This window comes from Rutilus rutilus (genome assembly GCF_951802725.1).
Source record: "Rutilus rutilus genome assembly, chromosome: 24".
In the NCBI taxonomy this organism is placed as follows: Eukaryota; Metazoa; Chordata; class Actinopteri; order Cypriniformes; family Leuciscidae; genus Rutilus; species Rutilus rutilus.
In genome coordinates this window covers 10,886,208-10,954,750 of record NC_140228.1, presented here as the reverse complement: position 1 = coordinate 10,954,750, position 68,543 = coordinate 10,886,208, and the positions used below count along the sequence as shown (strand labels likewise).

General features: G+C 38.0%; 1 protein-coding gene across 1 annotated transcript; it reads left to right on the top strand.

Moving 5' to 3' along the window:
- The first annotated feature begins 24,284 nt into the window (after positions 1–24,284).
- tmtopsb (teleost multiple tissue opsin b) lies at positions 24,285–63,369 on the top strand. The gene is made up of 4 exons (XM_084399276.1): positions 24,285–24,663; positions 35,388–35,716; positions 53,000–53,233; positions 61,725–63,369. The coding sequence occupies exons 1-4, from the start codon at positions 24,300–24,302 to the stop codon at positions 61,998–62,000; spliced, it is 1,203 nt and encodes a 400-aa protein (XP_084255402.1). The 5' UTR covers positions 24,285–24,299; the 3' UTR covers positions 62,001–63,369.
- The last annotated feature ends 5,174 nt before the right edge of the window (positions 63,370–68,543 follow it).

Sequence of the window (68,543 nt, the reverse complement as noted above, 5' to 3'; positions counted from 1 at the left end):
TTTTTCTTATTATTTTTCATATGAATTAAGATTTGAAGGACATTTTAGTTTACATTTGCATCACAACCCATTTTGAGTTCTTTATTGGGTCTCCACTTGATGTCCAATGTAAAGCTCTAAAGCAAAACCAATTGAGAAGCACTGATCAAGAATATTAGAAAGCATCAGAGTGAACCGTGCAATCACATTTCCATTCAGTAATTCCTTTGTTTATTGAAACCTTGTGGCGCATAAAGCTCAGACTATTGAAAATATTGAAATGGCCCTGATATTACTGTAATAATTCAAACTGGAATTGAAAGCTTTAGGAGACCAAAAACGCTTCTTTAAACTATTATTGAAAAGCCCCACTGCGTTCAAGTAATATCCGATGACTCCTGTTCTTGCTGAGATTAGACATTAGAAGTGATGCTACAGGTCAGATTTGTGTCTGCTGTAGTCTGGCTTCTGGCTTCTGCTATCACAGAAACATCTCAGACAGCTGATCCAGATCGATAACACTCCTGTTGTAAGCAAAGCTGCTGTGCTTCCCATGAGTTGCCCTGGTATATCAAGGCAGCTGGTGATACTTCAAACCTTTATATACAGGGTTTTTTTTAAATCATTTTCTAAATCTCAGGAGGAAGATGACACAGTTGGATAAACTAAAAGGTGTGCATCTGCAAAGGCTGTGTGTTCGTTATTACCAAGAGACCTGAAAGTGCTGTCTGCAGTGGTTGTTTGTCCATACAGAAAAAGGGGACATATTCCCAGTCTTATTGTCTTGTGTTTGCTGGAGCATTAAAAGCTGTGTTGGAGACCTAAATGTTCTGTGACTCATTGCCGAACCTGAGTATATTGATCCCATCACACTCAGATGATGTCTGGCTCTTCCCCGGGCCCCAAAAAGGTTCATTCAAAGGTGTTAAACCCAAGGGCTACAAGATAGATAATGCGCTATTCAAAGGAATATTCCAAGGTAATTGCGTAAACTGAGTAGCGCCCTGAAATGAAAGATCTTGGCTGAAACCAAAAACATACACTAGGCAACTATTTTGTATAATATCATAATCATAAATGTGATTAAACCAGGATATCAAATACGTTTTCTCTTTGTCACTGTTTCTGTTATATTTCTGTCATGAAAATTCACGTTATCACCCTTTTTTATTCGTTTTTACGAATTTTTTATGGAAATGTCAACTCGATCTTTTGGTTCAAGAAATGTCATAACTGACTGGTGACTGCAAACTCGCATTCAGATCTGCCTCCATCCAATGAACAATCAATGGATAGAAGTCCCTGCCATATATTTTTTTCTTTTTTTTTTGTATTTCGTTTCACTTGGATGTAAGTCACAATAATGAAGACAAGATCTGTTGCTACTGTTGAAATATTCAGTCAAGAATTTCAGCCTGAAATATCTGGTGAATAATTGATAAATTGGTCAGAATGTTTAAACAGAGCAAAGTTTTGCATGGGGGGGACACATTTTTATTAATTTATTCTACTCAGATCAACAAAATGTAGATCATGCAGTCTACCAATAAACAGCATGAGTATATAAATATAAAATAAAATTCCGTATTGTGAAAGGTCTGAGGTGTATACAGAGAGAAAGAAGGCCTTGAGTGACATTTTCTTATAACTTTAATGTCTGATGGTCAGACTTTAGACGTTAACGTGATGGAGGAGGAACAAATGTGAGGGTGCAGGTGGCTCGTCTTAAGATAAGACCGTGGCTGTAGTTCAAACAGCTTTACACCCATCAATTTCCAAACTGTCATTTTAGTGACAGATAACTGCAGGTCACCAAATAAGCTCCCCACCATCATCACTTCCGTACCAACACACCCCCATCCCCCCCCACCCCACCCCACACACACACATGCATACACACACCTTGATGAAAAGCCAACAGCAAATTAATTTACGCTTTGATGACTAATGGATACAAACCCTCCCATCAAAGTTATTGTTATCTCTGTAATGTGTGACGTAATGCATGCACCGATCATTCAGTCTTCCTCTCTCACTTTAGTCTTTTTCTTTTCCTGCTTTGCCTCTCATTAAGCAGAAGCCTTTAGCCCGAGCAGTGACTTTGGGTTGAAGGTGTTTGTTTTCGTCATCCTCTTGCTCCGTGGTGTGAAATTTTAAGTACTTTTCTTTTCACCTCTGCTCATCCTCGTCCACTGGGCTTTTTCAAAATTCATATCATAATTATGCTCTGTTCCTCTGAGTGTGATTCTGTGTATCATAAGTGTGAAAAGGGTTTTGTAATGTCCTAATGCATGAGCCGAAGAGAGCTCAATGCAGTGTTCTTTTCATTAAGGACAATAAAACATCATCATATACTGTAAGCTACATCTTTCTGTATATGCACTCAGCATGAGTGTATATACATGTTTTTGTGTGTATGTGGGTCCATCCATCCATCCAAATGTTCTTTTTTCTTTCTTTCTAACATCCTGCAAATTTATCTGGCATTCTTCCTTCTCATCCATCTGTCCATCCAGCCATCATTTGTTCCATCCATCGTTCGTTCCATCCGTCATTCATCCATTGTTTGTTCTGTCCATCCATCTCTCTGCCCATCTTTCCATCCATCCATAGTTTGTTACATCTATCTATCTATCTATCTATCTATCTATCTATCTATCTATCTATCTATCTATCTATCTATCTATCTATCTATCTATCTATCTATCTATCTATCTATCTATCCATGTATGCAATTAAAATTGTTCCACCCCCTTGACCTACAAGACATTTTGCTGCGAGAACAAAATGTAATGAAAACAGTTCAACAAAGGCATCAATAAACTAGTATGCCTAATTATGCCTGATGAACCTTTTAAATAAAATTTTAAAGATTTTTTATCTGATGCCCCATTGGAATGCTCCCTCTGCGAATCACCAGTAGGAGTCTTTACAAAAGGTTTATTAAAACACATTTGAGTGATTCTGAGAACTTAAAGTTGATGAAAAATGGGAAAAAATTCAAATTGGCTCTAAATATTCATGTACAAAATTAGTCAATCCCCAAAAGCCAAATTTTGTGCAGAATCTTTTATTCTTTATAACCTCCATTAAACGCTGCCCGTAAGTGCTTAGAAGCATCTGTTACCTCTTCTGCAATCTTGGCCCATTGCTTTAAAAAGCACTGATAATCGTTGGTTTTCACGTTACTGTAACACTGCTTTCTTCAAATTCCAAATTCCAGATTCCAGATTCCAGATTTAAATCTGAAGATGGTAAAGGCACACTCAAGGACATTCTACAACTGATCCCTGAACCAAGCTTAAGTAGATTTGGATTTATACTTTGAAATGGCTGTCCAGGAAATTCCATTGATCATCAAGCTTCAGTCTCGGCACCGAAGGCATCACCATGCATCTTTGCCAAAATGGCTTGATACTTCAAAGAATTCATGATTCTTCAGACAGTCAATATTTCCACTTCTTGCAACAGCAAAGCACCCCCATAACAAGACTGGACCACCTCCATGTTTGACCAACGGAGATGGAGTTCTTCTGCTCATGAGCTTTGCCTTTTTTGCACCAGACGGTGCAAATCTTGATCCATGGTTCCAAAAAGTTCCAGTTTGGTCACATCACTCCATAACACATTCTTCCAGAACTCCACAGGTCTATCAAATGAATGTAAGCATATTCAAGTCCCAACATGAAAGCCATGCTTGTCTAGTGTTCTTCTTTTACTCTGCATTGTAATGTTTTTCCTCCTTTTATCAGGTCATCTTGCAAGTCTTTGAAACCTTGCAAGATTTTCTGGTACAACAAATTTTAAGCTTATGAATAAGGCTGCCAGTTGCTTCCCTAGTTCATTCCATCCATCTATCCGTTCCATCTGTCAGTTGTTCTTTCCATCAAACCATTGTTCTTTCCATCTGTCCACTGTTTGTTCCATCCATCCATTGTTCGTTCCATCCTTCCGTTGTTCGTTCCATCCATACATCCGTCCGTTCCATCTTTCCGTCCACCCATTCATCCATCTGGCGTTCTGTCCATCTATCGTTCTCTATTTTTTTGACGAACTTTGCTTTGTCATTTAAAAAAAGTCATATGAATCTCTTTTGAATTATCAGTTCATTTTCATTATAATTCCTTCCATTCAAACAAAAAAATCTGTCATGTTTGCTACCTCAGTTTAACTTATTTCAAATGAAAGAATTGAGTGCATTTTCAGTTCATTTCTAAGTGGCACTGATGTTTCTGGTCATGTGCTGGTATCGACTGAAGATGGTTTAAGCACAAGAAATTATAGCTTAATGAAAATTGTAAAAATGTAGAAAGGTTTCTGCAAGGGTTAATGGACAGAAAATATAATTAGCTCACTATAAATCAATAGAAGTCAGTGGAAAGTCTCCTCTATGATAGAAAAAAACATTGTGTGTTGTTCCTTCTCTATGGGGATTCTCCCTCATCCTGGTATTTAATGGAGACAGATGCCTGTAATGGGCTGTGGAAATGGACACAGATGCATCACCAAACAATGTTGCACATCAGCGACTGAGATGGTCATGAAAAAAGCGCAGAGGGATTTCTTTAAACATGAATAATGACTACCGAGCACCCCAATCACTTTTTCACACTGTCTCTCTTTCTGACCTCCAATTTCTGTATTACCAATGAAAACAGATTGAATACAGTAAGTTCACCTTGTTCCCAGTCTCCCTATTTAGTCATTATTAGGCATTAGAGTTCTTGTGATGGTGACTAAGTGTGGGACTGGGACTTTGTGGTAAGGGTGGGATGCGTATTTGTAGCAGGAGGCCTTCAGGCACAGAGTGAACTGATGATTCAAGCTACAATGCAAAACGCCTAGCTGTTTATTTTACCGTATTAACACACTCCCTGCTCCAGTTTCACCCTGCTCAGCTGCACATGAGAATGACTGATCAAATGCTCCATCAAGGAAGCAACGATCATAGGTACATTATACCTATGGATTTTCAGTCACTTAATATGAGCTGTAAAATGAAGCTTTGTGTGTTTTTCTACATTGATTTCTTGCTTTTTGGGAGGCTACATTGACATGCTAGCAGTTGGATCAAGAGTATATCTAACAGATTCTCAAAGTTATAGTGCACTAAGAAATATTGTTTTTGTTTTTATGAACCAGTATGAATTTATTTTTATTGTGTGTAACACAAAGTCATATATTTTGAAGAAAATGTTATTAATTGAGGAAAGCGATATGTTCATCTTGGTCCTTCTCGTGAAAGCACTAAAACAACTTATTTGTTCTGACTCCATATCACGATCCTTTGTTAATACCAAATACGGCATATTATTTATATAAAATAATATTTATTGAACTACAATATTTAAATTAACAACAATAGCCATTATAAAAGACAATAGGAAATAACCACAAGCAAACAATTCAGTCAAACATACAAGCATCTCTAGCAAGATTTAAGTGAAATATAGCCTTAATATATTATATGAAACATAGTTTTCCCCTTAACCAAAATCAATTTGCTCTGGAACAAGTAATAGATTAATAACCAAATGAATTATATATCACTATATACAGAAGAGCCAGCGACAAATTCCCCAGGGACTGACCGAGATGACGCTGTTCTTTGCGGGTACATGAGCGCTGAACGGCTGCTGACGTCCTGGAGCTCGCATCTGCGAAAACGTCTAAACAGATTGTAAAATAGGCACTGTGATTTTATATTTATATAGATCACATATTTGAGGTCTAAATAACTTAAAAACTACATTTCGTGACACAACAACAGTAGTATCTTTTTAAAATATGGTTAATTTGCTTGACCGCCGTGACAGCTGCTGCAAGCGGAGTGATACAAACTGTGAAACGGTTAGAGTGCTGTTACTTGGTGAATATCGCACAGCTGGAAAAGGCTCTCAGCCAATCAGATTCGAGAACCAGAAAGTTATATATATATATATATATATATATATATATATATATATATATATATATATCTTTTCATTGCTTTAACTCATCAAATAAGTTAAGTAATTTTCAACTTTTTATGCTATAGAAGATTTAGTCAGTTTAATGTAATTTAAGTTGAAATGACTTAAACATCTAAGTTGATTGTATTTAAAAATTTAAGGCTGCAACATTTTTTACAGTGATTACATATAAAGATTTAAAACGACATTAGCATGAGTGAATAGTCACAGAATGTTCTTTTCTTTCTTTCTTTCTTTCTTTCTTTCTTTCTTTCTTTCTTTCTTTCTTTCTTTCTTTCTTTCTTTCTTTCTTTTCTTTCTTTCTTTTCTTTCTTTCTTTCTTTCTTTTTTTTTTGTTTTTTTTGTTTGTTTGGTGAACTATCCCTTAATTTCAATTCAGCAGTCTAGTAATGATTTCCACCACATTATCATTTGGTTGAGTCTGTGTCACCTCACCTTGCCTGCCTCTTTCTCGAACTTACTCATAATGGTGATTTATGTATGCACTTTCTCTTTTCTCCTACAGTAATTGACAATGTGATGAATGGCTTATAAAAGAAGGCAAGGCCACTCCAGCAGAACGGTAGTTTGTTCTTCTTGACTAGGAAACAGACTCCAGTGTCCTTTAAAAAGTGAGATTTGCATTCATTTGCAGGTGTGTGGAATGGACAATCACCAGCTGACAGTGAGGCAGATTTCTCTTAGTCCAGTAAAATTTGAAAGGCAGGCAACTTTAATCTTGTTGAATGAATCTGTCGGAGTACACAGAATATAAATTGATGATTTAAATCGTAAAGCTTAATTAAAAGAAAGGAGACTGTTGAGATAATTTAGTGTTTATTACTGAAAAACTGATACATGATAGACTAAAAAATGTACAGTGACCCCAAAAAGCATTTGAACACCTTTCTCAAAACTAATTTAACTTTTTTGAATAATTGTATTATTTTATTAGGTTCACGTCCAAAGAAACTTTAATGCTTTTGAATGTAGCTTGGAGTCTGTTGAACAACGTGTGAAGGATATCTCAGTGCTATCACTTTTATCATTATTGAATTTTCTACAAGGCTGGCTCTGTCACATTATTGGAAAATCTCTCCAGTATATTGTGTAACTTCGGAACAAAAATGTATCAGTCATTTTGGATAAGTGAAAGATTCAAATGTCTGATATATCTGAGACACTCTCAGGGCACATTTCTCTTGCACATACATCCATACACACTCCATCTCTTTTGCCAGATATGTAGCAGTGTCATCTAACATTTTCACTGTCATATCAGAGTCATGTCTTATTCATACCGCAGCATGGCAGGATGGGTTGCTGTTTGATCCACTGAAGCCTCTTATATGAATAATGAGGCTGATTCTAGCAGATATCTGAATCGCTTTCAAAATAACAGCAAATGGACGTATTGGAAGTCACTTGCTAAAAACTTTCTGAGACAAATTCAATAGCAGTTGTGCCACTCTGCATGCAGTATTTTAATAACCACCTGCAATCCACTTTAACCATGTGTTAAATTTGCTGAAATATTGTGCTCAGTTATGTAAGCTCAATAAACAGCATGTTGTGGCATATACTGTTGATTGTTGATCCTTAATTTTCTTAAAAACAAAAGTCTAGGTTACAGTCAGGGACTTACAATCATGGTAATCATGGTAGAAAAGTGGTAAAATTGAATACAATTAACACACATTTAAATCTTATAGTAGAAACATTAAAATAACTAAAATACTGCACTAGTAGCACATTTTTATATATTTGAATATTGACGGATAAAAATAATTTATAGTCATAAAACGGTTATGCTTTGGCACTAATGTTGGCAATGTTATTCATGGGAAAGAAATGTCAGAGACTTTTACAATTTCTAAAATTAGTCTCAGATGACAGATAAAATCATATCGCTTAAATTAAATGTATGCATTGTTCATATACTCCAAGAGAATGAGGAGAGATTAATCAAATTATATTATGTTATTAACTTGAGTTGATCTCTTCTAAAACCAGGTTTATGGAGAAAAAAAAGCTTATCTGTGCCACATACGACAAATGCTCTTTAGACGTTTCAGACAATCAAGTCTGCCATTTCCATTTCACGTGGCATTGAAATTACATGTGGAAATATCGAGCTAGTCCTTGCCATTAACCTGTGCTGCCATGACAACTTAACTAAGAACGAGATATTCTATACAGTGAATAAACACCGTGTGTTCAGTTTATGGTTTTCAGCATGTCTAGATCAGAAATTGTGCTAAAAAAACAATGACAGTTTAAAGGAATATTCCAGGTTATCGTGTACAGGTTACGCTCAATCAACAATAATATTGATTACCAAAAAAATAAATGTTTACTTGTTCCACATTCGTTTTTTCAAAAAAGCAATCTGTGTTACAGTGAAACACTTAAAGGGATAGTTCACCCAAAAAATTTAAATTCTGTCATCGTTTACTCACCGCCAAGTTGTTCCAAACCTGTATTCATTTCTTTCTTGTGCTGAACACTTGTGCTGGTCCTTCTAAAGTATAGGAAAAAATCCTATGGAAGTCAATGGGGACTAGCAACTGTTTTGGTTTCCAACTTTCTTCTAAATATCTTCCTTTAGATTAAACAGAAGAAAGGACGTCATGCATGTTTAGAACATCTTTACACTGACTGTGAACAATGTAATGTGTGAGTTTTAGCTCAGTTTTCAGACACATTCGAGAAAAAAACCCATTAAGTGTCATCTTGCAATACAAAAACCCTTTGTGTATAAAGAGTCAATTAAAATTCCATATTCTTTACCCTGGAGATGTGTTAACCCAGCACCACATGTACGTTTCTTCACAAAATGACACAAATGACACATTGAAACTGTAACACTTTATGAAGAGAGACAGGATGTAAAACTGTGGCTGAAGTGAATGTATCAGCTGTGGAGCTGTGATTGGTTCCCAATGGCTTTGGAGGAGAGTGACACCATCGTAGCTGACATAGCTCTGAAGAACATGATTAATGGTGGAAATGGCATCCTCTTGACCTCTCGAGATCCTCTTTACCATTATTCCTCCAATCAAATTTCCTTCTGTCTTGGCCCATATCCCAGAGGAACCAGGGAAAGTGGGAGCAGACAACTCCCAATGCTGTGCTGTAGGTTTGAGCCTAAAAGTGATTTCCTGTGTCTAGATGGAAGCGATACGTATGTTTTTATCTACACTCTGGCATTAAATGTGTGGCCTAGGGAAAGAGGAGTTTGTCCTCAAACAGAATTCGCTGTCACTACAGAAAGATGTCAAACCCCAAACACAAAGGATGAGGAGATTCATAATGTGTAGTGCCTGAGAGTTATGATGGGCCACTTAGGTCCTGGAAGGCTCCAATCCTGATAAAACCTGCCTAGTAATTAGCTTGTTCAGGTGTATTTAATTAAGGTTGGAGCTAAACTCTGCAGGACAGTGGCCCTCCAGGACCAAAGTTGCCCATCCCTGGATTACATGTACAGGATTCTTTTGTACTAAAGTATTAGTTGTTTTCATGACATTTCGGATGGGTTTCTGTTTACCTTTCAAAATGTACAATTCAAAAACCGTTTTAATTAAGAACGTCTGATGGATTCCACAATGAATTTAACAGTTTGTTAAAGGAGTCATAATGTTGTGTTACCTTGGATACCCAAATGCTCTATTATAGTATTTTAGGCACTTCTAAAAAAGAAAAGTGGAAAAAAAATCAACACAGAGCCCCTCAGACCCTTATTTCTAAAGGCATTATTGTCTCGCGAGATCTGATGCGATGTTTTGGCTGTCGTGGACGGTCATTATAATAATGCAAATGAGGGGTGCGTTGATTGGTTGCAGGAATGTATTTTACTACTTCCAAGCGGTACAAAAACATAGACAAAATACTGCAATAGCTCAATAAATGTGGCGGTACTTATTGTTAGTGAAATTGTAATCACAACCAAAGAAAAAAGAAAAAATAGACCATTGCCATATACATTCTTACAGAAGCCCCACTAACTGAAAGCTATTTTCAAACTGCATGTTTTGCATGAGTTTGGCTAATAATGTTTAGTGGTATATTGTTTTCATACTTGCATTTAAACAGTTTTAGCCACTGAGCATGGACTCCTGTACCGTCACTACTGTAGCTGCTAGTGTAAAACAAAGTGGAAAGATGTGGCTAGCATTCGTAGAGTCCATTCCCCGTGTTTACCTCGAAGGTAACGTTACATACAATAGCCGCATTAGCTGTTAGCTGCTATTTGTTAACCACAGTAGAGCAATAAAAACACAGTCTTACCTTTTCAATTTCTGGCAAGTCCCTGATGGTTGGGATGGCACCTTTTCCCAAACGGAGCTTCGAGGCCAAGTTCGCCTGATACTGCCCCAAATTTGTAAAAGATTCCGGTGTAAAATGTTTAGCACACACACCTAACGATACGCCACTTGAAAGAGTTGTTGGGACAGCGTCATTAAAAATGAATTTCCTCCACTGTTCCCTGATAGTTTCGTCCGTTTTTGGTAGATAAAACACATTTGCATGTTGTTTGTGGCAGTCACCCACAGAGCATCTCAGGTGTGCACTCGGTTTCTCCATCTTTCTCGAGTCAACTAAACTGAATCTGAGGGGGAGAGGGGGAGAGGGGCGGGCTTCCCGCGGCATAGGTTTGCGGTGTCCATATTTGGTATATCCTCCCCCGTCTTGACGTCAAGAAGGGGAAGAAATCAAAATCTTGTTTTTTCGTGCGCGTGCACGTGGCCTATTTTACAAACCCCGAGGTAAACAAACGCTTCACTTTTAAATATCGGCTTCCCGGCCAGTGTATAATCATTATGCAATCATAACATACATTGATTCTCGTGGAAAAGTGAAATTTCTACATTATGACTCCTTTAAATCTAATGTGGAAGCAAATAGCTCTTTGTAGTTTTGTGAATTTTGAATATTTACATTACATTTATTAATGTTTGCGAATGAGTTAAAACACCAACTAATTTTTTTTTTCTAGCACCACCTCACAAAATCTGTCTTTAGTGTGTTTCCAGTCAAGTTGCTCATTTACTTAGTGTGAAAAATTTGAATATGGCAAAAAAAAAAAAAAAAGGTGTTTCCATTCCATGTCTTCAAGAAAACAAAGTTGTAATTTTCAGGAGAACTGGCACAAAATAAAAATGATAATGGACGATGCAGCCACTTCATTACTTTTGTTAAATGTAAAGAATGCTTGCAGATTAAAGTGCACAGACCAAACACTCTGACAAATTGTGTTCGCTGGTGATCAGTGGTTTGATGATATTCTATTCTAGAAGCAAATTCAGTCACATATAATTTTTCTGCATATCTGGGATTTTTTTCCTGTAAACGTGTTTCCATTCAAGTTTATGCACACCTTTTTAATCAATTACAAAAATATATGAATAACAAAATCAGGAGTAAATACTATTGTAGAATTCAGTTGCCGTTCCCGTAAGTAAATTAACTCTTTGTACGGACCAGCATTGAGTGCTCAGAAGAGCAGTGACAACCTTCAGTGTGTATGTGGGCTTTGTGTCACCAATATGAGGTCGCTGGGTTCTTGGCCTTCTGGATGTCACGTATGAACCTCATTTGCTTTTTTTCATGGTACTGAATAAGCAAACTTCTGTATGTATCCACTCACATGTTTTCAGTCAAAAGTAATGAATGATTCTTTATTCAGACAGCTTTATTTTCAAGTTCTGTCTATAGATGTCTTTTATTGAAGCAGCAGACTTGTGAATAGATCTTTTGCATCCACTGAAACACTCGACCTTTCCATTTCTTCAATTGTAGGAAGTTTGTTTATGTGTGAGGGTGAATACAAAGCAGAGGCGACCTGTGCAGCCGGCGTAATGTGTTGTAGGTGCATGTGTTCGATGCATGAGAGAGGGAGGAAGCTAATCAGGACTATACAAAACAAATCCCTCTCTGATCCTGAGGCCTCTTCACCTCACTCATGTCCACCCATATGATCTAATCAGACATCATTATTATGACCTTGGTCTGCACACTCCACGCTGAGGAAACTCAATATACTGCAGGCTCCCAGCTGATAGCACACTGGAGGCATGGATTTCATATCACGTTAGACGGAACAGTCCCGGCGTGATGAGAAAGTGAGAGGTTTTGGTTAAAATCAGACAGCGTGAGGTGGGAACATGTCCCTCTGGTTTTATTTGACATGAACGGTTAGTTTCGCTTCTCTTATATGTTTCTCAAGCTTGGGGTCTGTCTCAAATAGCCAAGGGGTCCGTGGAAAATTTCGGAACTGAGAACAAAAATCTCACTGCAAAACCATGACAAGCAATATGACAACAGCATTTGCTGACTTTTTTCAGCGATCTGGCTTCCAGAAGTGCCTTTGCTATTCATTTCCAAATATTCGCCATTACTCCAGTCTTCAGTGTCGTATGATCCTTCAAAACTCATTCTAATATCGGATCGAATGCAACGATTGGATGAACATTTTTTGGTTCTGAGACTTATAAGATATATGTACATGCTTTCATATTTAGACCACTTTTATAATTGATTGCTATCAGGATGTGAAGAGAGTTTCAACCAGAAAAAAAACTTTTTATTTAAAAATAATAATAATTGCCTATACCCTACACTGTTAGAAAAATCTGTAGAAATTACAGTATTACTGGCAGCTACTTGCCTGTAACTTACTGTAGATTTAAATTGATGTTATTTACTGGCAACAGTTTGTTCAAAATTAAATGAACATTAAACATTAACAAGTCTTTATCGTTACAGAATAAAACTAAAATAACAGCCTCATGCAAAGCATTCTGGGAACCAAAATCTGAAGGAAAAAAAAAAACAGAAAAAGGTTGATGAAGATTTCTGGTTCCCAGAATGCTTTGCATTAGATTGTTATTTTATAATTTTATTCTGTAAAGACAAAGACTTGTTAATGTTTAATGTTCATTTACCTTTGAACAAACTGTTGCCAGTAAATAACATCAATTTAAATCTACAGTAAGTTACTGGCAAACAGCTGCATAACTACAGCAAATTATTTACAGTGTACCTTTAAGTGTAATTTAAGTACATAAAGTATATTTTTGAGAAGTATATAAAATGTAGACTGAAAGTATACTTTCTTATTTTTAGTTTAAAAGAAGTATACTAATAGAACACTTGAATAAACTTATTTTTCGTACGGGATGGCTTGTGGTTGGAGGGGAAGGGCAAAAAATGAAAGGGCTTGATGTCATCCAAAAATGCAAGTCGTTTTAGAGGTGACATTTTCAGAGGTGAGGAAAGTTGATATATATAAAAGATGTGCACCAATGAATTATTCACAATAAGACCATGAACGCACAGTGTATTTAGAATGTAAATGACGTCCTTTCCATTTGTGTGTACAGAGCCTTGGTCGGAAAATACCAGTTATAGCTCGTAGAGTAAAGCTTCAATGTACTGGAAACCTTAGAGCTTTAGATCATTTATTGACTGTATCAAAGCCTTGTTCATGTGTTTGTTTGCAGAGCTTCTCTGACTTCACTGAACTTTATTGCTTTCGGCTGTTGTGCAATCCTGAATAAGTCTCTGGTGTTATCATCGCCAACACTGATGGCTTTGCTGAATTTTTTTTTTTTTGCTTGATATCTAGTTGAAACCCTAACGTAATGAAATCCCATCTACTCCTGTTTGATTCGTCACAGGTAATCTCTTTTGCTGATTTCCATCTTCCTTTTTTCTCCCTTCTCGTGGCCGTGCTGCAAGGTGGCTTGTTTTCCAGAACAAAGCAGCTTTTTCTCCCCTGTTATTCTGAGCCTGTGCATGCAAAGGGACATTTTAGTGTACTCTGTAACCCTGTCACGATTCACAGTGGGACTATTGAAAGAGACCATCTTGAGACATAAGGCATCGTTGATGGAAATTTGTTGCGACAGTCACTATTCACACATACGATGCACTTAAAAAAGGGAGACGTGGCTTGTTGGTTTGTTGCAAATACCCATGGGATGATTGGCATACTGGAACACAGTTTAGAAAGATGGTGTTTAGGCTGTATCACTGACCTTTGGCAGCAAGTCTTCTCAAGGTTGTGGACAGGCTGTACTGGCCAGGATCCACTTTGATAGAACTGGGAAATATTTAAAATGTATTGATATTAAAATTCAGGCTGAAGGTATTCTTCAGAAATCATTCAAATTTGCTGATTTGGTGCTCAAGAAAGAATTCTTTCACAATGTTAAAAACAGATGTGCTGCTTTAATATTTTTGTGGAAATCGTTATATGCCTTTTTTTCAGGATTTGATGAATACCAAGTTTATAGTGAAGGACATAGTGTTGTTACTTCCATGTTAGTCGCTGATTTTAAAAGTCAGTATATTGTTTAAATAAAGTATAAATAAAAGACAAACTTAAATAAACCATTGTAAATGCTGCAAGTGAATTCAAGCGTCACAACACTAAAATGTGCAGTATGAAAAATGGATACACATCTTCATTTGGAGATTACAGATTACATTTTCAGTAACTTTAAGTGAATGTTAGATGGTGGCGAAAATGAACATGCGCATTTAAGTATCTGATATTATTTACCAAAAACAATTAAGAAATCTATAATATTGGACATTAACCAATATGGTACCACTATATTGTGAATCTGTTTTTCCCCTCCAAGTTCAGTCTTAGTCCATCCCAGTCTGTAGGTGTTTGGATGTTGTTATTTTATTATTGTCTCATACTTGTATCACTCTCATTATCCGGCTTTCGACTTCTGCAAGAAAGTCTAGGACCCCTATGGCGTGATGGTGAATACAATCAAATTAAATCTATGAAGCTCATGTGGGTGATTGTGTTTGAATGAATGTATTTTCATGCGTGTGGTTAATGTGTGAGAGAAGAAGCTAAGCAAGACTATATGAAACAAATCCTACTCTATCTTGAGACCTATTCACCTCCCTCATGTCCACCCATATGAACTAATCAGACTTCATTATTATGACCTTGAGTGGCGCACTGCACACAGAGCAAATTCAATAAACTGCAGCCTTCCAGCTGATAGCACACTGGAGGGATGGATTTCTTTTGCAATGGTGTTGCCTTGCCATCCTAACATTATTATGGCTAGGAGATTTGTTGTTTCTTTTCAGAGATGACAGGTACGGACGAAAGATGAAAACGTATCCTATAAATTAATACCCTACTTTTCACCCCTACCGTGTCATTGGTTAATTCAAACTCACTTTGTACAGCTGAACTGATGAGCATTGGCCCTTTAGATCTTGATCAGGCTTCGATGTTTAGCGGTAATGCTGACTGATATGTGTCTTGAGAGTTATTAAAGGGACATAGGCTGCATGCCTGCATCCGAAATCACATACTTCCCTATAGGCGAAAAACAGTATGTGACAAAAGAAGTATATCTGAATCTACAGTACTAATAAAAGAGTAGGCAAAAAGTTCTCAGATGACCTACTGTTTCCGGCGAGGTTCGGCAGTGTGGATACGATGGACACTGCCTATACTATCCCATGAGGCCACGGGAGAGGATTTGTGAATGGCAGTGAAGCGAAGTAACTGACACTGCAGGTCACATGATAATGACAGATTACATTCATACTACAAACACAAGCTGCTGCGAAGTACTTATTCAAAACAAGTACCTACTCAAGAGTATGCGATTCCAGACAGCTGAATTTGACAGCCATTACTCCAGTCTTCATTGTCACATGATCAATGGTGAAAACAGTCGTGGTACTTAATATTTTTGTGGAAATTGTGTGTGTGTGTGTGTGTGTGTGTATGTGGTCCTGGTATTCCCTACGTTATGGGGACCAAATGTTCCTATACAAAGATATTAACACCAGTCATTTTTGACTTTGTGGGGAAATTGTGTAGGAAAAGCGCTTGTACTATGTATTTTGAAAATGTAAAAATGCTGAAAGTTTTCTGTGATGGGTAGGTTTAGGGGTAGGGGATAGAATATACAGATCTCTAGCTCCATTCGTGGAAGATAAAAGAATGTTTAATTTTGAAAAATATTTAGGGCTCAAAAATGTTCCATTCGTTGTTGGCTTTTTCACGGCTTTTCCTTTTTGTAGTTTTCTGAGGGAAGGATAGATTGTGGTGCATGACATTTCATAGTGCTGATCAGCAAAAGTGTAATGCCCATGACCCCTCTTATTTTTTTATTTCCAACTAATGTGATTTAACTTTTAACCTAACCTGGAATCTTACTGCACAGTTTGCTCGTAAAGTTGTCATGGAACCCATGCAGTTTATGGGGATCTTACTTTTAAAGACCATCTTCTGATGATTTATATACACATGTTGGGTTTGCATCTTTTATGGGGACTTTTCCTTGAATTAATGATTTTTATACTGTTCAAACTGCAATTTTATGATAGAATCAGGAGAATCAGGAAAACGTTGATTCAAAGATGCATCAAATGGCATTAATTAACACAGGATACAGAGAATGGATCTGTTTCGTGTTGCATAGTTCACTCCACTTAGATTTTCTTATACTTTTCTTTAAAAACATCCCCGATAGATTTGGACCTCATACAGATGGTGGACAACCAGAATGAGACTTTTACCGCCGCCGTTCCCGCGGCGGCAAAATTGGGATGTGTATTTGCTGCCTTTTACCGCTGAGTGGCGCTGTAATCACAGACTTTGAAAAGTGTCAGTTTATTCTCTTTATGACGTAATCTGCCGCGGCAGTAATCTGAGCTGAGAGGCCACAGATAAATTCAAGATAAATATTGTGGTTAAACGAATTCAAATTCATTAAATTTAAACAAAGTAGACACGTTAAAAGTGTGTGCCCAGTTTTTCTATAATTTAGAAAGGCTATGTCAATAGGTTACTTGTCATTTACTTACATAAAATTAAAACATTTTCAGGACTTGCAGTTACAAACCGATGTTAGTCGGTTTAAGCATTCTTTGTTATATTCAGAATTAAATAGGCTTACATGTTGTTATGATTATCAATTGAATTATTTAATAAATAATCAACAACCACAATGCCTATTACTGCCGCAGCAAAAATAAACCAGTCGAATTTCAAAGTCGAAGCGAAATGACTAGGCTATACCGGGTGCCGCAAGTGACAGGGCAAAACAGCAGCAACTGCGGCATTTTAAAAGGTAAGTTTACTATCTGTTTATTTTAAAAAAAATTGAAAAAAATAAATGAACAAGATCTTGTAAAAAAAAAAAAAATCATTATTTGAACAAAAATGAGACTGATTGAATATGTAAAAATATAAACAAACAAAGTAGAGAATAAAACAAACTTTTAGGGAAAAAATATAGGCCTATTATGCTACAACAGAATTGGTTAACATTAACGAAAGCAAAATATGTAAAAATACATTTAAAACAAAATAAAACAAAACAAATTCGTGGCCGAATTCAAATCGGTTCAAATACCGAACAAACAGTAATAGACTTAGGCTATTCAGACGGTAGCTCTGTGGTCAATGCATTAACAATAGCCTCTCGGAGCTTCAAACGATCTGAGATCGAATCTCAGTGTAGCTGACAGAGTTTATGTTTTTCCGTTCTTGATGCGTAAAAATGCATCTGTTTATTAAAGTCAATCGTCTTGTTTAATTATCAATTGTACATTACAACATAAATTTGCAACATTCCAGTTGTGCCGCTGCAAAGACGACACATCTGATGAAGGAAGACTGTCAGCCGATTGCACCAGAAAATGAAGATGATGAAGCTCGTCTTTAATCTGCTAAATTATTTTTTTTGTGTGTGTGAATCATTCACGAGATTGAGATGACTGACAGTGATACCCGGCCATAGCAACGGAAGACATTTTTCAAAACAGATCGAACAAATCAGAAAAATACTTTCAATACAGTATTACTTTCAATTAAAAAATAAACAATGAAAATGTAAAAGAAAAAGAAAATTAATTAAGTTTGAAAACCCATCGCACATTTCAAGGTGAATAAAGTGTCGGGACAGTTTATTTATTTAAACAGGGTTGCATCGATAGAGTTTATTCCCTTTGTGATGCAAAATAAGAAACACAGAATCTTATTCTTGCAACATTTTAAATTTCTATTGTCAAAGAAATTGCAGCTAAATAAAAAAATCAAAACGGTACAAAACGAAAAAAAGTTCAAAGCAACATAAATTAAGAACAGGCGTTTTTCTTTGCCTCTCTCGCGCTGGATATTTTTTTACTAAGTTTGGTCTCCCTCACTGCGCGCGGCGGGTCTTTATCGAAATTAAGCATTAATAATACAGCTGATAATACTGTATATGTCGCTGTGTGTCATCCACACAAATCACGAAAGAAAAAATCGAAAAAATGTGTTAATTTAATTTGTAGAGGATTTTTTTTTAACTCAAACATTAACACTGAAATAAATGAAACTAAATTATTGTAATTTTTTTGGCACACCACGACGAGTGGCGCTATGCATTGTTCTAAAGCCAGGTTTTATTCTGGCATGTTGAATTAGTGTTGGACAAACGCGGCGGCGCGTTCATTTGAATGAAGAGCGTTTGAGCGAACACACACTGGAACGTTAAGGCCATGTGGCAACGAGTGAATCGTGGCCGAGTGGTTGAACTTACGTTACGATCATATAGATGACACGGGTTCGAATCCCGAACTAACTTGGACTACTGATATTTTTATATTAGCCTATTAATGCGTTTAAACGACAAACAATAAAATCAGAACCAGTATTCTGTTGCGTTCGTGGTTTCAGTGGCAGTAACAAATAGCTTTTGTTCCTTCAAAGATACAACATGCCTTGCTGAATTCACCTTACAATAAAACGAGGTGGGTCGCGAATTAAAGAGCTCTGTATCTGCTAAATTGAAATTGTGTGTGGAAAACCTTTAAATACAATCAATAAAACTACAATATATAATTTAATAAGATATAGGGCCTACTGTACATAGGCTATGGACTTTTGGAGATTTTGAGATTAATCCTTAAAAGAATTTAGCCTTTGCCTGCTCATCAGGCTGGCTCCGACACTCTCCATATGAAAGACGGAACATTAACACCTCTGTCCTGCACCCCCACGATAAAGCAACTATTGCCTTCTCCAAACCCCCCACAGGCTAGCTGAGTTTGCAAAACAAAACAAAGAGTTTGCCACTCGTTTTGTGGTGTGCCAAAACACTTAATTATAAACTTAAATATTTCATTCAAAACAATCTCAAAACGCTTTGTGACATTTTGAAAAGCCGTGGATGCATTACTGCCACTGAAACCATGAACGCAACAGAATACTGGTTCTGATTTTATTGTTTGTTGTTTAAACGCATTAATGCATTAATAGGCTAATATAAAAATATCAGTAGTCCAAGTTAGTTCGGGATTCGAACCCGTGTCATCTAAATGATCGTAACGTAAGTTCAACCACTCGGCCACGATTTACTCGTTGCGACATGGCCTAACGTTCCAGTGTGTGTTCGCTCAAACGCTCTTCATTCAAATGAACGCGCCGCCGCGTTTGTCGAACACTAATTCAACATGCCAGAATAAAACCTGGCTTTAGAACAATGCATAGCGCCACTCGTCGTGGTGTGCCAAAAAATTTACAATAATTTAGTTTCATTTATTTCAGTGTTAATGTTTGAGTTAAAAAAAATCCTCTACAAATTAAATTAACACAAAGTCGGCTATAAGAGTCCTTTATAGGCTACGTAAAAAAGCAAAGGGCTTACAGTCTTAACATTTAGGCTACTTTGCTTAAATTCGATACATTTATTTTCAGTAGGGCCTAATAAATTTGTAGGGATGTAATTTCAGTATGCTTTACCAACGCTATGTATTCAGTTAAAGTTCCAAGAGGTCTGGGCCCGGTTTCCCAAAGCGTTCTTATCTCTAAGTAGTTCTTAACCTATTCCTTAACCTCTCTCTTAACCTTATGGGACGGTTCCCGAAACGTTCGTACGCTAAGTATATCTTTTGTAAGTCACACTTTCGTAAGGTTGGTCTGGACCATTCGTAGCTCTCTCTTAGCGTTGTTGCAGGTCTAAATGAATATAATTCTGAAGTTTTAATACACCCAGACAGTATTAAATTAGGCTAATTCAAGTGTTTTCATGCAAAGAATAAAATTGTCATTACACTGATTGTTGTTAGATTTTTAATTATATTATTATACAATATTATTAATTGAATTAAAACGCTCTTTTAAAGGCCAGTGAAAGCATAGGCTACTGTCAGTTAAGTCCTATTCGGACGCTAATATTGTTTCTCATGGGCTCGTCCGGTATTTTAAACATTTACAGGAGTAAGTCGGTGATTTTAGTGCCGTCCGAATCCATAATATCAGTGTTTTTCTCACCCAATCCGCGTAAAAATCCCTGGCCGAATTAGTACCTTCTGTTTTTTGACAAACAGGTCGTGTGGTAATTTAATTGCCGTCTGAATCCACATCTCCGAGTTTACAAGAGATTCAAAATTCACGGTTTAAATCCTTTTTGATCACTGCCGAGCACCGTACGCAAGATGTAAACTTTTATTACTGAAATGCTGGAAAGTATTTACAAGAACAATATTTCATCGCAGCTCCACCTCAGCGAACAAAAATGGGAAAGAAAAGGCGGCACGTAACTTTTTGAAAAGGTTATTGTGGCAGCAATAGGCTATATGTTACAATTTTAAAATATGTAGGCTAGGCTATTATAGGCTATTATAGTTTGAATTATTTTTTATAATATCCAATAATCATAATAAATTGAAATTTCAACTATTTCTGAAGTGCTTCTTTTATAAAGATGACCGCTTTCTCACATAAACAGCCCCTGCACGAGAGAATAATTGATTCTCGAGCAATCGATTTCAAACAATTCAGCACCATTGGCACGGACAGCGCCGGGTAACGTCCCACGTAAGAAGGTATATCTTAAGCGGCTTCCTAAGGTATAGTTCGGGGAACACACTTAGGAAAATAAACAAATTTGGTAAGATATATCTTTCGAGTCTTCTTAGCAGGCTAAGAGTGAGCGTTATCGGGAAACCGGGCCCTGGTCTCTATATTTCCTTCCCAGCTGACACTAATATGCAAGTGCACAGCAAAATTATATTCTAAAAAAAAAAAGTCTATAGGCCTACTATACTGTTGTAGCCATTAAATAATCTCATTTAGTATCATATTTGTTAAAATATTATAATGTTATTTTTTTCCATCTATGTTGAATATGAAAAGTGAACAGCACGAGTAAGATAGGATGCATTATATCGAGAGATGGATATGGAGTGGGTCAGACATGATTTTGACCACTTCATTACGTTTTGTTTAGTAGAAAACCTTTCTTTAAAGTGAATTTCGTTTTCTATAAATTGTATCTTAATTTTAATCAATTTTTCATCAACCAATTGCCTGTATTTAAATAAGTAAGAGAAGCAAATATAACAGACACTAATCATGGAGGCGCCCGCGCGGTCACTTGCATTGCACGTCAGCTGGAGCGCATCTCATCCTCCTAACTTAACGAAACTCAGCGTATGCCTCACACAGACATGATAAATACATCAAATACACAAAGCTTGAAATGTCTTCAAACGAAATAATTCAAAACGAAAAGAAAAAGTCTACTCTCTGATTATGTCTATATGTGCATTTCTCTCTAGGTGCGTTCACTACAAATATGGCGATCGTCAACTTCATCTTTGTAGTCGACACTGTCAGAAAACACTAGTTTATTGATAAAAATCAATGCACACATCACCGGATTTACAAATAGGCTACACATCTTGCTTGTTGCACGCACACATTATGTCGAAAAAACGAAATATTATGTTGAAATAATATTATTATTAATAATACATCTTTTAGAATATTTGATTAAATGCTGATTGTTGCGCTTGTTCAATTTAATAAAATTAAAACTTTAATTGTGATAATTAAAATAATTGAAAATTAAATATTTAGTGGCCAAGTTTTGCTAATTTATTATATAGGCTATTATATGCCTATTGCCTATATTAAGTAGGTCATATTAAGACAAGGCATATATTAGTTATTTTAGCTGTTATGAGAAAAATAAATCTAACGAAATCTAAAATCTAAATCTAATAAATCAAAAAAAAAAAATATATATATATATAACGCCAGTTCAACATGCCGGAATAAAACCTGATTTTTGAACAATGCGTAACGCCACTCGGCCTGGTGTGCCAAAACACTACATTTTAAACTTCAATGTTTAATTCAAAACAATCTCAAAACGCGTTGTGACATTTTTTTAAAGCAGTAGCCAAGCCTATATACATTAAGGGCATTGAAACCAGGATCTTAACTAAAACGCGTTCCGAGTAATCTCTCAAAAATTATGCCACACTACTCCATGTATTTTTTTTTTTAAGGACTGCTTTTGAAATCACTATAAATTACTATGCAATTGTATCGCTCACGAGAGCTCTTCATTTTTCTAATTCCTCAATAGAATAGTAAAAATATTCCGCGTCATTGCTCCTAATATCGTCTCTATTTTTAACTTTTGATTCTATTTTTTCAGTTCTAAAATTTATTCTATCTTTGGTTCTATTCTGTTGTAGCCTAATAGGCCTATTTATATATATGAAAAATATGCCTGGCTTAGGGTTTTATATTTAACCCACTTACATTTTAAAATGCGGCAATTGCTGCTGTTTTGCACAATGTCCCTTTGCGCCACCTGGCGGTCATTTCGGGAACGACTTTGAAATGCGGCTGGTTTATTTTCGCCGCGGTGATTTCGCCGCGGCAGCTGGCGCGGCGGTAATAGGCATTTTGGTTGTCCACCATCTGTAGGTGGTACAAAAACACAATGAAATCCCATATCAATAGAATTGATTGCGAAGCAATTCTCTGATGTCCCTTGTGGAAAAAGATGGATAAATAGGGAGAGAAAATTGCTTTCCCTGACCTCTCACCTGTCAAAAAGAATCAATTTGAAGAGGTAAATATGCTTAGAAAAGGATTTATTGATCAGGCAACCAAAAAAACAGATGAACGATTTGTATTTCTGAACTATGTATAAGTCAAATGAGGACAGGTAGATTTCTAGAGGAAAAGCCGGGGTATGTTTTATTTTTAGAATCACTGAAGTTTTATTGACCACAAAATCTGTTCCCTCATTGAATGCATCTTATTTTGATCTCATTTTTAAAATATTTTTCCCCCACAGGTGTCAGTGTTCAGCAAAGATAAAATTGGAATATTGGAAATCAAATTTGTTGCCTGTATGTTTAAAAAAAAAATACATATATATATATATATATATATATATATATATATGCAACATAAATTGAGTGAAATATGAATAACTTTATATATACATCATATGTATCTTTTTTCAGGAGACAGCCTTGCTGCTTCTAAGAAAAACTTATTACAATCTTAATGCAATAATTGATATAAGTGTTTGCACATAGTACAAGATTTTATTACATTTAAACAGCATAATTTCATTGAGTTTATTAAGCACTTTCAGAGTTTATGGAGTAGAATTAAAATCTCTCTTAACTGCTTTAATTAGGCTATACTATAATTAATGTAATTAATATTATTGTTATTTGATAAATAATAAATCAATAAAAACTATTGTAATATTTTGAAAATGAACAACAAATGGGTAAAAAGTACAGTGAAGGTTTTTTTTTTTTTACCTCTGACCCTTAAAGGTCATGCAATATAATTGATCCATGCAGATTTTGTCCAATTTAACATTTTTAACTTGAATAAAAGCAGTTAATTTATATTTTACCGTCACACATCATATTTAAAATGTATACTGCAATGGAGAAATAGAAAGAAAGGTTACACAACCATTAAAAAAAAAAAAAAAAAAAGCACTTTGACCTGGCATTATCTGTTAGTTCACCTGCTTCTGTATAGACCATTTTATAATGCAAGTTTCCATGTTGTATAGCACAGAGTTAAAACAATATAATGCAGGTAAACCTAAAAAAGGATGCGTCATGTAGCTGGTTTTAAGTCATAAATATGCACCTGACTTTATTAAATATTTTTCAGGTTAAATCAAATAAATCTACCTCCATATTTTCACATTTTTACTTTTTTTACATTTTGGTGAATAAATAAGGAATGGCTTTAAGGGTGAAAAACGAAAGAGGAAAGAGTGGCATATTGGCATATGAAGATCGGTGGCTTGAGACGTCAGCTAGGCGGGGGGTAATAAAAGCTCCCATTCATCCCAAGGAGGGGCATAATTGGCTTGACCACATCTTGAAACCTGTATCTGTGGCAATAATGTACTTCTGCATTTAGCGTTTGGTGAACTCCTGTCCCACTGAAACAATGGGTTAGAAAACCCTCCACCGACTTTACCAAGCACAGACTCTCGTTTCAAAACCAAACTGACTAAATCCTTTACATAAGCCATAATAAATGGTGCAATGATTGAGTCCAACATGAGTCGGGGTTGCGCGTGGTGCGCTGGAGGAGGTGACGGGACCAGCGCGCATTTGGATGAGAATCACTCAGAACACAGTCTGAGCCCGACGGGACACTTGGTGGTCGCGGTGTGCCTTGGATTCATCGGGACTTTCGGGTTTCTCAACAACACGCTCGTTCTCATTGTGTTCTGTCGCTACAAAGTGCTGCGCTCGCCCATGAACTATCTTCTGGTGAGCATCGCAGTCAGTGATCTGCTGGTGTGCGTCCTCGGCACTCCGTTCAGCTTCGCCGCCAGTACGCAGGGACGGTGGCTCATCGGACGCGCGGGATGCGTGTGGTATGGCTTCATAAACTCATTTCTGGGTGAGTCTGTAGGCTATATGTTATAGCGATGTCAATAAACGATTAAAGTAGGATTCGCGTGCAGGTGCGATAGTTTGGTAGGCTACTTTGGAATCACGCAAGCCACATTAAAACGCTTCTTTTTTATCGTGAAAGTGTTATGATAACGTTTGTGTAGCCTATTAGATAACCTACTTCATACGACCGATGTTTTTAAAATTCTAAATGCGTTTTTTTCAACGTTGCAGAAATGTTTTAGCACATTCCCTTTGGGACACTTTGGGAACCTCGCTAAGACGTCTATTACGTCGTCGTCAAAATGTTCATATCTTTCGAAGTAAAATTATACCAGTAACAGAACAGAGTGCGAAATAAAGAGGGATATGTATAAGTATATTTTTATACTTCTTTTCGTTCTAAACTCAAGTTATATCATGACTATGCAATTTGAATAACCGACCAGCGTTACTACCAGCGTTCTAGGTCGTATTTTCTTTTAAAAATCCTCCTTACCTTTAGGTAACCTATACACTTAAATGATATCTGAAAAGCAATCGTGTAATTTGCATGGTTTTAATAGTAATCTTTGACATTATTTCTCGTGAGGTAAAGCGTCTCGCTTCAGAAGCCTCCTGTCAGACTCGTGCTCGCGCTGCTAGTTTAACAGGGCTTTTTCTCGCCAGGCAGATGCCGCTACGCCCACTCTAGAAGTATTTTCCATTCCAAAAGTTGCAATAATATGGACAATTGCAACTTATTTAAGTGGAATGTTTGCTGTTGTACCCGTTGTTGGCACAGATTTCCCATTAATGTTGGAAGGTTTATAGGGTAACAATTTAGAAAACTGTTCCTTCATTAATGAATAACTACACAGGAACAAATGAGTAACGCACTATTAACATTCTAGTAACTACTATTAACTAACAAACAACTCTGATTAACACATTAGTAAGTAGGCTAATAGCGCTGTTGAATGTGGTAGTTCACTATTAGCTAATCAGTTACAAAACTTTTTTTTCATAGGCTACCTCCCAGAGAACTATGTTATACAGGTTCATGATTAACATGAATAATGCATAATTTATAATAAAAGGTAATGGTAACCCACTTGTACTGACTCAGGTGTCACTACAGGAACTACTAATTAAGTGAAAAACATGATAACAATAGGTTACTATCGTAACCCTGGTTCTCTGAAACATCGAGTGGAGAGATCCATCTATGGCTCTGCAGAAGCATCCAATTGCACCAAGTCTGGCTAGACAGACAGAAGCACGCAGCCAATGCCAGGTAAGGTCCCTCCCCCTTGGGCATATAACGCCTGCAAGCGCTGCTATTCTCCAGTAAGTGTATTCGCTTCTCGTGCGGCAAGCGGGGCAAAGCTGGTGGATCTCTCCACTCGATGTTTCAGAGAACCGGGGTTACGATAGTAGTCTATTGTTCTCTTTCATCATCTCGTGTTCGAGATCCACCTATGGGAGAGACATGGCCAGCTCCCCGATTGTCCAATACACTCACAGTGAGGTTCTGTAAGCCAGAGAAGGACGGTCACCCCAGGGAGGCGGTGCCTGACACGTCCCATAATCATGAACCTGCAATCCTAACGCACACACATACCTGCTGTGCACATGCAGGACATGAAACATGTATGGGGCACACACACAATAACAACCCCAGCAACACATATATGTGTATATATACACCCATAAAGGAATGTAAATGCATGCTTAGTGACAGGAATGCGCATGGCCTGCCGGCCCATTCACCCCATATTCTTTACTTCTAATAGGGTTGCAGGGAGGGGCTAAGAAGACCCCACCCCTAAAACAGAATGTGCTACCGAGATTCTGGTGACATCCAGCCGGTAATAACGCACAAAGGTATGAGGAGAAGCCCAACTGGCAGCGGAACAGACGTCCTGCAGTGACACTCCCCTATACAAAGCCCAAGAGGCGGCTAAGCCCCTCGTGGAATGAGCACTGATGTCCCCTGGGGGCTGCACTCCCTTAGATTCATATGCCAAAGCTATAGCATCCACAAGCCAATGTGAGAGGGGTTGCTTAGATATGGGACTCCCTCTGTGAGGGGGCGCCCATGAAAAAAAGAGTTGGTCGCTCTTCCGGAAAACACTGGTCCTGGTCGTATATGTCTGTAAGGCACAGACAGGACACAGAGCATTCAGCCAATGATCCTCCGCGGAGGAAAAAGGCGGAGGGTGAAAAGCGGACAACTCTTAACACCTCCAATGTGAACGCAGGGTAAGTAATACTGCCAGCAGCCATATCACAATGTAGCCCAAGACTGGTTGCCCACTGAAGCTAAGCAGGGCTGAGCCTGGTTAGTACCTGGATGGGTGACCTCCTGAGAAAAACCAGGTTGCTGCTGGAAGAGGTCTTAGTGAGGCCAGCAGGGGGCGCTCACCCTGTGGTCTGTGTGGGTCCTAATGCCCCAGTATAGTGATGGGGACACTATACTGCCAAAAGAGCACCGTCCTTCGGATGAGACGTTAAACCGAGGTCCTGACTCTCTGTGGTCATTAAAAAATCCCAGGATGTCTTTCGAAAGAGTAGGGGTTTAACCCCGGCATCCTGGCCAAATTTGCCCCTTGGCCTCTGTCCATCATGGCCTCCTAATCATCCCCATATACTGATTGGCTTCATCACTGTCTCCTCTCCACCAGTAAGCTGGTGTGTGGTGGGCGTTCTGGCGCAATATGGCTGCCGTCGCATCATCCAAGTGGATGCTGCACATTGGTGGTGGTTGAGGAGATTCCCCCCTTCTATGTAAAGCGCTTTGAGGTCTCAGAAAAAGTGCTATATAAATGTAACGAATTATTATTATAATTATTATTATTTCAGCATGAAGGCCGGATTAGGCTTAAGGGAAACCTTATCTCCACTAAGAGAGAATTTAGTGCATGAGGAATGAACCCGAGAGTGCATGTAACTCACTGACACTTTTAGCTGACGCCAAGGAAAAAAGCAACACCGTCTTGAAAGATGCTTTAGGGAAATACTTCCCTGAGGCTCAAAAGGATATTGAGACAGAACCTCCAGCACCATGGAGAGGTCCCACTCAGGAACAGTTCTCCTGACGACTGGCAAAGAGCGATGGGCACCCTTCATAAATCTGTGGATTAGAGGATGCTGCCCGACTGTTGAGTCCTCACAACCCACATGACAGGTAGAAATCGCAGCCAGGTAGACCTTAATTGTAGAAAAAGACCTCCCTTTTTCCATGAGGTCTTGAAGGAAACACAAAATATCAGGAACTGAACACTGATATGATGTGAGACCATGCCCATCACACCACCCTTCAAACACTTGCCACTTACAACCATATAAGGACCGTGTAGAAACGGCCCTGGCATTCTGTATAGTAGCAATCACACACGGCGAAAGCCCCAGTGCGCTTAGGTTCTTCCTCTCACGGGCCAGGCCCAGAGAGCCACCCTGTCCGGGTATGGGTGATAAATCTCCCCGTTCGCTTGGGACAATAGGTGTACGGAGGGGGAGGTGCCACGGCTCGGCATATAACAGAGGGATTATCTCCGCCAGCCATGGTGCTTTGGGCCACCTGGGTGCTATCAGAATGAGAGACAGGCCCTGCTCTCTTACCCTGGCCAGTGTGGGAATTATCAGGCACAGGGGAGGAAAAGCATACAGCAGCACTTTGGACCATGGGTGGGCCAGTGCATCTACCCCGAGGGGCGCGTCCACGTCCTTCAGCGAGAAGAACATAGGACAATGGTAGTTTTCGCGCGAGGCGAATAGATCTACGGTTGCCTGTCCGAATCTCATCTATAACATGTCCACTATCTGAGGGTAAAGGCGCCAATCTCCGTAGATTGGGTTTCCCCTCGATAGAAGGTCCGCGCCTCTGTTCAGAATGCCTGGAACATGTGTTGCGCGTAATGACAGGAAATCCCGTCTGCTCCACACCAAAAGCTTGTAAGCTAGAGCGTGGAGTTTCGACGAGCGCACGCCGCCCTGACGGTTGATGTAAGCCACAGTTACAGAGCGGCAAAGATCACGCATCGGGCTGAAATGTAGTGACAAAACCCATTTCATGAACGCTCTCATTCTTAGTAGTCCCAGCGGCAAAACCTGCATAGATGAAGCCATAAGACCCTGCAGTCTGAGACATGTGTGATATTGTACTTTCGCCCCCTCTCTGAACTGCGACAGACAGTTAATTAGAGAGAGAACGCGCTCTTGAGAGAGACACGCTCGCATGGAGACTGAGTTCAATTCCAAGCCCAGGAAAATCACATTTTGACTGGGTGTAAAATTGCTCTTGTTCACATTCACCCTGAACCCGAGAGATGTGATGTGCGCGAGCACATGGAAGGTGTCCTGCAACACTTTCTCCTTCGATTCGGCTATAATAAGCCAATCTATATATTGCGAAATCCTCAGACCTGACATTTTCATGGGTGCTAAGCCCGCCTCCGCACAGTGAAGCCCGGCAGAACTGTGAATTCGTAACATGTGCATAGGCGAAACGAAGAAACTTCCTGTGAGGCGGATAAATGCTTATGTGGAAGAAAGCATCTTTCAGATTGACCGATGTGAACCAGTCGTTCCGTTTTATGGCGCGAGCGAGTTGTTGCAGGGCCTTTCCTTGCCCTGATGGAAATTTTGTCTCGTGACAGGGTGGTTAGGCAAATGCACACTGGGAAGGCATAACTTGAAGGCCTCATCCTCCTTCTTTTTGTCATCACATCGTTGCTTGCATCAATGCGACGGCAATGCGCCTCTTCTCACTGTCAGGAAGGCCCGACAGGTTAAGCCAGAGTGCGTGCTCTCCCACCACAGAAAGCGCCATAGAGCGCCCACAGGCTTGGATGGCCTGACGAGCGTTACGGAGGACGAGGTCGTTAACCGTAAGGATCTCCTTCCACAATGGTAGAGAAGGGGTTCCCTTTTCCAGCTGTTGCCATAATTTGTCCAAGATCTCCGCCTGGTAAGAGGAGAGGAGGGAAGAGACGTTCAGGGCCCTGACAGCCAAGGCTGAGGACTTGTAAGTGGCCTGGTGAACTGAGGCAGAAAAACGGTCCATCTTGTTGGGCAAGACTGGCTAAGGGGGAGTGAGCAGCCCGCCCTGTGCGGGGTTAAGGTGCCTGGCGAAGGAAGGCTCGATAGCGGGGGGGTCACCCATATCAAGAGCCGCCATATTCTTCTCCTCAAGGCCTGTGAGACCGTGCTTGAGATCGAGCGGGTCGCTCCAGTTGTGCCTCATGTGCTTCGCGCACGCTGGAAGGACGGGAAAGAGTTGTTTCCTCGAACCGGGAGGGGGTCCCAGCACTTTTTCTTCATAAATGAACAAAGTCCCTTTCCTGGTTGGTGGCGCTCTGTGGAGCCGGCCACTCAATGTTGAGGCGAGCGGCCGCTCAGGATGGACTGAGGCAAGGCCGCGGGGGCGTAAGCCTGGGGAACGCCAGAGGGCGGGATGGCCTCCTCGTCCTCTGAGACCCCAAGAAGAGCCACGTCATCGTCATCGCCGGAACCGGCCGGTTCGTCAACGAGCGGGAGGTTGCCTGCGAACAGGATCGGGCTGGTCAGCCCAATTAAGTGAAGTAGTCCCCGGTAGTGCATTGTCGTCACTGGTCCCCCATCCAAGTCAGAAAGGCTGAACTCGCCGCACTGGGTCGCTGCGACTTTAAGAAGGCGTCTCAAAAGCTTCTTGGGCAGCATAAGGCACTGACTGCAAAAATCCGTGGTGGGAAGCCATGGAAGGGGGAGCAGGCGAGAAAAGCAAGAGCGCGGGCGGCTCCGGATGCAGAACACAGCTAACGTTAATCAGGTTGAATAAAAGACTGCCACGTCTGGCGGAGGCTGATCAGGCGATATGTCCTCCTGAAGACACACAAATGTGAAGTATAAATCCACGAACTGTGTAAGTGCAGAGATCGCGAGAAGCGAATGTCAACTGGAGAATAGCAGCGCTTGCAGGCGTTATATGCCCTCAGGTAAGGGGGAGGGACCTTACATGGCATTGGCTGCGCGCTTCTGTCTGTCTAGCCAGACTTGGTGCAATTGGATGCTTCTGCAGAGGTCAGGTACAGATGCCCTTCCCATAGGTGGATCTCGAACACGAGATGATGAAAGAGAACTACCTAATATTGACTGAAGTCATTGTAAGCTTTTGAGATTTTTGAAAGATTTTGAATAGTAATTCCTTCCGATGGATTTGGTAACACTTTAGTCATTACTAGTGTGTGATCTTCACTTTAGAATACTGATCCAAATAATTAGTAGTTCCTTTAGAAGGATGTAGTAACACTTGATTAATTACTAATGGGTTTCCATTACCTTATATTATACATTATTCATTATTAGTATTAATTATGAACCTGTATATAGTAGTTCTAGTCTTCAGTGAGGTATGAAAAATAGTAGTTACTGATTAGCTAATAGTGAATTGCCACATTCGACTGAGCACTATAACTTACTAATTCGTTAATCAAAGTTTCTAGTTAATAGTAGTTACTAGAATGTTAATAGTCTGTTACTCATTTGTTCCTGTTATTCATTAATGAAAGAACAGTATTCTAAAGTGTTACCATTTATTGCCGTATAAAGACCCAAATATAGCTATATATTTAGCTATAACGTCCCACCAACGTTGTTTGGTCTGTTTATTATTATTATTATTATTATTATTATTATTAAAATACCTCATAGTGATATCTACACATTCTTTATGATAAATATTTTTTCAACATTTGACATTTTTTGTGATTCTATCCTTTATTTATTTTTATTTTACGTGTGGTTTCTTGATTTTTTTTTCTCTATAGCACAGAATACAAAAACGAATGCACCTGTAACATAGGCCTAAACATCATAGCTGCTTCATCCAAAATATATGTTTACACATAATAGGAAAGCAGGATAACTCCCCTCGGCCCATAGATGGCAATCAGTTTAAACGGATGTTTTCTTGTTGATAGATTAAACTCCTCGTACTGGTTATATGCTTTAGTTTATGGAACATATTGTGCACAAAAAGTGTACTATAGTACCATGTTTCTGGAAATATACCACAGACTGCAATACAGACTGCAATACACTGTAGTGCTATTCCAAAGTACATGATCTGATATCATAATGTGGTGGCATGCAGTAGCCTAAATGTTTGTATAGGGATGTGAACAAGAAAAGACTCGAGTCTACACCAAAAAGAAATGCTCGAAAGTACACTAAAAAAGTTCAACCCAATAAAATTGAAAACTTGCCAAGGTTACAACCCACAGTAATAAGTTCATTGCACTTTTTAACCACTTTTAATTTATTTACTGATGAAGGAAGTGAAGTTGGAACTATTAAATGAGTTGGAAACTCATTAACTCAACAATAAATGACAAATTATTGGAAACAAAGATGATGAAAACATTTTACAGTGTACAGTTGAAAAGGCCCATAAGTCTCCATAATTGGAATAAACACACCAGGGTAGAGGTGTATTCTTCTCCTGATTGGGGTTTAGCAATCGACCCGAAGGTGTGGAGAACTGTTTTCAGGGAAAATAGATGTGGGCTGTCCTTTACTTGACCCATAACACAGGCTCTGATGGGGCAGAGATGAGTGTAGTATTTCCAGTCAGTAGAATAGCTGTTTTGTGGTTAATTAACAGGTGTCACTTTTCTGACACCAGCAGCCCTTAAGATCGAATTGGTCTTATTATATGACAACAGATTTTTACATCAGTGCTTATAAACTCTAAAAGTACAACCTAGTTGGTAATTAAAGAATATTGTTGATTCGTTGTAATTGTCAAAACCTAAATGACCGGTCAGGGACCTTGGCTAAACAAAGCAGAATGAATCAGCATTGGTTTGATAAAACTGTGCTTATGGGAGAACTAAGTGTGCTTTAAATGGAGAAAAGCTCTGTAATCAGTTGCACTCCTTGAAAACCTGTTGACAAATGCCTCTCATTGCTTTGAAAAGGCTCATTACTCGCTTTCTTGATTAGTTTTCGTCAGGAACCGCCATATGATTTAAGTTGCTTCATTACTCGTTCACAATGTCTAACGCCATAATGATGTTATTTGTAAGCAGTGGACTATAGATTTCTTTCACTGATTATCTACCTTGAATAAATTACACTAACAATGCTAATACTTGTATTAAGCGATACTTGTCAGAAATATCAGCCCTTATTTTTTTGAATCATTAATACAGCAAACACATTGTCAGGCTCGAAAACATAGCTTCATCCAGATGTTACACGGTGTAGGTTTTATATACACACACATATCAGGCAGGGAAATATGACCATTAACATTCAAAATGTTCCCGAGATATTTTTTTTCAGGCTTTTAAATATTCAAGCTATTAGTCTCTTTGAACAATTCTTGAGCAAAGGTCTTTCTAAGAAGCTTTCTTTATGATGAAGATGCCAGGATTTTGAGTGAAAATTTTCATTAAATGATCTCCCAAAGAGTTTACGCAAAAGACCGGAAACATAAGCACATTGCAAGTTTTGTCTTTTTCTGCTTAACAAAGTTTGGTGAACTCTGTGAATTCACACAACAACAACAACAACAACAACAACAATAACAACAAACCTAAATGCCACAAATTAACCACTTGGGTGATTGAAAGTATTGTAGAGTCCATATTTCTTTGCTTAATTAAGCCTAATGTGACTACACATTTGAATAATAAACGTGGTAGGGTTGCAACTTCTGACACTTTGTTATTATAATCCTGTATTTGTTTGCTACAAATTAAAGTCGTTTCTCGAGTTCATAAATCATGCACTGAATTGAGTCAGTACTCTGTACTAAAAGCAGAACTGTTTTGTTATTGTTTGTGCATCAACTTCTGAACTTCTGAATCGAAGTACCGGCACATTTGACACATTTACTTCACTATTATACATTTGGCTTTGATAGTGAGAATACACACTCCCTTGTGCGTTACCAAGAGACCTTACAGTTAGTCACATCTCAAATGAGTGTGAACACCTGCTCTTCACAGTTAAAATGGCAGTGACATGATAGCTGCCTTCAGTGTCAGGTGAGATATTTTAATATTCACCTGGGTTTTTTTAGTTTGCCAGCACAAATGACAGTACACTATACAATGACAGAGGAGGAGTGCACAATGCAACAGAAGTGTCCCTTACAAGATACACCAAAAGCTGTCTGCATGTGTACAGTGTGGTGCACTGATAAGGATGTTTGCCTTGTTCAGACTGTAAATTACCAATGTAAATCAGCTTCCTCTAACAAAAAAAGCACTGAAAAAAAAACCCACTAAAGCAGGTTTTCTGAAGAGGAACTCGATAAATGAGACGAAAAACACTTTGAGATCTGGTTCTTATTACTTATGGCACTGTAAAAAAAAAGATCTCTGAAATTTACAGTACAATAAAAAAGGCAGCTGTGGTTGCCAGGCCTTTACTGTAAAAAAAAACAGTAACATAAAATGTATATTTCATTACCTGAAATAATGTTTATATATCAAATTACTAAAATGACCTTTATACTTTTGAGAAAAACTGACAAGCACCTTAAAAGCACAGGTGGTGAAGAAAAAGCCACATGATGAATCAAAGTTCATTACAAATAACTTTAAGCTGAAGTAAATACTAATACTGTAGAAGGCACACAGTGTAATGCACACAAAAACAAAACACCATTATGGAAACGTACAACACTAAAATGATGCAAGTTATGCAACAAACAAACATTAATTTCACTACATAAGATTTAGCATAAAACCCTTATGTACATAACTGATAAGCAAAAGCTAAGAAGAAATTTATTTCAAATGTGAAGTGTAACAGAGAATTCTGGGAATGTCAGTGTAAGGTTTTTCAATGCTGTTTTAAGATGAGCTGTTGTTTTTCACTTCCAAAAACTACATTTAACAGTATTTTACTATAAAAAAATGTCCCATTAGATCTATTTTTATTTTCGGTTTTTCACTTGTAAAGAGTAATGGAACTTAATGTTGCTTATTTTTTACAGTCTTTCACTGTTAAAATTACAATAGTTATTTAAACAAAGCTACAGATGCAAAACAGGTACACTGAAAAAAAAAAGTTGTATGATTTACTTTGTGTCACATGTCAGTGCATGTTTGGACTTTCAGTTTGTGTTTTGATTGGTTCCTGTTTTCCTTTGTTCTTTTCCCACCACTCCGTCGTTTCTATGGTTACTATCATTATGAGTTAATTTGTCCCAGCTGTGTATGATTAATTATCTTGTTTCTGTTTGCTATTTAAGATGCACCCTTTCTTTCAGTCTTTGTCCGATCCCTGTTGTGTTTTCCTTGCCTGTCAGGTTGTTCCAGAGTACTATTAAAGTTTTGAGTTTGTATCTATTGGAGTCTTCAGTCTGTTCCTGAGGAATCTGCAGTGTGACACTTTGAAACAATTTTAGTCAAATTTCTCAAATGATTACAAAGAAACACAATTAACACATTTAATTAAATTTTAATTTAATAAGACTGACATAGTATTTCCTTGTAAAACAATCCAATAATCTGTTTTATTTACGACTTTGAAAAATGTGCATCTAAACTGTCATTTTTCCTGTTAAGCAAGGTAAACCAACAGCACTGAGCTTTATGTATTTTTGCAGTGCATGCGATAAATCTGCAGATTTTGGACTTTTACTTGATGTAAACAAACCCTCAAAGGCAATAATGATCTGTTAGCAACCCAGGACCAAAGCTATTACTCATAACAGAGCGCTGTGTTGTCTGTATCTCTCTTCTGTTTGTACAGGTGTCGTGTCTCTAATCTCGCTGGCGGTGCTCTCTTACGAGCGCTACTGCACCATGATGGGGGCCACGCAGGCCGACTCTACCAATTACAGAAAGGTGGCCATGGGTATTGCCTTCTCCTGGATATATTCCATGGTTTGGACTCTTCCACCACTGTTTGGATGGAGCTGCTACGGTCCGGAGGGTCCCGGCACCACATGCAGTGTCAACTGGGCCGCCAGGACGGCCAACAACGTGTCTTACATTGTCTGTCTGTTTATCTTCTGCCTTATTCTCCCTTTTATCGTGATTGTCTACAGCTATGGAAGACTCCTCCAGGCTATCACACAGGTATGTGTCAAAACTATTACCGTCTACTACAGCTGATGAGTTATTGGTTTCAAAGAAGCTTTCTGCCTAAAGTTACAGACCATTATGTGATTTGTATAGAGATTTGCCATTCAATTAAGTATTGAATTAAGTGCTTTTCTCACACGCAACTCTGAGTAATGTTGCGTCATTGTTTTCACTATATCTCCGCATTTATATGTTAATTGAGAAAGACAAAGAGGAAACTGCCACGAGACAAAATATTTAAAAGCAAAACGAAGAAGCGTTAGTACTGCTAATTGTTTCTCTAGTGTAAGTGTACACTACTGTTCAGAAGTATTTTTATTCAGCAAAGACACATTAAATTGATCAAATGTGATAGTAAAATAGATAGTTCTTTTGAAATGTCAATTTAACAAAGAATCCTAACAAATGTATCAAGGTTAAGCAGCACAACTGTTTTCAACAGTGATAATAATAAGAAATGTTTCTTGGGCAGCAAATCAGCATATTATTATGATTCCTAATGGATCATGTGATGGAAGACTGGAGTAATGATTCTGAAAATTCAGCTTTGCCATTGCAGGAATACGTTATGCCAGATCAAGGTAGTCTGCTGCATCCTACAGAACTCAACACTCAGATTCGGGCTGCAAGATAGGGAATTACACCATACAAATTGCATTCAGCATTAATTTTGAGAGCGTTTTTGCACTGTTACATGATTTAGATCATTCCTTTAGTGAATCAGTTGCTTAATTCAAACAGCATGTGCAAATAAACAATTCAGAATTCATGAATTTCCCCCAACTACAAGCAACAAAAGTGTAGATCAAGGCATCTGCTTTAATATTTTATCATGAAGTAATATTATTGACTTGAAATGTGTTATACAATTGCAGGAAAAACTAAATGTTCTCCATGGTCTTGTGTGGAAAACTCCTTTACATTACTTTGCAGAGAAAATGAAGCAAATGACGAATGCAACCTTAGACTAGAGAAACAGTTACCTAGACGAACTTCAGCTTCAATTAGCGTAATATTCATAAATTGTTATGAGTTTTCACAATGACCTTTTTGCACCATTAATTGACAAAACCACTCAGCAGGCCTCTCGACCTGTGGTTTAAATTCCAATTTACCAGAGGAAGCAAGATTAATTCATTCTCGACGGGAAATGTTCCGTGTTGTCCGATGATCGACGCCCTGGCAGTCAGCAACAATTTATTGTTGTTGACAGTTATTCTCAGTGTTTAGTGTGAAACTTCTTGAATGCAAATTAAACACCATATCACGTCAGGCACAGAGCAAATCGTGTCAGAATTTGCATGGAAATGGGAAGAAAATAACATTTCAATTGAGAAGTAGTTTTTATTTGATTACCCAGAGTGGCCCAATTTTCTGAAGTAAACACAAAACAAGTGCTCTCAAAGCTCCCACAATTCCTTTCCTTCCTCCCGCCCCCTCGCCGAGTGGATGAGCTAACAGAGGCCACCAGCTGCTTACATCAAATGCACTGACACAACAGAAAGCTTTGATTTGCAACTGAATTACTTTTCAAAAGCAACAATGAATGAAAAATCTCTGCGTCTAAATGGAGTACAATGTATGAAATGGATGTTTCAGCACTTTTAATATACTGTGATGTTCTGAGAGAGTTTGGAAATTAAAACATTCATGTTTATGTAAATTAGCCCTGTCTAAAATGGGCCATTGATGCTTTGAGAACTGGAAGCGTCACCTTTTCGTTTCACTTCATTCAACAGCAACTCAAATCGCTCAGCCTGTGTCATTGCATTAACATAAGCACTTTCAGAAAGGTTATTTTGCCGTGCGAAAACTCTGCTGAATCTCATTTTGGTCTGAATGTCTTATAGATTCATGCACAGTGTCATCCGCAATGAACTGTATGTAAAGCCGCATAGCTATACTGTATGTGTTGCATCACAGTACTGTATTTAGGTCAAGACTTATCGCTAGACATCAGTGGTGTGATCTAACCTCAGAGGTGAAAAGACTTTGCTTCTCTGACAGATACATGCTTGTGAGAGCAGATATCTTTGAGCCTGGGCTTGTGTTGATAGATGCAGGAACAAAGGGAGGTATCTCCTTAAGCCTGAGCGGAAATCATTTCCAATTAACGAGTTACTATCTCAAAAGGGCAGAGAGGGAAACAAACCTTTAGAATGGGTACCTCAAAGGGCTTATAACCTTGCAGTCTCCTTTTATTTTGCCTGTCATATACTTTATTCATCAAAGAATCTGTCACAGTTTCTACAATAATGTTAAAGAGTCGTCAACATTGATAATAATAAGAGAAATGATTCTTGAGCGGCAAATCAGCATATTAGAATGATTTCTGAAGGATCATGTGACACTGAAGACTGGATTAAAGATGCTGTAAATTCAGCTTTGCCATTACAGGAACAAAATTACATTTGAAAAGTATATTAAAATAGAAAAAATGTCATTCTAAATTGTAATAAAATGAACAGTAAACTCCTAATTAATGCTTATTAATAGTTAGTAAGGTAGTTGTTAAGTTTAGGATTTGGGTTGTAGAATAAGGCAGTAATATGTGCTTTATAAGTACTAATAAATATCCTAGTAATATATGCATGCTAATAAGCAACTAGTTAATAGTGAGAATTGGACCCTTATAAAGCGTTACCAAAATATCTTACTGACCCCAAACTTTTTGGTACTGTAGTTTAGGCCACTCCCACATCTTAATATATTTTTGTCATTGCCGATATAGATGCATGTACAGATATTGCCTTTGCTCTGCATCTTAACACTAAGTTTTGTCTATTGAGAAAAAAAAAATCTGTATACAACATTTTGTGGCACACTTTTTTCTTTTTTTTCTTCAAGACTGTTCAGAGCTATTTTAAATCAGTTACATGAAAAGGTAGATTGGTCTAATTTGAATACAAAAAGAAGGACTGATTAGCTGTAATTAATTGCTAGTTTGTCAGACTAGTTCTTAAGACATGGTCTTAACTTGGCGGCTATGTTTACGGAACTGGCCCCGGGGATCCAATTCCCCCATTAGTCCCTTTGCAGCAACCCAGGGTTAAGTGCTTAAGTGCTCAAGATTTGCAGTTTTGGAGTCACCTCTACATGACATTTAACTTTATACCACCATTCAAGTTATTGAGGGTTATTTACAGTGGGCCTATAAATAGGGTAGACCATTAGGAACGTCATTGCCAACAGCATATAACAGTTCATATGATTCATGTAGATGCTTAGAGAGCGTGCATTATGACACCTCACACAAAATCATTTGCATAATGGTGTCCTGAAGATGATAAAATCATTGAATTTGATCAAAGGCATTTTTCCTTATCTGCTGCCTTCAATTTATTTAGATGTCATTTAATGCAAGGCAATTATAGGCCAATCGTAGCATGAGATCAGATAACTAGTGTGTCGTCTACACTGTACAAGAGTGATTGTAGCTCCACACCGATGGTATTGAACCACAGGCCCAGAGACGGAATGCTGATAAGCTCAGAGTCTTTTGGACAATTAGCACCCTGTGTGTTTATTCGAGATGCGACTCTGACCGTTCGATGCGGTGGAGTCCTAGGGGGACAGGTGTCAAATATATTCACCCTCCACTCTGATAAATCTCAAAGGAGGTGATAAAAAATGCCACATGATGTTATATTACACATAGTAACTGGCTCTTCGATAAAGCTAAAAGCTCTTTTTAATTGCATGCATCACAAGCAATCAATTGGATAATGATTCAAGTCCATTTACAATCAATAAGACCACAGGCTTTCAGGCTTTCATTACAACATGCAATTAACATGCAAATTAAAATGGAATATTCCTATTTTTCTATATGAATGTTGCAGCATTTATTATAAATGATTAATCCCCGCACATTTTTTTTTTTTTATTCATGTGCCCTCGTAATCTTTCATCAGAAAAACCCTTACAGCGGCATCTCTTCTCATTTCTGTTAACATAATTACTGGCTCGAGGGCGGAACAGCCTGTCACTCACATGAGATCACAACAACTGCAAACCTCAAAGATCCAATCAATTCCTGATGGACAAAATCAAGTCCCGCCCTACATTTTTACTTGTTCGGGAAGTCGTTTCACTGGGATATACGTCACAACAAGGAAGAAAAGGCTACCGCAACTTACTTGATATGGCGACTTTATTGGCGTCTTATAACCTTTAACACCAACGGAACCTTACAAAACGTTCTTTTATAGTTGAAAAAGGTTCTTTTTCATATTTTTTTATTCGAACTGTTCACTAAAAGATTATTTAGGTAACCTAAAATGTTTGTTTTTTTCTATGGCATTTCTGTCCCTTTTTGGTAACTTTATTTTTAAGAGTCTTGGGTGGATACTGTGACAGTGTAAATGTCACCTACAGTAAGTACACCTACAGGCTTTGTCCCTCCGTCCCCCAGAAAGTGTCACATTGTTATATAAGTTTGAATGAAGATGTGACAGTTGCGTATTCACAGTGCATAGAGCACATAGAGTAACCCTCCCAGCTCCTGTCGCTCCACTCAGCCGTTGACTAACCAATCCAAAATGTCACCCGGTAGGGGGCCGACCGCCTTCCCAAAGAACAGCCTCATTTGCTCGGACACGGCCTGTCTCTTTCTGTAAACTCACACTGTGGGTGAAAAGGAGCATACTGGGGAAACGTGGGGAGAAAAACCCAGCGGATTTGCCACGCTCGTTTTCTCCATCCTTCAAGACAGAACTGTCCATTCGCACAGAGACAGGCTGGGTAGACAGAACGAGAGTCAAAGAGAGAGAGAAACCAAGTTCACATCTGCTGCAGGTGACGTTGCCATCGCCGAAAAGTGTTGACCTCAAGTGAGGTTTGAAGAATAAAATTTTGCAGATTCAATAGGTTTGGATTTGAAGGCTGCATGGGGTTGAATGTACTGCTTGCTCCCAGTTCTTTCTAACTTCTCAAATTGCATTTCTTTAAAGGGATAGGTCACCTAAAAATGAAAATTCTGCTTTCTTTCTTCGGCAGAACAACATTTCAACTGCTTTTGCCTATAGAATGAACATCAAAGGGGAACACTGTTGAACCCCATTGATTGTCATTGTATGGGCAAAAAACATTGAGATTTTTCAAAATATCTTTTGTGTTCCAAAGAATAAAGAAAGTCATACACATTTGGAATGACATGAGAGTGAGTAAATGATGAGCTGTATATAAGTATCACCTATTTTGTATTATTTGTTTTGAAGTTGAGCCTGACGACTCTCAGCTTAATTAGTCTGCTATTTACAGTGCAGTCCCTCTTAATTAGGAGCCTTCAAATGACATCGGCAATGAAGTTAAAGTCTTTTTGGAGAATTGGTAGCTTAAGTGGCCATATGTTGTAAAAGCTAAAGTTTTTCTGTAATGAACTTCAAGGACCAATGATATTAACCAAGGGTGTCCAGTCCCGCTATTGGGAGGGAACTATCCTGCAGAGTTTAGTTCCATTCCTAATTAAACAGACCTGAACAAGGTTAAAAATAAATATATTTTTTCTCTTAGCATGTAAACTCATTTTATTTCAGCTAGTGCCAAGGAAGTATGTTTTATTTTCATTTACTTTAACTTGATGTACTAAAATAACTAAAACTAAATAAAATAAAAACTATACAGGTTTAAAAAATGCTAACATTTTACAATAAGGTTCCATTTGTTAACATTAACTCTTAGTCGATGTTAATTTCGACATTTACTAATGCAGATTTTAATATAATTTAATGAACCTGAGCTAATATGAACTAACAATGAACTGTTGTATTTTAAACTAATGTTAACAAAAATTGATAACAATTTTAACAAATGTAGTTCATTGTTTGTTAATGTTAGTTAATGCATTCACTAATGTGAACAAATGGACCTTATTGTAAAGTGTAACTAATAAAAATCACAAAATCACAAAAATCAAAAATGCAAAATATAAAATCTTCAAACTATTATTAAAATCTATAATGATATCTCATTGACACAAAAATAACACTGAAACCAACTAATCGAAGTCTTCAGGAATACTGGAAACTTCCATGCAAGTTTGTTGAGGAAGGTTGAAGCTAAACTCTGCAGGACAAATGTCCCCCCTCGGGAGCAGGATTGGACACCCCTGCTCTTAGCTAGCCATCTCTCTCCCAGTCTTTCCTCATCTCCTGTTTTCATTTCAGACAGAACAGACAGCCCTCAGGTTGTCAGAAAATTCACCGTATCTCTGTTGTCACACGTCTTTATTATATCTGCTGCTGAAATGCTACTCTGCAGTGCTGAAATGCTACTCTGCAGTCCTGAAAGATAAAATTATGAGGCAATTCTGAAATGTGCTGATGTTCTGTCTTGTACTATTTAGAGCAGTGTTTGTTTTTGTTGTGGTTGGGCAAATGTTGCAGCAGTTCTAATGTGAATAGGGTCCTTCAGGAATGGGTATGTTAGAGGGGAGGGGCTTCTGCAAACCTAATCCAGAAATCAGGTGATGTGCTGTGTTCACATAACATAAACATAACTCCGGAGCAGTTTAGTTTACTTCAGTGGTATTCAGCATATATTCTCATTGTAGAACTTTTTTTTTTTGGCAACAGGACATTTTCTATATAATATATTTCTATAAAAATACATAGGCTATGTGATACATCTCACCTTACAAGAAATGTGGAAGCAAAATGGCTAAACGAACTTATATAGCCATATTATCTTTGCAAACACAGTTTTATTTTAGTGTAATCATTCATCAAACAAACAATTTCTTGTTCACCATTATAAAAAACTGATAAAAGATAAGATTAAATGATTGCACAACTGCCCCGTAGGTGGCGATATGCACTAAGAATGTAAATCGGCATTAAAAAAAAGAATTATGGATCCAGATGGTGCGCTTCTCCTTAGAATTAAATATTTCTCCCAACCGCATGTTCATTTTTGCTTTTTTTTTTTTTACACCTATGGGTATGGCACATAGATGGCCTTGGGACTGAGAAAACATACTGGGGGTGCAGCGTTTACCTCTTATGAAAAATATGGACCATTTTTATATTTTGCACAAAGTAATACATAATAATCAAAACTCTCATGAGGACAAAACAAAGTTAACTTTCAAAGTCTTCCCTTGCCACCTCTAAATAATTTACCAAATTAGAACATTGTTTATTATGAAATGCTCTTAATATGAAGCATTATGAATAAATAATTCTATATGGAAAAAAACTAAACGTTGTAACACTGTTGTAGTCGTTGAAGGCACAAGACGAAGATGAGGATAACAACAGTCTTTATTGAAACCAACTCAGGCAGGACAGACACAACCACGTTCAACATAAACGAGAACCGAAAAGGGACTGAACAGAACAGGGAGTATAAATACATAGGAGGAAATGATGAAACTAACCAGACACAGGTGGAGAAAGGTAAAACTAATCAGGGACTAACGAGAACAGGTGCAGATTAGACAGAACATAATTGTGACATAACGCTCCCCTCGTAAAGGCGGTTCCTCGCGCCGTGATGGCAACAAAAGTTCCAAAAAACAGAAAAAAAGGCAGAGGCTTAGGTGGAGGGCGTGGAGCTGGTGACGGATGGTGGTGAGGAGGAGTCGGTGGAATTGTCGACTCTGATGGAGCTGACGGTGGGAGGAACCAGGGAGGAGTCTTGACAGAGGGGGCGGATGGAAACCTGGGACCGATAGGCAGAGGCGGAACCATGGTGAGTGGCGGAGGAACCGGTGGACCAGGGAGGCTGACGGACCAGGGCGACATCGCAGGCTTGGAAGGCTGACACTGAGCCGCTGACTGAGGCGGGACTGGGGCGGTGACGAGGACTTTGATGACCAGGGTGACGCTGGAGCGAATGAGGACGACGGGAAGGTCGGAGGAAGGGAGGAGTTCGATGAAGCTATAGGGGTGCAGGGTGTAGGCGCAGCCGGAATCCCGAAAGTCCGATGTGGAAGCTGGGCGTCGACCACTGGAGGCTGACCTGGAGAGACGAGAGAGCCCAGCGGAGCTTCCGGGTAGACTGGCTGCGGAGGCGATGAGGGAACGGTGAGTCGAGGGATGGTGGTGGGCTGACAGGCAGAGGTGCAGATATGGGCCTGGAGGCCCGAGGTGCAGCCGGGGGCTCGGCCCCACACCAAGCTGGTGGAGGGGAAGCCCGAGTTGCAGAGGATGAGCCACACGGGGTGAGCGGCGGTGGCAGAGCCAAGGAGCTGGACCACACCAGTGGTGCCGATGGATCCAGGGGACTGGCCGTGACCAGCGATGGAGATGGGACTAGGAGGTTAGGCAGGGATACAGGCTGCAGGTTTCTGTTTCTTTGAACAGAACAGGGAGTATAAATACACAGGAGGAAATGAGGAAACTAACTAGACACAGGTGGAGAAGGGTAAACTAATCAGGGCCTAAAGAGAACAGGTGCAGACTAGACAGAACATAATTGTGACAAACGTCTAAAGGTGCTACGCGTTAACTTGTCTCAAACCAGGGCTGCGTTCAGCCCCGACAAAACGTTGCACAACGTTTTTTAAACAGAAACGATGATGCGTTGAACACTGTTCTGATGACGCAAGAGTTGCAACTATGGCAGCTGAGAAGGCCATTCTTTGTGTTCTTTGTTAAGAACTGAGCCTGAGCCTGATGAAGTCGGTATAAATATGTGTTTAATACTACAAAATATGCCTGATGTTACAGTTACTGCACTTGCCGCCCAGAACAAAAGAGAACATCCCAATCGAGTGAAGGGATTTGTGGAAACTGAAATGGAAGCACACATCTTACCTAATTCAGACTAAAACACATCTATTTAGCCTCACATACTGACTTTATTTGTAGTTCATACTGTTTTAATACCCTGTATTTTCTTTCTCATTTTTAGGAAAAGCACTTAATTACCGTTGTTTATTTCTATACCAAATGTCATACACTTGCAATGAAGCTAAAAATATAAACAACTACATCATTATGTTGATATCCTATATTTTTACAATAAAACTTACGACAACATGTCTTCTAATATCCTCAGTTGTTGCGTATACCGAGCCGCATCGAACACATTTGTAAATTACTTTCCTTGAACCCATTGTGCGAGTTCACTTTAATACCGCGTGCTTTATATACATGTTGCTGCTGATTGGACTGCAGTTCTGACACACCCACCAAACAAGAGAAAACGTATCTCAAACCCCGTTGCACACCGGTGCACGCCGTTTCCAGGAAACATGACGTTCAACCCGGAAACCGTAGCAAAACGTTGCGCACCGTTTTGAACTTGAACGTGCCCCTGGTTTAGTTAAAGGGTTTGAGACATCTGTATGACAGATAATCATTTGTACATGTAGACACCTCTCAGGTGTAAACAGCCCCATAATGACAACATGGCGAATGTAGTACGTCCAGATTACATTCAAACTACACACATTCATAATAGAACATACTTTTTAAGGGGGTTCCACTTATTCAAAATAAGAGAATCATGAGACTTATGCGATTTCTGACTCAGCCCCCAGTGTGGTCACCAACTCACCAACACCAACTCACCAACTGTCACTACTCCAGAGGTTGTTTTTTTTTTTTTTTTTTTGTAAACACAAGGTTTAGGCTAATCAACCGAGAGTTCAGGGAATATGTGACGTTAAGTTAACCTTGCATTCTGAACAATCCAATTCACTAAAATATCAAAATGATTTGACTTTTTCCAGAACTACATTTAAAGGTTGATACAAGTTGATACAGTATGCTGTTCTTTCTGCTTAAACATGCACGTATACTATGACAGGTGGTTTTGGATGTAGCCACCCGATGATTAAAGATTAATTTCTCAGGACTGATTACACTCAAGTAGCTGTCCAATTGAAACATTTGTACAGTTTAAATAAAAAGGATAAAATGTGACTCATTCATGCTTTTCTTATTGACTTAACTCTCTCATGAAACTCCTGCACAGACTTTATCATTTCCATTTGATTGGGTTTTATAACAGTCTATAATTAGTGGACACTGAATTTAATCAAAATGTTATGATAAATAGAGGGATATAATTACACTCAGAAAATTTGATTTGTGGTGGGAGGAGCGTTTGTATTGCTGAACACACACTCAACCTCGTCACCAGTTTACATGAGGACAGAGTCCGCCAAAATGAGTTCATCACATTCACGTCTGCACTCTATTCTGTTTACCAAAAGACATTGATTTATGTATGCTGTACTAGCAACTGGCTGCTTAAAAATAGAGGGAGAACAAGAATGATAAAGAAAGAGAGGCACAGAGCAACACACTCTCCTGGGAGCTGTTTAAGCAGCTGTACTCACAACTGGTCTGCCCACCTGTCAGACAGAAGATTTAATGATCTAGTCCACTGTATTTGTTTAGTGCGGGCGACGACGGATCAGGTTATGCCCCAAATCAATCAGGAGAGGATCGTCAAGCCCTATTTTACTGAAATGGGTTGGTCTAGAATGTTTTATCTGTCCTTCTCCCTTGTCACTCTACTCCTACTCCTCATACATATACACTGTAGTACCATCAACCTTTTCTCTCTCTCTGGCTGCCACTTTCTTTAAGTCTGTTTTTGACTTTGCTTTGTGCTTCTCACTCACTGCTCCCTCTGTCACCCCAGCCATCCATCTTTCAACTATCAACTCTCTTTCTCTACTTATTTTTTCTCACTTTTTTAGTTCCTTTTTTTGAATTGTTTTGGTGTTTTTAGAAAAATGTCCTTCATTACTCTAGTGCTCTAGAACTAGAGCTTATACAGGGTCTTTCTGAGACCACGTCATTCTATCTATCTATCTATCTATCTATCTATCTATCTATCTATCTATCTATCTATCTATCTATCTATCTATCTATCTATCTATCTATCTATCTATCTATCTATCCATCTATCTGTCTGCCGCTTTGTCTGTCCGCCCATCCATCCTTTATTCTTTTTAATGGTGTAAAATGTAGAGCTCGGGGATGCAAAGAACATATGAGTGGAGTGATGCTGATGTCATAAATGTCAGAGTTTTATTAACAAATAAAAATTTCCTATTATAGGCTTTAATGGTTAAGAGGCACAGAGGGAATCTGGGGATTATTTTCTGCGTTGATTTATGGGGAAATCTGCCGAAGGGATTTAAGCATGGGAAAATGTGTTAATCGGAGCTGAGAGTATTGGAAGCTGAAAACACAATTAAATTAGCCCAAATATTTAATCATTGAGCATGAAAGTGTTGGGGGATGTGTAGAACTTGGTGAATGAAGGGTGTTCCAGTTCCGTGGATGCAGATTGTGTGTGGGCCCGCTGATTACAACTGTTCCATCGCCAGATTATTGTTCTTTTTATTTAATGATTACGTACAGTTGAGTCATCAAACAGATGTGTCTGTTTTCATAATTCATATATGTTACTGAAAGTTTCAGTTGCTGAAATGTCCCTACAATAGCATGCTCAGAGAAATGATTTAATGATAAGAAGCTGTCCTCTGTAACTGTTTTTATGAACTTCATGGAAGCATTCACACTTATCTATACCAACTGTTGTTTCTAAGACTGGTAGCAAGTGAAATTAATATTTGTGTGTGTGAACAGGATTCGTGATCATTTGTACTGTGGGGCTGGGTATACAGATTTACAGATACAGATTTCTTGATTCGATTTGATTTTGATTCAGAAGCGATCAATTTGTTTGCGATTTGATTCTGATTCAATTGGGTATATTTCAGTTATAATGTCAAATATGCTTACATATGAAATAAACGCTCTACGATTGGTAAAGGCTGGAATTGTCACATTCACCAGCTGGAGTGTCCATGATCTCCACCAGAGGGCACTCCTTCCGTCTCCTGTATCTCATCATGAACTCCATGCCCCATAATCCATTGCCCTGACTCATTAGGATTTGATTGCTCCAACCTGTGGTTCATTAGCTTGTTTGTATTTGCCTTTTTAAGCTGTGTTCTCCTTTGCTTTCATTGTCTAGTCTTGTTAGTGTTACCACTGCATTTCTGAGCACCTGTATTATTTTTCCCTGTTCCGGTATTTCGTGTTCTCTGCTTGTTTCCTTGGATTCTGCCTAGTTTGGGTTGCTGTGTGTATTTGGCGATTTGCCTGATTTTGACTACTTTTATGGATTGTCCTAAATAAATACTGCACTTGAATCACTCATAAAGCCTCGGAGCAGTGAGTCCGTAACAGAAAAAAAAAAAAAAAAAAAAACTTTTAAGGAGTATCACCATCTTGCTTAAGCCTTTAAAATTGAAAGATTTCAATTTTCCCCCCAGATCAGCAAAATATCAGGTTCACTGGAGAACTGAAAGATTTACCCATGTTCCACAGACTGCTGACAGACATTTATTTTTCTAAGAGAGACTGTTGGTTTATCAGTATCAGAGATGAACAGAGTGAGATCTCCGGAAACAAAGTTTATTTTGCCGATCACAGCTTTCAGAATCTTCTTAGCAACATAATGTTTGACGTCCACCTACCCACATACCCGAGGGATCTTCCCTGACCAAACACACTCTGACAGACGCAGGATATGCCACATGCATTAGCATCTCCTTCACAGCTCTCCATCCTGCTGGGTTTGCCACCTTCTGACTGCAGGGCTCACACGCACCCCGAGGGGAGAGCCTCATTACCACAACACCACCACAACATCGGGGTTAGGTGTGTAACACACGCCTGGATTTACATGCACTTGCCCGCTCTAATGATGCAACTTTGTGGACGGTTGCAGTTTGTCTCTCCAGGCACAATTTAGAAGATTGACAGCTCTGAATGTCATCTGATTTTTTATTTTTTTTTATCTATTCAATCTCAAATTTTTGTTATCAAGAGCTAAAATATATCTATCTATATATATTTATGCTAATAAGCGTTTGAGCATTGATTGAGCCTTTGCTTTCACACATTCTGTGTGATTATTGTAATGTTCCCAAAGCACATTTTCTGTCCTAGTTAGACTAATTTTCCCTATTTCACAGTTTATTTGTTTAATCCATTTAGCATTTCGGCACTTTTAAATAACTGCTTATAGTTGCTATTCCACAGCAATTATGTTTCATCAGGAGTTGTGCTGTAATTACTGGAATTCATCTGAGGATTATACACACACCTACACAGACACACAACAAACTCGCTGTTCTCCTATTGTGATTCACATCTGAGGTTGTCCGTCTTTAGCCTGCTTTGCTTTGGCATCCTGTGTTTAAAGGGATAGTTCACCCAAAAATGAAAATTACCCCATGATTTACTCACCTTCAAGTCATCCTAGGTGTATATGACATTCTTCTTTCAGACGAATACAATCGGAGTAATATAAAAAAAATGTCCTGGCTCTTCCAAGCTTTATAATGGCAGTGAATGGCCGGTTTCTGTTTTAAAGTCTATAAAAGTGCATCCATCCATGATAAAAGTAATCCACACGGATCTGGGGGGTTAATAAAGGCCTTCTGAAGTGAAGCACTTAATAATCCAAAAATATCCACATTTAAAACTTTATCGACTAAAATAACTAGCTTCCGGCAGACGGTCTAAGCAAGTCGACTTACACCAAAAGAGTAACTCTTGATGATGTAGGATGTAGGAGTAGCGTAAACTTTGACATCTCTCATCATGCATCAGGTCAATATTTTAGTCTATAAAGTTTTAGATATGGATATTTTTCTTACACGAACGTATCGCTTCGCTTCAGAAGGCCTTTATTAACCCCCCAGAGCCTTGTGGATTACTTTTATTATGGATGGATGCACTTTTATGGACTTCAAAACAGAAACCGGCCATTCACTGCCATTATAAAGCTTGGAAGAGCCAGGACATTTTTTTAATATAACTCCGTTTGTATTCATCTGAAAGAAGAATGTCATATACACCCAGGATGGCTTGAGGGTGAGTAAATCATGGGCAAATTTTCATTTTTTAGTAAACTATCCCTTTAATGTGACCATGAAATTTCCACCTGCCAATCAAACTTCAATTGGGTTGAAGTTGTGGATGACATGCGGGGGTACAAACTGCCCTTTTTTTTGTCCCCCCATCTCAGCACTGCATCTGAAACAGCCATCACGTCTTCTCTAGTTCTTAATTGGTAGAGCGGCCGCAGATGTGCCGCTGGCTGTGTCCTCCGGTGGTGTTCTGCACCATAACTTCACACCCCTGTTGGCCTTCACACCTCGCTGTGTTATTCACAGTCTGAACCCCTGTGTGGTGCCCTTCTGTGCATATAGGACTTTTTAATGTAACCACAAAAACAAAAAAAAACCTGTGGTCCTGTGGCCCAACTCCATGTGGAGCCTATTAGCAACTTGACATTGATCTGACATTCTGCTAAGTAATAATTTGTCAAGTTGCGGCTTCTGCTCAAGGTGGACGGTGGAATCGAGGGTGCCTAGCGAGGACCGCCTGTGAAGAAAAGGCTGCACTCGTTCCACTCCATTGCTCTTAATTAGCTCTTAGTCAAAGCCCAATTATGTTGGCACTGGCCATTACATTACATTCAGAAGTACAGGCCAATCAGGAAGAAATGTGTTCAGAAGAACAGGCCAATCAGGAAGAAATGTGTTCAGAAGTACAGGCCAATCAGGAAGAAATGTGTTCAGAAGTACAGACCAATCAGGAAGAAATGTGTTCAGAAGTACAGATCAACCAGGAAGAAATGTGTTCAGAAGTACAGGCCAATCAGGAAGAAATGTGTTCAGAAGTACAGGCCAATCAGGAAGAAATGTGTTCAGAAGTACAGGCCAATCAGGAAGAAATGTGTTCAGAAGTACAGGCCAATCAGGAAGAAATGTGTTCATGTTGTAATTTAAAGTATAGCATATAATTCAAAGTGCTGTATGACTCTGATCATTAAGTTATGTACAGTAGGAGGAAATGTGGCTTAAAGTAGAGGTGAATTCTTTAAATGTTAAATCAAGGCTACTTCCCAATACATGCTTTCTCTCTTTTTCTAGCCAGCTTTATTCATTTTACTTGTATAGTCACTTATTTGGGTTTGACAACTGATTTGACATGAATGCAGGAAGAATGTGAGTTTTTGAGTGTGTTTGCTTCATTTTCCAGTAAAAGAAAATACATCCTAAATGTATCCTAAATTAGAAATGCATCCTAAACATCCTAAATCAAAAACGCAATTATGTAAGGTATTAAGACAGCATATCTATTTTCAGAGAACATATCTTGTTTCATGTTTATTTTCTGTACCCATTTTTTCCTGTTTAAAGCATAAATCTAAAAAATACATATATATATAGTTAAATTTAACCTTAAAACAAGAAAACAACGGAGAAACGTGTCTTTTTCAATGTTTTTTTTAATCCTCCTGGCTCTGTAAGTCTTATTTCTAAATTTGTTTCTTTATTTGGAAGTTGCCTCTCAGCCTCTACTGTAGGATTTAAAGAGGCCTGGGAGGAAGATCTAGGAGTTGAGCTCTCATACATGCTTGTTCAGTTAATAGCAGACACCAACTGATCCAGTTCAAAGTTATTCACCGCTTACATTACACCAAAGCTAAATTGCATAAAATTTTCCCCTCCGTTTCAACAATGTGTGACAGGTGTAAGGTGGCAGAGGATACAGCTTCTCATGCTTTTTGGTTTTGCCCTTTATTGTCTGGATTTTGGTCAAGCATTTTTGACTGGTACTCCAAGGCTTACAATAAGCTTCTTCCACCGGATGCTGAACTTGCCATCTTCAGCCTCTCACAGCGCACCTCTTGCCTTTCAGGTGCATTGAAACAGTCCTTAATGCTGGGTATGGTCGTGGCTAAGAGACTTGTGCTTAAGAACTGGAAGTCACCCTCACCCCCTTCCTTCCAGATGTGGATTATGGATATGACCTCTGTCATACAGATGGAAAGACTTCGACTTTTGAGGACTGATTCTATTGAAAAGTTTTCCGCTGTTTGGGGTCCATTTCTCGGGTATTTGGACAAGTTAACAGCTCAGTCGGCCCCCAAAGACTTCTCTAAGGTCTAGGCTGCATATCCTTTCTGGGCACCTAGTCTGTTGTGCAGCTTTTTATTAATGTACTTTATATACGTGTTTTTTTTGTGTGTGTGTGTGTGTGTGTGTGTAGTCCGAGCCAGTGTTGTTTGTTCTGTGTTTTTTCTTGAAAAATCCTTTAAAATAAAGTATAAAAAAAACAAAAAAAACATTGCTAGGTCATTTCACACATGGAACCAAACTGTAAATATTGTATATCATGTATAGAAAAAATACCTCGCTTTCATTTAAAATAATATATGTTGATTTAAATATGCAATAAATTTGTATTTAGGAGAAACATCAGATTTGGGTTGAACAATGTTTCTTGTTGACCAGTTCAAAGTTGCATTTGTTGTCTGAAGATCCCATGCAAAGTTGATCAAATAAATTACTTAGACATTTTTTTTTTTGCATACACTGCTGTTCAGAAATTTGGGGTTGGTAAGATTTTTTCAATGTTTTTGTAAGAAGTCTCTTATATTTAAGAAGACTGCATTTATTTAATAAAAAATACAGTAAAAACAGTAATATTGTGAAGTAGTACTACAATCTAAAATAACTGTTTTATATTATAATATATTTTAAAACCTAATTTATTCCTCTGATGGCAAAGTTGAATTTTCAGCAGCTATTACTCCATGTTACAGTCACATGATCCTTCGGAAATCATAATAATATGCTGATTTTCATTGATGAAAACAGTTGTGCTGCTTAATATTTTTGTGGATACTTTTTTCCAGGATCCTTTGTTGAATAGAAAGTTCAAAAGAACTGAAATAGTATAAATGTCTTTATTTTCATTTCCTTGCTGAATAGAAGTGTTAATAAGTAATTGTATCTGGTGGACAGTTTAAATATGGAAGAAGACAAAAGCACTGATAAAGAAAATGTCTTTACTCCGCATCCACATTGCGTTCTGAGAGCGAATGGCACTTCAGAGCGCCACTGCACCAAACTTCAGGGACTAAAGTTCAACCAAAGTAGCAACTCTCAGCTCTTGGGCACCTACACCAAAAGAGCACTTAGCAGCTGTCAGACAAAGTGCTACAACACTGTGAAAATGGTGTGTCATGCTCAGTAGGCAATTCTACAACGTGTAATGGTCCTTCTGTTCGCCCATTGTTGTGTTTAAGGGTCTATTACAGACCAGAGCGATCGATTTACGGCTGTATCCATTTCTGCCAAGCTGTCCTGAAGCTTATGCTAAACGTTCATCTAATCTGTAAATGTCTGCATATACAGTTTTATCAATTTTCCTCACATCTGTTATTTTTCTTTGTCTTCTTTTCTCCTCTTTTTGCTCGTCCCTAATTGCAATGACAAAGGTGAGCCGGATCAATACGGTGGTGAGTCGTAAACGGGAGCAGCGTGTGCTCTTCATGGTGGTCACCATGGTGGTGTGTTACCTGCTGTGTTGGCTGCCCTACGGGATTATGGCCCTGCTAGCCACGTTTGGGCGGCCCGGCCTGGTCACACCAGCGGCCAGCATTGTTCCTTCTCTGTTAGCCAAGACCAGCACCGTCATAAACCCCATCATCTACATCTTCATGAACAAACAGGTGGGTAACCGAAAAGCTACTAATCAGTAATCTGTTATTTTTGCTAGATCTTCATTGGATGGCTATGATATGAATATGAATGTTACATGATGTTATATTTGCATTCGTTTATTTGCATCCACGTTCAGCACAGACGTATGAAGATATCCATAATGATCACTAAATAAGCGTCCACCAACAAACGATAATGCCCTGTTCATTCTATGTGCACCCAATGTTTATATCGTTCATCAGCTGGACTCTGCTATAATTTTGTGTTTAGAATGATTTTTAGAACTATATATTTATCATTATTGTTATAGTTATCGTCCTTGGTGTGAAGAGCCTTGCAGTAATAACATTTTTGAGAAAGGTTTTAACACTATTCATTTAGTTGCTATTTTGTAAGCCAATCCATTGTAATTAATGCGAAGAATGACTTAACTCACTGTGCTTTTGATGCTACTGTGTGTTGTAATAAGAACATGGTATTCTTTGCTATATTTAGTCTTTAACAGTTTTTCTACTGTCAGCAGGATCACTTGAGTTGAGGGTTTTCAGTTTGGGTGTCATTCCCAAAAGAACATGATCAACACCTCATTTTAGTATGAATTTAACAGCACAAATCACACAAACTTAGTTAAAGTCATTCTTTGTCCAAGTCCAAACCGCCTTTGAATGTGAAATATGAACTGTGTTTTGCCTGAGAACTTATTTTTCGAAAAATTGTATGAATGTCTGGGTTGCTTAAGTTAAACTATAGCTCCATAAAAATAAAAGTCCACTTAGTTCCTCTAGACAAGTCATTATAGATTAAATTATAACCTTTTATGGGTATTGCTGTCATACAAAGACCGATTTAAACTGTACCATTTGAAAATTTCATTAAGCTGTAATATTAATATCAGGTTCTAAGGTTCAGTTTTTCATTGGGGACAAAACTGAACAAGTTTCTTTTTTTTTTTTACTGGTTTTGAATTGTATTCTGCTAATAACTTCTAATCTCTCTTTCTGCTCATCTTTTTTCTCTCCTACTCTGCACTGAATTAGCTGTATTTGAAGGCAAAACACTGAAGGCAAAAGTTTTCAGTTTTTAATAATTGAAATGATCTACTTATTTTATGAAAATGTACTAAATGAACTTAAAAGGTCATGTTTCCACACACTGAAATTGAGATTTATTAAAAGGATAATTCACCCAAAAATGAAAACTCTGTCATTTACTCATCTTTATGTCATTACAAACCTGTATGGCTTTATTCATTCTATGGCACAAAAAATATATATATTGAGAAATGCCTGTGTTTTTGTCCATAAAATGGAAGTCTGTTTGATTACCAACATTCTTTAAAATATCTTCTTTTGAGTTGCACAGAAGAAAGTCAGTCATACAGGTTTGGATTGGCATGAGGGTGAGTAAATGATGGCATAATTAGCATTTTTGGGTGAATCAGCTTGCAAAGAGTTCTATGCAGACTTTTCCCTTTATAATTGTTCAATGTACTGTTCATTTCTTTAAGTAATGGAGAGCAAAGGGCTTGGTTTAAATGATTGAAAAAACATATGGATGCTCATGAACATGCATGAAATACCTTAAACCTTATCATTTCAAGTTACTACACATGATAAAGCCAACAACAATGATGTGAATTAAACTGGCAAAAGGCCAAACAATGCAACCTTATTGATTATTCCAGCTCCAGTGAATGCTGGAAAGAGGGAAAATGAGACTGAATCATAAAACCAATTTCTTTCTCATTGTATTTGAGCTAAAAAATAAATAAAAAAGCATTAATCCAACTAATCTGCCATGTATCTCAGAAAATCTGAATATATTGTAATATAGAAAAGCTGCTTTTAGATGCATTACTTTTTTTTTTTTTTACTTTATCATTTACTTTATCTTTGGATTCTATTTTACAGTTTGCATTCTCCTGTAAAGCTGTTCAAATCTATTCAATGCAGCTTTGATGGCTGGTTTGTATTCCATTTGAATGTTCATTCTAGTTTACGGCTGGACAAAAAATTAAACTGCAAATAGTTATGCTAGTCTGTGGAAGAATGTACAAACCATTATAGTAAATATAATCTTTCAATGCTCTAGTTTGTGATCAAGGATTGAATCCGAGTATGTTCAGCGAAAGTAATAGAAAGTTTTCAAAGAAACTTTTCATTCAAAGAAGCACTTCTTATATGATCAAACTGATACAAGATGCACATTTTATTGTTATTTCTGAACTTGTGTACATAAGATTTTGTATTATCTCTTCTGTATGGCTTCTGCTCCAAACAATTGCTTGTGATAAGACCGGAGATGAAGACTTGGAGAAACTAGTTTTGACTGTCGGAGGAGACACCAGTCACCTGTATGTCATTTTCAGTCTTCAATTCCTCCCAGCCCGTAACCATGGAAACTGTGAGTTGAGGCGAGTTGAAGACTTAAAGTGCTGTACAGATTCAAGTATCTACTCGGCATGTGTCGATATGACCACCGGAGATTGAAAGACAGCAGAAAATGGAAGAGAATGGAAAAAGAGTGAGTTTTGGAGTGTGAGAGAGCTGCAAAGTCCCTGAGCCCGTGAGTAAATAACTGTACTGTTATACCGCCCTGGTTCAAGAGCTGTCATGCTGTGTGGTAATTGCATTTACTGCTTCCTCTTTCCTGGGACGCAAAGAATTTTCTGTCACATTTCACATTTTCTCCCTTATTAAGAGCACAATGTGTGCTTAGGGGAAGCATCAGTGCGCTGAAAAAACTCCCTTGTTCATTAATTGGCTATAAGAATCACACACACATGTAAATTGCAATGCAAATAAGTAATTTTCTCAATATTTTCGTCTTGGCTTCCATTGAAAACTTCCTTAAAGGGAAAGTTCACCCAAAAATGAAAATTATCCCATGATTGGCTCACCCTCAAGCTATCTTAGGAGTATATGACTATCTTCTTTCAGACTAACACAATCTGAGATATATTAAAAAAAATCCTGGCTCTTCCACACTTTATAATGAGAGTGAATGGGAGTGAGATTTCGAAGCCCAAAAAAATTCACCCATCCATCATAAAAGTAATCCATACGTCTCCAGGGGGTTAATAAAGGCCTTCTGAAGCGAAGCGATGCGTAGAAAACTTTATTAGCTATAATAACAAGCTTCCGGCAGATGACTGTATGCACTGCACAAGTTGACTTTTTTGTTGGGTTGGGTTGCATTTTTTTGGGCTTTAAAATCCCGTTGCAGATCTAGGCAGGTGGAGCTGGGAGAGGAGGAGGAGGGTTTTAGAGGAACTCTGACTGTAGCTCGTTGCAGGACTAGCTTACAGAACTACCAGACCATTTAAATGTTAAGCAAGCAATCTCATTGGCTGCAGGATCAGCAGAGGCCAATCAGCTTGTGCCATGCAGTAATGATGTGATTGCATGCAGATTGCATGTCAGCCTGCGCCCTCTGTTTCATGACTGAACTAGATTTATTTACTTGCTTACTTAATTACTTATTTACTTACTTATATTTCATTGTTTTTATAAATATAACAAACATTAGTGAGGTTTATGCTTAAAACAAGAAACCCAACTGGCAAAAAAATAAATAAATGTCTTACATATTTCATTGGTTTTATAAATATAACAAAAAATTGTGAGGTTTATGCTTAAAACAAGAAACCCAATTGGCAAAAAAAAATGTCTTACATATTTTATTGTTTTTATAAATATAACAAAAATTTGTGAGGTGTATGCTTAAAACAAGAAACCCAACTGGCAAAAAAAAAAAAAAAATGTCTTACATATTTCATTGTTTTTATAAATATAACAAAAATTTGTGAGGTTTATGCCAACCCAACTGGCAAAAAAAAAAATGTCTTACAACTTTTTTCTTCTCTGGTAAGAGTATATTTTTATGATAATTTGATGGTTTTACAGCAAAACAAGACAAAATACTATCTTTTCTTTTTTTCTTTTTTTTTGCTGTAAAAGTGACTGCAAATAGACCTATTATTGCACACTATGCAAGAGACAATGAGACAAACAAAACTGCCCACTTCCGAAGTAAGAGCTTTCCTGAGAGACAGGCAGTTCATCCAAGCACTGGGATCAGTTATTCCGGACCACCTGTGATCAGGTGTAGCATAATTGGCGAGAAAGTTCTGTCCTTCTCTCCCAAGCTTCTCAGCACCCCACAGAGAGCCAATCATCTCCTTTCCAGACCATCATCTGCTCAAAAGTCTGCTACCCAGCACTCCTCTTTGATCCAGATTGTACCCGGCTACCCCGGCCAAAAGAACATACACTTATCCAGCATGAGTATACACAGAAATGATTGCTCATTATCTGCCAGAGGTGAGAAAGAACTGCTTAAGTCAAGTTCAGACTTTTAGGAAAATTGCAAAGACATTTTTTTTTTCTCACGCTTCAGTTTGAATTTTCACGCTTGGAATTATCAGATTATCAGATCATGGGGAACATAAAGTACAGGTAAAGGTGTTATTGCTAGCTCTGCTGATGTCTGAAAAATGTGAAGGCCGGTCATTCACAAAGTTCTACATGTCCTCCATCACTTGCTAGTTTATTTATCAGATATTTAGGCTAACTTTATGAAAGCTTTTAGCTCACAATAAGAGTGTAGTAGCTCCAATGATACTGACAAACAAACACTTTGACTTACATCCTTAAAGGAGTTTTCTGTGTTTTGCCTACAAGTTAAGCTATATTGAATAATTAAAGCAAACACTGCCATCATCCAAAATTTGCAACTTGTCTGTGCATTTACATTAATTCATCCAAAATGTTTATTATTTGAGCTGTAAATAATGTCTAAATCATTTTTGTGAGAAATAAACTAGTTATTCACTAACGAAATATCTGTGTTAAGCAGTTTATCTACGTGCATCTGTGTTAAACGTAATAACGCAAGTTACTATATGCTAACATTTATAGTATTTAAGTTTTGTGGCTATACTATTCTCATGGACATAAACAGTTGTTTTTTCGATAGTTACTGCCTGGCCCTGAAGGATCTTGGCTTCTCAATAGGTGTGTGTGTGTGTGTGTGTGTGTGTGTGTGTGTGTGTGTGTGTGTGTGTGTGTGTGTGTGTGTGTGTGTGTGTGTGTGTGTGTGTGTGTGTGTGTGTGTGTGTGTGTGTGTGTGTGTGTGTGTGTGTGTGTGTGTGTGTGTGTGTGTGTGTGTGCGTGCGCGTGAGTCCGTGTGTGTATTCTTTGAGAGAGCAACCATACATCTGTGTTGTTTTATTTGCTTATTTTTTTAATGTGATTTAATTTTATAGTCATTAGTCATCTAAGTAGTTGTCATTTGATTTATCATTTTATTATTATTATTCATTTTTCATGTTATATTTTTATATTACTTATTATTTTACTTTTTTTTAACTTATTTTGTTGCTCTTGCAATGCTTCCTAATGCTTGCTATTTAATTGTGTGATTGTATGGTTTCAAGAGATATTTGTTTTCGTGAGTAAGAGATAATGTTTCCATTTCAAGGTTTTTAACATTACAGGACGATGTTGCGAAGCAGTCATTTTCATTGTTTTTGCTGTGGTATAATAACACTTGTTGAATTTGTACTAGTCAGATGAAGTCTGAGCATTGAAACTTTATGGGCATTAAGATTATTCAATAAACTGCTCTTTTTATTATCATCACTTCGTCTCCTGATTCTCCTCTTCCCTGGCTTTCTCAATCTTCTGGCAGGGATTCGTTATCCTGGGTCGGATCAAATGACGCAAATCACTATTCTGACGTTGAGATCCATCCGATCTAACAGCCCCATGTATTTTCATTGTAGATGCCTTACTATAACTACAAGTATTTCCTCTGGTAATCAACATTTTGCCACAAATGCTGGCAATGGAGCATAATTTGTTTTTTACCAGGAACATTACTTATGAACGAAAATTGCACACTCTAATCAACAAAATTAATGTAATCTAATCCTTGTAAATTCAGTTTATGGCCATGTAAAATCAATATGCCATGTGCGCTAAATCTGATTCCGGTTGAAACACCCAGCCAGATAGTTGCGTTAACTGTCTTACAGCATGTCCAGATGCAAAGCCACCTTCGTCATCTCTGCGGGGTTCACCAGACCTCCTGCCAGCTCCTGTAATGAGTGTGTGGATCTGAATCCATTTATAGACTCGTTCCCCCAACCTTAGACTCATCGCATTCCTCACCTGCTCGCTTTCCCAAAAAAAGCTGCACACCTGCAACGGCTGACAGCAACATGACCAATTTTCAGATTCATTGCATTATAGGTCATCCATGTCTGTAGAAAACATTAAGGACATGTATGTTTGGACTAGCTGTGGATTTCTGGTGGAGGCATGAAGAGTGTTTTGGGAGGACTATCAGTGAGTGTCGGAGTCATGCATGATTGCTTTCCATCAGCACTAACAGAACACTGAATGGCCATTAACAGGCTCACTGAAGTCAAATGTCTTGGGAAAAGTGTGTATCTGCAGTCTGCCATTAACCGTGACCCTTTGACCCAAATCTAACCCCCTGCAGAGGTCTGTCTCTATCTCTTTTTGTTGTCATTGTGTTTCAAAGGCACTGATTATTGAGTACCAAAAAAGCATTTATGTTTTAATACAGCAATGTTTCAAGTGTATAACATACAAAGAGACTCTAAACTGACAAAACATGACGGTTCTGCATCTTCTGAGGAAATGTAGTAGACTATAAGTATACAGTGAACATGGACGTATACTAAGTACACTACGTTTTCTCAAGGGGTGAAATCTCGCTCTGTGTTTTGTGGATTATGTTACTTTAAACTGTGCAGGAAAAGGTTTATTTTACAAGATGATTTCTATGGGTCAAAAAAAGTATTTACAATAATAAATATTGTTCAAAAATATATATGGGAATTCTTCACAATTAAATTTTTCTTGTTTATTGTATGTCATAATGTTTCTGTGTTTGTCAAACGTCTTAAACTTTGTTTATTTCCAGGTTGAAATTCGATTTTTTTAATCCCAGTTTTTCAAAAGCCACTGTTCCAGAAACAAGGAGGATTTTAAAGGGCGGATTAGTTCCACTCTCCTTCTGAGGGAACAATTCATGACTAGCCATTCATCTACTCAACACTTGCATGCAATCCACACAATGGCCACGGCCACACAAACATTTCCTCATTTTATTCTGCTGTAAATGGGTGTTCTTGGCGCAAAATATTTTGCTTTGTCATTGTTTTAAGGTTAAAATAAGTGTTTCTGTTACAGAAATGGAATTCCTGAACCTTTGCGACCAATACCTGCACCTCTGCATTTTAGTATTCATAAAACTCTCTTCAAGGTTTTGGCTGAATTTGTCAATTTAATGGTGAAGGTTGTTTTGTGAGGATGTGGTAAATCTCTCACACATGTCGACAGAACACCTTCTCTTGGAAAATGCATTTTTCTCCTCTGAAGACCTTTGCAGACTGGTATGATTAATTACAATAAACCTTTATCTATAATGAAAAGTGCAGCGTAAGAACACAGAGCTATGGTGACCTGATGGTCAAAGCCTGCAGGCTGTTTCTTCTGAGTGTGTGATCCGCGTGCGGGGGAATGTAGATATACACAGATGCTCAGCGAGGGATTGGCATCTCTATCATTCTCAGATAATCACTGCCTACACTCCTGCCGAGAGGTCCTCCCTCAGTTAATGAATTTTGTGCACAGAGAGCTTTCAATTTGCAAACAACCCTGTCCACATTAGAGGAGACATTAGCATCAGCTGTTATTACAGGGCTGATGATTCCCACGTTGCTATTTTATTATTCCTGCTGTCTGTACAGTTGCAAATCCAGCAGAGAACGGCAGAAATGAGCTGAGTTGTGCAATCAAGTGAACATTCAGGCATTGTCTTGTTTGTCTTTTGACTGATAATGTGAATTTCCTTCTCTTAAAGAGGAAACTCGTGTTGTTCCAAACCTGTTTGACATTCTTCTGTGGATCGCAAAAGAAGATATTTTAAAGAAAGCTTCAGTAGTTTTTGCCCATACAATAAACGTCACTAGGGTCCAAAACAACATGGGCTCCATTGACTTTCACTGTATGGACAAAAAACAAGGCCAGTTCACTCCAAGGACAACAACTATAATGAGAGCTATAATTAGTTTTAAGAACACAAAAGAAGATCATTTAAAGAGAATTTCAGTGGTTTTTGCTCATAGAATGAAAGTCATTGGGGTCCAAAACAACATTGGACTTTTATTGTATGGACAAAAAACACTTAATGCCTGTTCTCACCAAAGACAATAACAATAATAATTAGTTTTAATAACAGAATGTTATTGTCCTTTGGTGTGGATGCTAAAAAAAGTCATCATTCTTAGTGTGAACAGGCATTTTCCAAAATATCTTCTTTTGTGTTTCCACAGAAGAAAGAAAATCCAGGTTTGGAATGACATGAGGGTGAGTAAAAAAATGACTAAATGTTATTTTTTTTGTGTGAGCTATCCCTTTAAGGTGTAGAAATGTAATCCCTGCTCTCTCAATCTTTGTATTTCAGTTTTGCAGATGTTTCCATGCGCTCGTCATGTGCACCACCCCAGAGAGAGGCTCCAGCTTTAAAAACTCCTCCAAAGTCACCAAAACTCTCAGGACAGTGCGACGCGCCAATGGCCGGAATGTGACCTTCGCGGTGGCCTCGGCTGGCCATCCTACTATCTGTGCCCCAAACAGCGGGGGGCAGAAAAGTTCCTCCGAGGGTGAGAAACCCTCTCCTGCTGCGGGCCAGCACACCAACAGACCTGTTGTCTCTCTTGTGGCCTATTACAATGGTTGAGCTCACACGGTCAGGCCAAACCAACACTAATACAGTGGAATCACAGGTGACGGAGGTCACGGATTGGGTAAAAAGAAAAGAGAATTGATAAGTGGGCGTGTCTTGGAATATGGAACTAGGACATGCCCCTCACTGACAATCATGTCATGTCGCATATATGATCTTTCTGGGGGAACAAAACTAAGAATGGATATTTAGTGAACAGCTGAAGGAAAGGGATGACTTCTCTAAGTAGGAAACGTGTACACGGACATGCACATGGATCTAGTTGTTAATTTAGTTGATGTTTCTTCAGTCCAGGATGTAAATGTGCTCTCAGATTTTGGTGAGGTGAAACTGATGAGCCTGTTTGTTTATGATATTTTACTTTGACAAGGATGCTTTCACTACCAGTTGTTGGACAACAAGACTAGCACAGATTGTTTAAAGAGATACTTTTCTTACTCTTGTAATTCTGCTCATCGTGTGGAAATGTACAAGTACAGTAAGCACATGATGCTTTGTTTGTTAAGGGATATATGTTGCTGAAATTGAAAGGGGTCATATCATTTTTCTTGATTTTTTTAAATAGAGTCTCATAACTTCCTCCTCAGTCCAAAAAGAGCATCTGTTAAAGGAACACTCCACTGTTTTTTGAAATAGGGCTTATTCAACGTCTTTCCTACATTTAGATAGGTGGGCAAACGCATTTTTGTCTCAGTGCATGCATTGTTTTAGTTTGGAAGCGCCACCGCTAGCTTAGCTTAGCATAATGAATGGAATCCTTTGTTGCCAGCTAGCATGTCGTGAGTAAAAGTGATAAAAATAAAAAATAAAAATAAAAACGAATTACTTCTTGTGGCCTTCGTATTCACAACGAGTACAAATAGCGATGCAGATTAAGACTAGGCGATTTCCTAGGCAAATATTGACGTGGGACTATATTGGGGTGAAGCACAGGCGAAGCACTGCTACTTGGGCGCAGAGATATCACACTCACCACCAGTTCGTGTTGACTCCTCCGCAACCTCCTCCCCCTGTCATTCTATTTCCAAAACACGCAGCTCGTCTTCTGAAAACTCTGGTTCATAGAGGTATGGTTCTGGCTCTCGACTGTCTGAGAAGTCACCCTCTTCGTCTCTCACAAAATCAGCCGTGTTCATCGCCATTCACTATGTCTACTGTAGGAAAAATAGCCGGCTACTATTCACGCTGGTATGTTGACAGAAGTTGGGGGATTTCAGGTGTTGTGTGATATCTCTGCGCCCAAGTAGCAGTGCTTCGCCTGTGCTTCACCCCAATATAGTCCCATGTCAATATCTGCCTAGGAAATCGCCTAGTCTTAATCTGCATTGCTATTTGTACTCGTTGTGAATACGCAGGCCACAAGAAGTAATTCGTTTTATTTTTATTTTATCACTTATACTCATGACATGCTAGCTGGCAACAAAGGATTCCATTCATTATGCTAAGCTAAGCTAGCGGCGGCGCTGCCAAACTAAAACAATGCATGCACTGAGACAAAAATGTGTTTGCCCACCTATCTAAATGTAGGAAAGACGATGAATAAGCCCTATTTCAAAAAACGGTGGAGTGTTCCTTTAAATCTTGAACATTCTGAAGCAGTTCTACTATTAAAATTCCAAATACATTTAACACATCCACATTTACACATCAATAATACATTTTTATTGTTGCGTGTTTAAAGACACCATGAAATGGAAGTTGCCATAGGCTTTTTCGTCCCTATTTTGACTTATATCCAAATGAAACTGTGAAAGGTTATCCCGTCCTCACGCCCGTAACCATGTCACCAGAGAAGAGAAGACATGTTGAGTTATTTTAATTAAAGATTACATGAGCACATGAATTAAAAACAAAATAATAATAATGATGTGCACAAATAAGAAAGAAATGTAAGAAATACTGCAATATTCAATAAAAATAAAGTCTATTGTCAATAGACTTTAAGTTTAATGAAACTTAACCTGATTGCATCAGTCAGTTCATGCAGCTCATTTAAAGGGATAGTTCACCCAAAAATAGTTTTTTTTATTTATTTATCATTTACTCACCCTAATGTCCACTTTTGTTCATCTTCGGAACACATATGAACGACATAAAGGTGAGTAAATGATGACAGAATTTTCATTTTTAGTTGAACTATCCCTTTAAGCTGAATTTGATTTATGATAATCCTCAAAATGTTAGAAAACACTTGGGTTATAAGAAACCTTGACTATAATTATTAATGGACCTCAGGGAAAAGTGTTACAAATGTATCATACATGACCCCTTTAAAATTAAAATGCAATAGTCTACATGAAATACACTTTTACAAATAAATATTTATATGTAAGCTCTGATGTTTTATTTTAGCACTCTGTCTATTTTAACAGTTATTGTGTAACATGTAAAACTGCTTAGCAATTGAAAACAGTTCGAGAATACTTGTCCGTATATTTCCAGGTTTAAATTCACAATTTCTTTGGCATGTTATGTGAAATTGGCTGCAAGCACCCCATCCCATGAAATGTCTTCATCGTTCTGTTTACACAAGAATAATAATTAAATGCCAAAAAGCTTTCATAAACCATAATGTATTGTAAAGCGATGCCTTGAAGCCAAAACATGCAACAGAAACTGGTAACAACTTATTAATCATTTAGAGCATTTCATATGTTTTCATTAGTATTCATATGTTTTGATTCTGGTAGTTCGGTTTTGTAATGTATATTTAAATTTGTTTAGCATTAAAGGGACAGGCTTCTCAGCAATGAGCAAGCTGTTGACTCATGTTTGAAGATTTGAATAATGTGGGATTGGCCCACGGGTCCCAAGTGGGGATGTGACTGTTCTAATCAGCTGATCTGCATTTACAAATGCAGCAACATTCACAATCGGACAAGAGAAATATTATAAGAGAAATAAATCACATGTAGCTACGATTTTGAACTCTGAAGCAGATTTGAAAGATGTAGATATTTTTTTACGACTTCTTCAAAGTATTTCTTACTGTACGTGTTTTGGTATCAAGTTTTTACTGATCAGTTTCATTTGTACTTATATTCAGTATACTTTCTTGTTAAGGTCACACTAAAAACTGTAATGTAAAAGAAATCAGTGTCTAATTTTACACTACTGTTCAAAAGTTTGAGGCGAGTAATTTATACTTTAATTACACAAGGATGCATTAAATAGATCAAAAGTGACAGTTAAGACATTTAGATAGCAGCATATATGATTTCTGGAGGATCGTGTGACACTGAATACTGGAGTAATGATGCTGAAAATTCATCTTTGCATCACATGAATACATTTAAATAGTTTTTTTAATAATTGTATTTTACAATATTACTGTTTTTACTGTATTTTCAAATAAATGTAGCCATGGTGAGCATAAGAGACTTCTTTCAAAAAACATTTTAAAACATTTACCAACCCCAAACATTTGAACAGTACGGTACATATTTATTTATTTATTTATTTAAAAAATGATTACAAATCCAGTTATCACTTATCACACAATAAATATGATTATAGAACATAAACACAAGCATTCAGATGAGAGCCATTTCATAGGATTCATTTTTACAAGAGTTGGATTTATGAAACAAACTGACATTTATCCGAAAGTTTGATTACAGTGTTTATTTTGAGGGTTATTTGTATGAAACAAACTTTAGTGAGTATTTTTGATCTAGATGAAGCTGTATGCGAGTTATTTTTATGAGTTGCCGTCCTGGTACAGCAGTGCAAAGCTGACGATGTGCAAAACTTTCTGTGAATTCTGTACATTAAGCAAGAATGTTGTAAGCCGTCAGTGCTGTACTGTATATGTTGTGTCAGGATACATATGGAAATGCAAGATAACAGCACTTTGAAATGCATCAAAATGCAAATGAACAGCACAGTGAATGCAGTTTTTGGACATTAATCAAAAACTACATTTGTTACAGTCCAGTGCTTATATGAGAGCCGTTTTGTTTTGCCCATTTTTCTCTAGCTCGCTTATTAATGCAATCCAAATAAGATTGAAATTGCTGATTTTTTTTCTTCCTTTGATTTTCTTTTTTTTACATGCCCCAAAATTAAGTTTATTTTGTTGTTGTGTTGTGATTGCACGTTAAAAGCATTGAAATGTTTGACAGATGATCATTATTTCGTTTGTACAAGTGTGTGTGCGTGTGTGCTAGCATCCGTCTGTATTTCATATTACCAAAGCAGATTTATTTTTCCTGTTACAAATGCTAATGCTAATAATAAAAAATATCTGTCTGCTCTGGATATACAATATGTATGTGGCTTTTATAGAAATGACTATTTTTGTTTATTTGTAACATGCTTTGAATACCATTTGTACAACAGAGAGAAGCATATTTCAGAGTTTGTGCTCTATTGATATTTCCAGATTGCTTTGCTATTGTGTATAAGAAATCTACGGTGATCTGAGCTGTCAGATATTTTCTCATATATCCTCTCTTGTGTGAAATGAGTAATGTTTCCTATTCTTTCATACCAAAATGCAAAGGGTAAAGCATCTGCGTCATCTGTCTTTGTGACAGATGTCTGCTTTCTTAGTTTCTGTCATAACAGTGTGATGTACTGGGATCTGATTTGAGACTTGAAAATGGGAAAGTCACACCATAGTATGATAAATCCCACTCTGAGAAGAATGAATCAATAGTCAAGGTGGTGGAGAGCCGGTGAGGGAGAGAGAAATGCTAAAAGACAGAAAGAGTTCTCACAGCTTGAAAAAAAAAGTTGTTGATGGGCCATCAGATGCAGCAGGTGCATTAGAAAGAAAAAATATGCAGAATTAATATCAGGGTAAAAAAAAAAATTAAGTGAGTATACTGTCATTTCCAGGTATGCAAACTGCATATATTTCCAAATAAGTATGCCAAACAGCAAGAGCTTTCACTTATAGTTTCACATAATGCATTCATAAATATATATGCAGGGAGTGTGTAGAAAATGTGTGTATGCGTATATGTGTGGTGTTGATGGGTGAATGTCAGAAGGAAGTAAGTCAGAGTCTGTACAACTTTGTCAAGTTGTGTCTCCAGGCTTCACACTGTAAGACTGAGCTGTTGACAGTTCTATCAATTATTTTTAACTTCACACTTGCATCAGTATGGACTTCATATAGCGGCCGGTCACACAATTTTACACACCTTGGTCACTGTGTGTGGAAGTATGTGCACATATAGTGTGTGGGTGATTTATAAATAACAAGGACATGAAGGGGTTTATCAACACTATTTTCATTTTTAATAATAATTGAAAAATATTTCTAGATACTGAAACTGGTTAGCGTACTCTATAATATATAATATATAGCCTAATGTACAGAAATATATATATATATATATATATATACAGACCCTTTCCAAAAAATTAGAATATCATGGAAAAGTTTATTTATATCCATAATTCCATTCAAAACGTTAAACTTCCATAGATTATAGATTCAGGGCCCACAACTTAAACGATTTCAAGTATTTAGTTGTTTATTTGTACATAATTTGGGCTTCCAGCTCATAAAACCCACGAAAACAGGATTTAAAATTTTTTGAATATTACATGAAATCACACAGTAATTACACAGTGATACCATGGTCATTGAACCAGGTTTTGGTTCTTTTGGCAGTGTGGGCAGGTGCAAATCCTGCTGGAAAATGAAGGAAGCATGAAGTGCTCTGAAAATGTCCTGGTAGACGGCTGCGTTGACTCTGGATTTAATAAAGCACATTGGACCAAAGTCCTCTTTTCTGATGAGAGCAAATTTTGCATCTCATTTGGAAACCAAGGTCCCAGAGTCTGGAGGAAGAATGGAGAGGCACACAATCCAAGATGCTTGAAGTCCAGTGTGAAGTTTCCACAGTCTGTGTTGGTTTGGGGAGCCATGTCATCGACTGGTGTTGGTCCACTGTGCTGTCCACTCAACGCAGCCGTCTACCAGGACATTTTCAGAGCACTTCATGCTTCCTTCATTTTCCAGCAGGATTTGCACCTGCCCACACTGCCAAAAGAACCAAAACCTGGTTCAATGACCATGGTATCACTGTGTAATTACTGTGTGATTTCATGTAATATTCTAATTTTTTTAAATCCTGTTTTCGTGGGTTTTATGAGCTGGAAGCCCAAATTATGTACAAATAAACAACTAAATACTTGAAATCGTTTAAGTTGTGGGCCCTGAATCTATAATCTATGGAAGTTTAACGTTTTGAATGGAATTATGGAAATAAATAAACTTTTCCATGATATTCACATTTTTTGGAAAGGGTCTGTATATATATGTATATATTGTGTGTGTAAAAATTATATAGGCCTACTTATATATAATATTAATAATATTTCATATATTTTTCAGATTTATGTTACATATATAAAAATAAAAATAAATCGTATGCGTACAAATATATTGTAAGAGTACAAATTTCTGTTCACCCAATGAGAGAATCCCGTCATTTACTCACTCTGACCCATTTGACGTTGTTTCTTCCAGGAACACAGGAATGCTTTTAACCAAGATGCATTACACCAGGTTTGATGTCA

Excerpts from the sequence above, each read along its gene's own strand:
- tmtopsb (XM_084399276.1), top strand. The coding sequence starts at position 24,300 with ATGATTGAGTCCAACATGAGTCGGGGTTGCGCGTGGTGCGCTGGAGGA. Across the intron at positions 35,717-52,999 it reads TCCTCCAGGCTATCACACAG|GTGAGCCGGATCAATACGGT; the intron begins GTATGTGTCAAA and ends GCAATGACAAAG. Across the intron at positions 53,234-61,724 it reads ACATCTTCATGAACAAACAG|TTTTGCAGATGTTTCCATGC; the intron begins GTGGGTAACCGA and ends TTTGTATTTCAG.